The 71,615-nt window shown below is 47.0% G+C and overlaps 2 protein-coding genes across 3 annotated transcripts in view; one reads left to right on the top strand and one right to left on the bottom strand.

Annotated features, from left to right (window-relative positions):
- The window catches only part of skd (mediator complex subunit skuld), a 92,639-nt gene extending 82,497 nt beyond the window's left edge, over positions 1–10,142 (top strand). For both annotated transcript variants that reach the window (XM_077654376.1, XM_077654375.1), the window contains exons 28-30: positions 667–831; positions 2,093–2,211; positions 8,123–10,142. In XM_077654376.1, coding sequence (XP_077510502.1) covers positions 667–831; positions 2,093–2,211; positions 8,123–8,255 — 417 coding nt within the window. In that variant the 3' untranslated portion in view covers positions 8,256–10,142. The remainder of the gene's footprint in view (positions 1–666; positions 832–2,092; positions 2,212–8,122) is intronic.
- A 4,775-nt stretch (positions 10,143–14,917) lies between these two features.
- Positions 14,918–34,235, bottom strand: mbo (Nuclear pore complex protein Nup88). The gene is made up of 12 exons (XM_077654374.1): positions 34,014–34,235; positions 33,785–33,936; positions 33,542–33,667; positions 32,440–32,655; positions 31,376–31,544; positions 28,478–28,622; positions 26,378–26,476; positions 24,785–24,971; positions 22,228–22,494; positions 20,140–20,286; positions 17,919–18,182; positions 14,918–15,029 (listed from the first exon to the last, which is right to left on the bottom strand). The coding sequence occupies exons 1-12, from the start codon at positions 34,221–34,223 to the stop codon at positions 14,978–14,980; spliced, it is 2,034 nt and encodes a 677-aa protein (XP_077510500.1). The 5' UTR covers positions 34,224–34,235; the 3' UTR covers positions 14,918–14,977.
- Positions 34,236–71,615: the final 37,380 nt, after the last annotated feature.

Raw genomic sequence — 71,615 nt, 5'->3', positions numbered from 1 at the left:
TTCAGATGCTGATCCCAGGGTCACTGGTTTGATCCTGGCCACAGTGGCCGTATTTTGATGGAGGCGAAATAACATTCGGGTCCTGTGGGATATCAGTGCTCATTAAAAAACCTCGGGTGCCCTAAATTAATCTGGAGCCCTCCACTAGGGGATCCTTCGTAGCCGATGTGTTGCTTTGTCACGTTAAACGCGACAGTTTTGCAATATTTTCTCTTGGGGTCACAAGAGCTGTTGCACAATTGAGTTACAGTGCCAAACTGAGATGTACAAAATTTGGAAGCAATCATTTTGTGCAGAGAAGTCTGTTCACAAGTCTTCAAGAGGTTCCAGTAACTTCGTATCATTTGGCTACGAGCGATAGTTGCAAACAGGCCTAATTCCGTATTTGCTAAATGTGTTGCAAAATTATACTCTTAAAATGCAAGCAGAAATGCATCTGATCATTCCATGAATGATAATCAGTTATGTGGGCTTTTCCTGGAATTTGGGGTGTAATGGACATGAAATTTTTTTGTAAAGCCCAGCTCTGGGTATTTGTGATAGGCACTCAGTTCTGTAGGTGGGATTTGTGTCTGTGGACCCGAGATCTTTCACCTGCAGTTGAGTAAATGTGAAAGCTGTGCCAACTCTCTACAACATGGCCTCTTCCTGTGCGTGTGATCACAGGGCCCTGGAAGTGGTGGTGGGGAGCCTCAGGAAGAACCGATGCAACTGCTGCAGCAACCACTGGCCTTGGGCTACTATGTGTCCACAGCACCCACAGGCCCCTTGCCCCGGTGGTTCTGGGCTACCTGCCCCCACCTCAGGGACTCCTGCCCCGTCTTCCTCAAGGTGTGAATTCCAGCAACAAGTCGGGAGGGTGTGCTTGTGATCTGGTGTTCCTCGGGTTGTCTCTCTTCAAATTACTTTTTAGTCATGTGCTGTGGTAATAGAAGGAAAGCTTTCTAGGGACTCTAAAAAAGGGGATTGCTGTGTGCAAGTGTAGTGGTTTTGCTGATTAGTTTGCATGTGTGGACCTTTGGATTGTCACAGCAATTTTTTCAGCTTGTGTTAGACAAATTAGTTCACACATTATGTTCACATGTACGTTGTGGGCGCACGCTGTTACGTGCAAGTATGAAGTTGATGATCATTCACCTTTCTTTGTTTATGCACTGTTGCAAGAAGTTTCTATTGAAGTGATGTGTTTTGTTATGCTGTGCACCTTTTGTAACTATGTAGCAACGAAGTTTGCATGCTGCAAAAGATGATTCAATACATTTGAAACACATTATACAAATTCAAGTTCCCACTGCGAGGCCATTGAGATTAATTCACCTGCAAACCTGATGTACACAATCAGTTTAACCTTTTGTCCTCTTCATGTGATCAAATTCCTGGAAAGCGGATGGGAAAAATAAATGTTTCCGATCACAGGAAAAACTATGGGGACAACACAGATCAAAAAGTACAAACAGCGACCTAACAGAGCGAGGAGAGGTAGAAATGAGCCCGGTGTAGAAGAAACTAACTGAAGACGACCTGTAATATAGGTTGTTTGGTTCATGCTTTAAATTGCAAGAACGGTGAAGGGATAACACAGGTAAAAAAAGACAGAGGGCACTGGTGAACTTGGTGAACATGGCAGAGCGCCAAGACACCGTGCGCCCTTGACAGGATTCAGTGGCGCTGGCTACATGCATGGGGAAATACGTGGGTGTGTCCTTATTGCTTTTTTTTTTTTTGCCAGTCCGGATATAACGATAATCAGTTATAACGATCAGATTTTCCAGTTTTTCTCAATATCGTTATCAGTGGATTGCACTGTAGTGTAAGAAAGTCTGTACCACACTTCCTAACCTCATGCTTTGAGAATTTGCAGAGACTTTGCAACTTCTAAAAATCTCATTATTTGAGGGTCATAGTAATAAGGTTTGACTGCATTTTTATGTTCACACAGGATAACTTGCGATCATTTCATGGAATAATGTTGCTTCGGCTGTGATACATGCAGGAACAAGTTATTAAAAAAATATAGCCTGGACTTGGTGTCTGGCTTGAATTTTGTAGCCTCTCAGCACATGGTGTGTCCCTGTTTGTTTCTCTCCGACAGAGTGCCCTGCTACTGCACTGCCCCACCGTGCACCAGAACCATGACGATATTCTTCATGGGAACACGCACATGCGAAACTATCACCCTCTCGACTCGAACCTCACCACTGATGTGCTACGGTGAGCGAAGCACTTTTATGTACCTTTTACTTTCTTTATTTAGGTTTCGTTTATGCAGTTTTTGGAGTAGTGTATTAAGTTTTTGTGCTTAAATCCAGTGTTCCGATGAAGGTACTCTTATTAGAGCAGTTCAGCGCTCGGAATACTATATGTTTGATGAAACATGCTTACTGGCTACTGGTCCGTGTTTTCAATTTTTTTTCCTGGTGCAGTCTGCTCACTTCATTCGGAGCACAGATATCTTTGAAGTGAAAGTAAAAATAGCTGGGATGACATCTGAGTACATTAGAACTTCGTTTTTACGTTCCCAGCTCATACACTCAAATCTCCAGCAATTACTGTATTTACACGATTGTAAGTCGACCCCCCCAAATCGCATGTCCAAAAAAAAAAAAAGTTGACGCGAATGTAAGTCGACCCCCCCCAATCGCATGTCCGAAAAAAAAAAAAACACCGGTGGAGCGCTTAAAAAACGAAAATTTATTACATAGATGGGCTATTCATCCTCACTTGAGTCATCTTCAGTGGTACTGCTGTCGTCGTCGTCGCCGCTGCAATCCCACAGCACATCATCCTCCATGGAAAGCCCGCACTTCCTAAATGACCGCACCACGACATCGCGTTGAACGGCCGCCCAAGCGGAAATCACCCACCCGCACACAGCCGCCAGGGAGGCTCTCTTCACGCGCCCCGTTGGCGTAAGTTCCCGCCCTTCTGCCGCCAGCCACTCGTTGTACTCACGCCGGAGCAAGTCCTTGAATGGCTTGTTAATGCCAACGTCTAGCGGCAGCAGCTGCCCCGTCAGACCGCGGGAATCACCAGCATATCTGTATCTTCTTTTCGGAGCTCTGCCTTCACTTTCGCGGTAAGGTGGCCGCGAAATGAGTCCAGCATGAGGAGGTTCAAATTGCGATTTTTGAGGGATGCCCCTGGCCTCAAAAGCCATACCCGACGGTACCAATCAATAACTAAGTCGTCCGTCATAAAGCCTTTTTCGTTCACTCGCACAATCACACCTTTCGGGAACATTTACTTTGGCATAGTTATTCTTTTGACGACGATGTACGGTCGGAGCTTTGTGCCATCTGCCAAGCATGATAGCATAACAGTGAACCGAAGTTTCGTTTCCTGTTGTGAGAAGCTTAACCTCGCGAGCTCCCCTCACGCTCACTGTTGTGTTGCTCGTCATGTCGAAGTAGATGGGAGTCTGGTCCGCATTTCCGATTTGGCCGAGCAGGTATCGCCACGAGTCGCGGAGCTTGAGGTAGTGCCTATGGAAGGCGAGAACTTTCTCCTCGTAAGCAGCAGGCAGCTTCTGGCATACGCTAGTACGCCGACGAAGAGAGAAGCCAGCCCTCTTCATAAATTTCGAAGCCCAAGCCCTGCTGGCTTTGAAGTTTGTTCAGAGTATTCCAGCTTCGGCAGCAAAGACCCGGGCTTGTTGCGTGATCATTTCGCATGTCACTGTAAGGGACCGATCACGTATTTCGGTGACATACGCTGCAAGCTTGACCTCCAGCTCCAGAAAGCGTCCCGACTTCGGCCCGCGGAAACCTCTTCGCTTGGAGTCGCAATCGAAAATTTTGTCTCGCTGCTTCCGCCACTCCCGCGCCAACCGTTCAGAAACGTTGAACTTGCGGCCCGCCGCGCAGTCGTTGGTTTCTTCGGCGTAAATGATGGCCTCCCTCTTGAACGCTGCAGTGAATGAGCGCCGAATGCTTTTCAAACCTGGAGAGCTCATGCCATTGCTGTAAAACAGATGTGTTGCAAAGTTTCAGTCGTGCTAAGGACAACACAGATGCGTACTGAATACTGTGCGTGCTGCCAAGGGAGCTGTTCAAACCAAGAAATGCTAGTCAGCATTTTAATGAAGTGAAAACATGAATAAATAGATGCCTTTGCACCTCATTCAGCAGTTAATTTTTTTTTTCTTATGAGTGTGGACAATGTGTTTTTCTCGATATGCCCCACATTTTTCTACAAATGTATCAATGAGTTTATGCTGTTTTCAATACAGTGCATTTTTATGATTAGATGTAATGCTCTTTATACATCCACACATGGTGTATTGTGCTTTGCATTGCACAAGAGTGAATCAACTGTATAAAGCCCAAATTCTTATTCTGTTGCATTATATTTTGGTAACATTATTCAGTTACATGTAATTTTTTTTTTTTTCTAGAAAGGAGTGAACATTCGTCGTTTTCTCTGCCAGTCAAGCTGTGTGCATAGCGCGGTATCATTTTCTGATTGCTGGTTGTGGAAGGGCACCTAATTGTAAAGTCACTGGTGCTTCCACTGTACATGCAGGGAAAAAAATTAAATTGAATGCTCGGTGCACAAGATTTAAAGCACACATATAGAGTGCCCTGTCTTCTCTGCTCACGCTTGAATACTTGTCATATCAGGTGTCTACTTAAGGGGAGACGCGGGTCTTAGAACAGTCAAAAATGGTCAAAAAATCGATTTTTAGCAAAACTCATTTTTGGAAAGTTTGACCCTTCGAGCACCTATTCTCAAATTATTAATGCTGAATTTGGTCGGGAAATGCGATAAAATATGCTTTCATATACCATGGCAGCCACGAAATGCCCCCCAAAAGGCAAAATTTGTTCGAACTTCCCGTGCGTGCCACGGACGCTGCAGCCGACCGTTCGCCGCCATCTTAGGCTTGGTTTGAAGCTGTTTTTTTTTCTGCACAATTCGCGATATCTCAAAATGGCGTCACTCAAGCAAAACGACTGCCCTGGCCGGTTTTCCGAAGACCGTTTCTGGGTCGCTGATTGGCTCGCGCACGGCGCGCTTCCGCGCCTGCCATTGGCTGGCGTGACCGGCGCGTCATTTTTTTTTTCTTTCTCTTTTGCGTTCACCAGCGTCACTGCCGCTTTGTGCATGTCTGCTTTTGCGCTTGTTTTTTCTCGACGCGACGTTTCTGCTTTGTGCCGGGAGTTTTTCCATGCGATCGAGATGACGGGAGACAGTCGACTTAAACCGTGCACGAAACGAGCTTTTGGAAGCTGTAAGAAACGGGCGTGGAATAAAAAGCCAAAGGCGTCGGCCACAAGCGCGTCGTCGGGACCTTCGTTAGAGCCGGTGTCGGACTCGCTGGATCTGCCGGGAACCAAGCTGCTCGCTGACGACACTGCGGGACCGAGTTCCTATACGAATTGCATCCCGGATCACGGTACGGTTCGTGTCGATGCCGTTTACTACTCTGCGGCGGAGCAGGCGCAGCTTGTTGAGCGATCGGCGCACACGAAGTCCGCTCTGTCGGAAAAGTCAGTCGCAATCCAGCGCAAGTTTGAACTTCTTGGCGTCAGCGTGGAGTGCCAGACCGGTGATGCTGGTACCGAGTTCGTGATTGTGGGCATGAAAGTTTTAAACAACTTTCTTGAGCAAGCGAAGTACGGAACCTGCGGCACAGGAAGTCTGACTTTGAGCAAGGCAACAGACAAGGAGTATGGCTTAGCTCTGCGGCAGCTGCAACTTCGAGAGGAAGCACTTTTTTTCCCCGCGAGTAAGTGGAACTGCCAACATAACTCCCTTCGAGGTCAACATGAGGGCCATGAAGGGAATACAGACGATAGGCAAAGGCGTGACTACCCTTGCAGACTTTTGCGCCAGACTTTTGCGCCTGAGGTCTGCACCACAAGACCTTTCAGGGACACCTGAAAACTTTTGTGAAAGCCTGCAAGAGCACAGCGACCGCAAGCGAAGCTGCCAGTGTGGCAGTCATCAAGGATCTCTATAGAGATCCTTGAATCCAGTTGGGAACATTGACATTATTTTTGATGGTTCGTGGATGACCAGAGGTCGTAGCTCTCACATCAATGTGGGCTGCATTGTTGAGCTGTACACTGGTCTTGTGATCGACCTCATTGTTTACTCGGAACTTTTGTCTCGGATGTGCCTTGGGACCACAGCCACAAGATAAAGGCTACAGTGACTGGCTCGCCACCTACAAGTGCCAGCGAAACATCGATTGTAACTCTGGCCGCATGGAAGTGGAGGCTGCGCTGACCATGTTTCAGCGGTCTCTGGCCAAGTATGGTCTGCGCTACACGACCGTCCTCTCTGATGGAGACAGCCGGACTTTTCATGCTTTGTCAGAAGCAAAAGTGTTCGGATTCATAAAGATTGACAAGAAGGATTGCATCAACCACGTTCATAAGCTAATGGGGACTGCTCTGCGGAACCTGGTTGATAGAAAGAAGGCTCAAGGTGAATCTCTTGGCGGAAGAGGCAAGCTGACGCAGGAAAAGATCAAGAAGGTCACCAACTACTACAGCTATGCCCTGAGGAGCAACAGTAATGACGTTCCAGGCATGAAGAAGGCAGTGGAAGCTACACTCCTGCACGTGACTTCTACAGATGATGTCCCGAACCACTCCAAGTGCCCTGAGGGTGCTGACTCTTGGTGCAAGTTCAACAGAGCCTTGGCCAATGGTGAACATCCACCTCCACACAAGAGTGCCCTCCCGGCTTGTGTTGGGGCTGCTCTGGAGCCAGTGTTTGCAAGGCTTAGCGATGAGAACCTGTTGGCACGGTGCAGTGAAGGAAAGACTCAGAATGCGAGTGAGAGCCTACGCTCTCTCATTTGGACGCAAGCTTCAAAGAATGGGAAAGCTTCATTGGAAAGTGTGAGGCGGGCTGCTGCTGAGGCTGTTGCCATCTACAACCAAGGAAGGAGGGCAACTAATGAATCCATCACTGCAAGTCTGGGCTATGTGGCTGGTGGCTGCCTTGTTCGCCGAAGCCTAGAAAAAGACGCCCTGCGTTTGCGCAAGGCAAATGGAGCTCAGCTAAAGAGCACTAATACGAAAGAGAGACTGACAAGGCAGCACAAAACGGGAGCAACTGAAGATTACAGTCCTGGACTGCTATGAAGACATTCTCCAGCAGCACAGGGCAGCGTGCTACCTAACATCCAGGCGGTTCTTTTCAAAGACAGAGTAGGAGATGTGCCGAGCATCGCACCCAACGGTCCTTTTCAGGGCCACCCAACTGCTTGCCATGGTGGGGGCTCGGATATCCTTGGCTCCGGACTGCTAGGTCTCTCAAAAAACAGTTTTCAGGATTCAAAATATTGTCTTTAGAGCTCAACACCCTAGCCCTGCACTCCATTGTCTAAAAAAATGTACCGATAACTTAACAGAAATCATTTTTTTACGACTTCATCACGCTTGCACCTTCGACATTTTTTTTATTAATGTTTCCTTGGATGGAATAAGACACTATTTGTTTTGCCTTGTAGGGAAACAGATAGGGAACATCTAAATAAAATCTGTTGTTGAAGATTCCTCCCAAAATTTTCTGTAGTCAGCGTCAAAACTTTAAATGCGATTTTCTCAGCTTCATGTTTTTTGCCAACGTCACTAGCCTTACGGAACTCTTCATTATGTTTTTTGGTGCAATTGTAATAAATTTTACACCATTGAATTCAGAAAGAATGAACTGTGGAGCTATGCTATCTTTATGTGGCTAAGTTGAACATATCAAATTTTGTGAACAATAATACCAGCCAATTATATTCCAGAATTGTGATGCATCGACTTAATGTAACATTTTTATATGATGATATACCTTAATAACAATATAAGTAGCATAGCTCCGCATGGCAGGTCTTTGGCTACTGCTAAATTTTAATCGGAACCAAGAAATATTGAGGGAAAGTGTCTTAATGACCCATAAGAAATTACCTAATTAAGCTTCAGTTATTTTTCCATAAGTAGAGAACTAATTGAGATAAGCTGAAACTAATTGCATTTTTGAATACAGGAGGAAGAAATACATGTCCATACTTAATTTCATTACAGTATCTCTGATAATAAAAATTTTTGTATTAAGACCAGTGTCTCCCCTTGATGGACCTTTGCGTTGCTGATGCTATGACCTTTGACCCTGGTTTCAGATATGTACTTGAAGGCTACAACACGTTGTCGTGGCTGTCCCTGGACCCGCACCGTCACGACAGGCAGTCATGCTTGCCCCTACACATTCAGAACCTGATGAAGCTTTACCACGCCGTGGAGGCACTACTCTGAAAAGGGCAGCTGGTGCCCTGTCTCATCTAAAGCTGTGGGTGCCCCGGTGCAAAAAAGTGGGGCTGTGTTGGTGCAGCCGCAGCTCTGGGAAAGTGGGAAGACACAGCCGGTGCAAGGAGGGAAGGTGTTTTCCCTTTGTTTCTTCTCTCCCCATCTTGTGAGCGCTGCCATCGCACGTTGTTTGTTGTTGTTATATACCATATCGATGCTGTCATCCTCCATCTCTCAACCTGTACCTGTGCTTTTTTTTTTTCTTTGTTCACTGGCTCCTTTCACATCGCGAACCCGTTTCTCGAGTCTTGAGTTGCCATGCACTGCCCTTGTTGCATTTTGTGAAGCTATTTTGAGGTAAAAGTGCTAAAGAGGGTCGAATGTTGTGCTGGAAAAACCAAAACTGTAACGTGAGATTAAGCTTGTATTGTGGGGCCAAGATGGGTGGTTTTCATCTTCCCTTGTTGCTTGAATTTGTCTTGAGAGGTGCTGCTCTCAAAGGCGCTCTGCATTCTTTCACAAAGCATTGTTTGGTTTGGAGAGCAATATCTGGTTGTGGTATTTGTGCAGTGCTGAACAGCCACATGTCACACACACTCTGAAAGAAGCTCCTTGTAGGTGTACAAGGCAGAGTAACATACTTGGCATAGCATACACCAGGTCTCTTGTCATGATCCACAGTCATTTAAATCTATGTCACAGAAGAGTTCTTATGGTAATGCATTGGGAAAACGTGCACTTTTTACCTCCAGACAACTTTTGCAAAGCCAAAGACGCAATGTGACCTGGCTGAAACCATCTTTGGCTGCTATTCAGAAGGCTACCGATGTGATGCTGTGTTACGCATGGGGGGTGGGGCCATAGTCATCAAAGCAATACCTGTTGCCCTTTGTGTGATGTGCTGTCTTTGCCAAAAGTAAACAAGCAGCGGTGTTTGTTTCTTGGTGGGTGGCAAATCACTTATGGCACACACCTTAAACTTTCAATCCAAGTGAGGTTAGGAGAACCCTTGTCCTCACCTTTTGAGACCTTTTGGTCTTCGGCGGTGCCGTAAGGGCACCGCTGCACAGCAACCTGATGCCTGGTTACTTTTGGCAAGGACGGTGCATCAGTGCGTGTGAATGGTTCTGTTGCTACTCTCAGGGAAAAGTGAGTCGGCGGCAGCTGCTTCCATTGCTGAATGGAACATCACCTGCGATGCACATGTTTAGTTCTGACTTCTCTTGCGCAGCGATTCTCATTATCGTGCACTGCACATTTCCTCTACATTCGGTGGCATTCTTGTTTCGCTCCACAATCTCCCCAACCTGCCTAGGCTGCCAGTTAAGTGTTTCTGTCCTTCCATGCTCTTTCATGAGTTTTGCAGAGGATGCAGCATCTCCTGTACAAATGTAAAAAAAAGCAGTTTCTGCCTCCTTTTCGGCAGGGAGGAGAAAGAGGAAAAAAAAAATGTTCTTGTTTTGCTCATTTCTGAGGCTGCCTTCTCGAAACATCAGCTGTGTTGTTAATATATGCACATAATATATGTATACTACCGAGAGCACTTAGGTAAGCAGCATGGGATAGCATGTTTGCTTGCTGTGGCTGACAGGATATAGGTGAGATAGGTGTTTTGCCTGAGCTTTTCTTTTTTCTTTCTTCCTCTCTCTCTCACACATTGCGGACAGGTTATGGGGTGAAACTGCAATAACAGCAGCTAAGCAGCAAGCTTTCTCAATTTAGAGCCCTTTCTTCTCTTGGCCTCTTATGATGACTTGGCTGGTAGCTGCAAAAATGTGTTGTCATTTTTCGTGAGACATAACTCTTTTTGAGACGGCCTTGGCGTTGTGATGCATGCTACAAATTCTTAGGTTGAACAAAAGGGCGACATGCCTCGCATTGACTGATAAACGAGGGGAAAAAAAACGCAGTAAAAACATATCAGCATGGGAGCCACAGAGATTGAAAAGGGAAAGTGAGACTTTGTTTGTTTTTGTTTTTACCAAAAGGCGAGAAATGAAATGAATTTACGTGCCACTGAGCTCAAGGCATCGCACTGTGCAACCAATGAGCTATAAATATGTTGATTATAAATATAATGCTCGCCTTGTGATTAATATTTACAAGAGGTAACAAACGAGATGGACGTGTGAGAACATGTCAGCCATGTTGTACATATGAATTCTCTCCCTCCCTGTGCTCCCTCTCCTATCAGCTCAGCTGTGTATTATTATTGTGTATGTGTAAACTATTTAAAGATGAAAAGGGGACAGGATGTCAGTGGTCTTTTTTGTTGTGCCTTTATTTTTTTCTGCAAATCTATTTATTGTGCCTGTAAATAATGCAGCCATTTCGGTGAAGCATGGTTTTTTTTCTCCCCTTTTTTGTATCTAAATGGTTCAAAGAGCAATGTGTCTACTTAGCCTTGTTACATATTATACATATTATAAATATATATATATATATAAAATGTATACATATATAAATACATACAAAATACGAGGTATACATGACCTATATGGGCGATAGGAGACATCTATGTAAAAAGAAAAAAAAACAAGAGGCTTCATGCACACCAAGTCAGCCGCAGTGGACGCTACGCTGCTCTTGCGGAACATGTAAATAGAAAGCACTACGGCAGGTGTGTGTGTGTGTGGGCCAGCAGTGTTGTGTATAAAACAAGTGTACAGCCTTAGCTCATTTTAGATCCTTTTTACATGGCCCAACTGTGCAGTGCAGCGTCTTGAATTGTACACTTTTATGAAGAATGTTGATTAAAACCTTGTAACTAAGAGAACTTCCCGTTTCTGCCATTGTTTGTTTTGTTTCTACATTCTCTGTCAACATCTCCTTCCATCACCAACATTAGTTTCGTAGTTGCATCGTCTGGATTAAATATATGGAAACGACAACAACCTTGCAATTCATGCATTAAGCTGCTTTCCTTTGACAGCATTCCCACAAGCCTCAAAGACAAGGATTCCCCATTTTCTAGCAGTTGCCTGCGGTTAGCAATGTATCATACCTTACAGCTGTTCAACTTCAGTACATACCTCACCTTGTGTGTAAATTGCATTCCTCACAGCTCGCTTCACATTGTGAGCTAACTTTTCTAAATAAGTGCACTCTGAGTAAGATAGTGCATGCAGAACTTAGTATGGTTGCAGATTCGAAAGGAACATTAAGAAAGCAGGTATAGTTAGTTTTGTCTTCACTGCCAATGTGTCTGAAGTAAGCCAGCTCATGCACAAGTGGCAGGAAAGTGAGTGGAATAGCGAGGCAGAACGAAGTGGTATTCATGAGTGATGGTGTAACTTAGAGACTGTGGAGAGGAAAAGACAGCACTATACCAAGCAAAAACTTTTTTGACAATGGTTCAGAAGTTACGGTTGCTAAAACACGCCTTCTCTTCCTACGCAGGGCAATATAGACCATTTTACTGAAGGCAAGCTGGGGAGCAGGAAAATGCTCCCTCACCCTATGCATTGCATGTCGACAGCCATTTCCGTTTCTGGAGCTACGTTGTTGCCACTCTTGAGTGGGCTGTGCAAGCGCACACTTTATTCATTGTAGAGCAACCTTTTTCGACAGTCTTTTGCCAATTAAAATATTTGTATCCATTTATCAATGCCGTCCTCAGTGGCAAGGTCTCAGGCACAGCACTTCTTGGTCGTGGACTGCACAAATCGGAAGCATATCGCCGAGAGCATGTGCTGGAAGCACGCAAAGACAGTCCCAATGTGGTGGCGACATATTTTGTCAAGATACGTTTTGTCAAGTTTTTGTGTTTTATATTACGCTAACAAAACCAACTTGTTTGCCCTAGATAAAAGCTCTGTATAGCAAGTAAAACAAAAATACACCACCAGAGGCTCTGGCTACTTTTTGCATCGAAGGACTTTGCGCCTCTCTGTAAACATCCTATGACCTATTTTATAGCACTCAACGCTTATGGCTACTCTCTATGTATCTGAGAGTGGCTTTGCGGAATCGATCCGATCGAGCCATTGCACTCTATAAGCGTTCGTTTCGGTCCCAAGGAAGGATGCGTTCGTTTCACATTTAGCAGGCAGTGCGCATCGTCAGCTTGTGGAGGATCACCGGGCGGCGGCGCCAGATGGCGCCATGTTCCAGTCAACAGCGCGCGCTCCTTGCTTGCCGTGATCAACCAGCGCGCTAGGAGCGACGGGCGACGGTAGGCAGTAGGTAGTAGCGGTACACGCTATGCTAAATGCGATATCTTGCGCAGGCTGTCACAACGTCGCAGTATCTCGCGCAGTATCTCTAATTTTTATAACAACAGATGTTAAGCACCCGTTCCTAGGTTTCGCGTTGTAGTAGTAGTATGGCGTAGTTTTCGGCATAACCATGGGTGCATTGCTGTAGGAACCGCTCGGGGGGGGGTTACTGTAGAAGCAGGAAGGTATGACATGAGCGGATGAATGTGTAACCGGTGGGTGGATACCACGGGAACCATCCGGAAGGCGACTACTCTGGAAGGAGGAGGGTATGGAAGAGCATAAGGCGCAACTGGTTGGTGGTTGCAATGTAAATTACCCGGAGGGTAGTTACTGGAAGGAGGAGAGTATGGTGAGAGCTTCGGAAGGCGTAAAACAGGGGTGGTTACCAAGGGAGCCGCCCGGAAGGTTACTGCTGTGGAAGGAGGGAGTGGCGTGATTGGAGGAATCTCCAACCAGAGGATGGTTACCTTGGAAAGAGGAGGGTATGGTGACAGCGTAAAACGCAACCAGTGGCCGGAGGGTATTCACCCTGGCAGGAAAACGGTTACCGCTTGGAAGGAGAGAGTAGGAAGGCGTAACCGGAGGGTGGCTACCAAGGGAGCGGTCCGCGCAATGTAAAGGAGGATGTGGCGAGAGCGGAGGAATCTCCAACCAGATGATAGTTGCCCTGGAAGGAGGAGAGTATGGGGAGAGCGCAGGAAAGCGTAATCTGAGGGTGGTTACCGCGGGAACTGTCCGGAAGGTGGTTACTGTGGAAGGAGGAGGATGTGAGCGAAGGAATTGCCAGCCGTAGAATGGTTACCATGGGAAGTGGGTAGCGAGAGCACAGGGAAGCTTAAATGGAGGGTGGTTGCCGTGGAAGGAAGAAGGTACGGAGAGAGCGTAAGGCGCAAGCGGAGGGTGGTTGCTACGGGAGCCACATGAAGGGTAGTTGCTCAGGAAGGAGGGTACCGTGTAAGGAGGCTGGTATGTCAAGAAGACTGGAATATGTAACCTGGAGAGCGGTTACCATAGGAGGAGGGAAAGTATGGCCAGAGCGGAGGAACGTAGCACGGTCCATCTGCGACAGCTGCTGCGAAACATGCCTCTGGAGTCATCGGTGGCACCGGATGCCTAGAGTGGCGCAATGGATAGGAGAGCAAGTCGAAAAACGGGTGTGTGTGGAAAACTAAAGAGACCCGCCTGGAGCTATAAAGATATGAAGTTGCTCTCATATTTATCTGAACACGTCGTAAAATATCAATACTTTTTATAGCTGTGGCCAAATCTCGGATTACTAGACGGTAAGTGTCCTGTCAATTTTAAATTCTTTTTATTTTCCAGTAAAGCTCATTCTTCCTCCTCCTTTTGCGATATTTATCAACAGATGACACCAAAATACTGCTGATCACCATCAAGACGCCTCGCCATTCATGTGCAAGACCGTGGATGAACCCGGGAGCTTGTGCTTGGGTTGCACTTCTGAATTTGCAGAGCACGACTTTTCAATTGGGTTGACTGGGTGGCATGCAAAACGGGAGTAGTTTCCCCTTCTACACTCCTTTACAACTCCATAACGAAGCAGCAAATGCTTCCCGAAAAGAGGCCCTCCAGCCAGTGGTGTCGATAGACTTTCACGACGCTATGGTTGATCAGTAGTTAACCTTTAGGAAACTAGCGTAATAGAAGATTAACCTAACGTGACAGGGGATTAACCATGGATTAACTGCAACGTCATGAAAATTGGTCGACGCCATTGGCTGGAATGCCCTGGCAGCAACCACCAGGTTACCTTTCGCTCATTGCGACGAGCTGGTACTGGAAAATAGTGGCATTGCGCGTGAAAACTACATATTGACCATGGCTGGCGGAGAATTCACTCGAGTGGAAGCAGTTGCAGGCATCTTGCGCCTCGGTATTTTCCTTTAGTGTCATTTTGAGGGTGACTACACCCCTCCCTGCGAAAGAATTTTTCACAGAGAAACCAAGCTGGCTCCAAGTTTTTCCATTGCTTTTGCCACAAAGTTAAATGCAGCCAGCAAGTGTGATCACCCGTTTACTGTGAAAAAAAAATTGGCAGATAACTTAGCATGGCAAAGCACGGAATATCGTGCAGTTGCAGGGGGTACTTAAGGTCCTTACATGCTGTGAATGTGAAAGCATCTTTTGACCTAAAGGCCTTCGCCCTAAAGGTCCTTACCAGCTGCCGAATGAACGGTACACTACCTTCCATTATCTACCCAAGAACCTGGCACACACAAAGAGCAGCAATGTCAACTATTATCCATTGACCTCACTTATAGGGCACCCTTTTTTGTGGTCCTGTTTACAGGTGGTTCTACACGCCAGCGTGTACTACGTGGCAGAGCAGCTTTATCGAGCAAAAGGTCTTGAATTATTCCACTCAACACAAGACGAGAATCTGCAGAATGACCATGTACAGGTTCACTACAACCAACGAGACCACTGGACCACGCAATAAAATCATTTTTATTGACCTATGGCGCCTATGTACAAACGATGGACGCTCCGTTAGTCCATCAAGGCAGACACCTTCTGCACCAGCTCTGTTATCATATCGCCCCTGTGGAAAATAAATAGAAAAGAAAGTAAATGATGTAATTCATGTGTTCTGTGAGCACCAACCAGCACAAACACTACAATTTGGGGTCAGTGCTATAGCCCTTTTTAACCTGATTGCTGCCATACTGCTGGCTGGACTGCTTTTTGTACCTGGCACTACCAATCCACTGCGCCTGCAGGAGGGGCGTGCAGCAGCTTAGTGAATAAGGCGACACTCAGGGAGCGGTGCCAGGTGATGAAAAGCAGTCCAGCGAGCAATATTTATTTCAGAATACTGCAAGCGAACGTTCACGGCCCATGCAGGGGGAGCAACAGAAGTCATGTAAACAAAGAATGGCACAAGAAAAGACAGTTCACGAGGTTGTAATCAATAATATTAACAAAAAGGTACAATACGCAATCACTCTAACGAATCTTCAAGAGCTTTACTAAAACTAGAGGACAGGAAAATGGCCCCCGGAAGAGAGTTCCAGTCTGATACGGTCGACGGAAAAAAACTATGCTTGTATGCCTCAGTCCTCGCAATATTTGGTTCAAGCAAATGGCTTCCAGACTGGTGAGTTCGTCTTGATAACTGTTTGAGAATGTCTCGACAATCTGGTAATCAGGTTACAAAGGTCTGCATTCAGGGGCAAAATTAAGTGGCACTGCAGTAAAAGGTTCAAGTACAAGACGAGAAAATTGCAAATTGCGGGGTTAATGCCCCAAAGCCATATACAGGGGCTATGTTAGATGCCGTAGTGGAGGGCTCCAGATTAATGTAGATCTCCTGGGGTTCTGTAACGTGCACTGGCATTGCACAGCACACACGGGCACCTTTTGCACTTCCCCTCCACAGAAGTGCAGTTTTCACAAGCATGCTGCTGTTATGCATTTACGAGCCAACTCCACAAGCCTCAAAGTTGATCGCTCTACTTCAGAAGTACATTTTCCATTGCAGTGCAACAAAAAAAGGTGTTCCCAAGTATATCATAATAACCAAAAAAAGTAACACGAAGCTAAGTGGCTGCAATACTTAAAGCAGCAAATCTTTCCGCCCAGCATTGGTACACCCTCTCATGGCGGATTGTTGGAAAAGGCAACAGTTTCCACTTTAAAGAGAGTTAAGGCAATGTGTTAACTAGAAACTGCAGGAGAGGTACATACATGGTCTTCAGGTAATAAATGTTAACTAACAATTTTGTGTTATGAGTAACGTGCGATTCGTTATGTTTTGATAATCAACAAATTGAAAAAAAAAATAAAAGGCAGCTGTACAAGATTTTGTGGGGGGGTCTTTTATTTTGATAACTTCTACCATAGGTTTTTCTTTCTGCGCTGATCATCTCTGTCAAATTACAGTCTGGTGCTTAGATTCTGCACAAATCAATTTTGAAACTCGCCATTTTCGTGACCTCAGTTTAGACCATTTCTGCTGGCAACATTGCATTTTTGACGTCGCAAACATTTTATGCCTGTTGATACCTGCTCCTGACTAGCTGAACAAAAACTATCAGCCATATATTCGGTCATTTCGGACATTTTACAAATGTGGCCAGTGCTTGCAGTTACTACTTTAGCCATTCAATGTGCATACCAGAGTTCTGCCATTGATGTTTGCAACATTAATATTGTCTCACATGCAGCACTGCCTCTGATCATGCAGCTAGGCTCAATTTTGGTTCGCAGTTTTTCTCTTTTAAATTTGCACCACTCAGTATTTTAAAAAACATGTCCATGAAGGGAGGGGACTCTAATATAATGTGATCATCATCTGAAAATGGTGAAGCAAACTCTCAAGCTGCCCTTTAAAAAACAGGCAAAACACTTCTATAGCCTTGAAAATGTATGTCCTCATTACAAATGTAATTTATTACTGTTCATTAATATGCACAGAAACTACTTCCGTAACATTACCACAGGTGCCCCCTCTCATAACACATATGCATCTTGAGAGACGTAAAACCCCACTTACCATGCCATACATATATTTCGTAGCTGAGATAAAATGCAATGAACGCTGTGAACAGCTGCCGTAAACTTGAACATCAATTTGATGCCCACAAAATTGTTGTTTAGAGCTTTCATAAATAGTGGAACTCAAGTAAGCTCCCTAATGTGACAATACTGGGTATTCTGAAAGCCATTCTTTCACCTCCCTACGCTACACGCAGAAAGAGGTAGAGATAAGGGGCTGTCCCATCCATGCCACTTCTACATAGCACACAGAACCAGCCTGACAGGCAATGCTAGAAGGTGGAACCTCTCAAAAAAAAAGAATAGCGAAGCCAGAATCTGGTGGTACTGCAGCCACATCGCCACTTCAGGCAAAACAAAAGCAACAATGCTAGGCCTAAAATTTGTGCTTTCCTATTCATCTTCCCTGATTATGAGACTAATCACATGTCCATCGTTAAAGGCAATCAAAATTGCACAGAGTAGTTGGTCGTTCTGTAGTGCATAAATGCTTTCTCTCAGGGTGAAATGTGACACCAATGGCTGCATTTCCTCCCACTGCACCAATCTTATGTGCACCTGTCCCCTGGCCTATGTGCCCCTTTGATTAAGTGGTAGCTAGACAACTTTCTTTCTAGACAGCAACATGAAGGTTTTCTGCTATGACAGTGACAAAGCGAAACCATTTACATTAAAGAAAGTTCCTCATTCATCTACTGCTGCTAATATGAAAGAAAGCAACAACTCCATTCTTCCAGTTATAAGTCATGTGGCTACATCGTCAGACAAGGTGAAAAGCTCGGTGTCAGGAAATATAGTATGACTGATACAGCAATGAGCACAAGGTGGCCACAAATGTGCCAGACTGTTGCAAACAACAAGAGGTGACTAAAGAGGACTAAGCCACATTTGCTCTGGTTCAGGGCAGGGAACTGTGGCATGAAGGGAAACTCACTCCTCTTTGAGGGCCTTGCGAATCTGTGTAATTTGGGTGGGTGTCAGTCTTGCCGGACTGCCACGGCCAACCGTTATGTTAGGTTCCTGATCCTGATCACCCCTGCCCTGCTGCTGGTACCGGTGCTTGGCTTGAGCTTCCTCCAGCGACTCCTTATACCCTTTCAGCTCCTCTTCAATTGTCTTCAGCTCCTTTATCATGCCCTCCTCGGCGGCAGAGAGGACAGGCACCTGGCAATGGAGCTGGTGCAACACATCCTCTGCCCTGCATGACATGAAGGACACCCCATGTGTTCATCACATGCCATAGCTGTGCTCATTCAGAGAATGGAAACAGGAAATACAAAAAGGACAGCTTTAAAGGTGTAGTGATCTAACCATTTCTCAGGCAAATTTTCACACATGGTTCAGGGGCTACTAACATGGTTTTTTACACAAGACATGGATGCAGAAGTTTACTGTGAAGACATCAGGATTTTCTAACCAAAATTTCCGATGAACCAGTGGGAAGTAGTATTCCCACCGCTCAAAAAACACTTGGCAAAACTCCCAAAGCCAGCCTTCCTGCATAGCAAAACCCCTTTTACTTGGTGGTGCAGCCCATCCTAGGAGCAGAAGTTAGGTGCAGCATTGAAGACCACTTGGCAAAGCTGTGTTTCACCCTTCCTTCATGAATGCAACATGGGGAGGATGTATTTAACCTGGGAAGCAATGGCTTGGCAGAGCTGCACTTGATTCCTTTATCCCCACAGCAACACAAGGCAGAAGCATGCGGGAAAGGCGCACGGCATCATTTCTGACAATCTCCAGCGCTGCACCCAATTTCTGCCCCCCAAACACGTTTGGCTGCCATGTTAAAGGGGTTTACACTATACAAAGAAGCTGATTTCTGCAATTTGGCAAAGGGCCCATAGGTGCACAAACTTTTCCAAATTATACATTTTGTTTTTACTCAAAGACACTGCACAGCACTTGACAAAGCCTAATGACTGCTCAGAAGGTAAAATAAGCAGCCTGCACATCGTGGCAAAGCGCAGCCCTGGAAGATGATCAGTGTTCGGTTCTCAGCCAGCTTTGTGTTACAGTGTCAGAAATTTCGGTGTGTGCCTTCTTGTCTGTAGGAGGGCACGGCCGCTTTCGAAATATGTACACTATCTAGCATGTGCATTTGCATTTTTCATAGAAATGCAGCGTGCAGAAGGCATATTTAGGGTAAACAAAGACAAAAGCTGAAGCATATAGTGCTAGCTGTAATGAAGGATGCATCCCCAAACAAGAAATGCAAGGCAAGTCACAGCAAGCATTTTAACAATACATTTGGAGTCAACTATTGTTTTTAGGATGCCAATGAAACTACCATAAACCCTTGATAAATCGACCCTTGCTAATGGGAGCTCAGAGTACGCTTTGTTGAAGCGCAACTGGCATGGCACACAATCATCTGAATTTCCATAATTAAGGTGCAACGCATATCATTAGTGTACCTTTGACGTGCACGCAACGACAGGTGTGACGACAATCAGAGGGCCCCTGCAAGGACGAAAAATAGTGCAACGACATAGTTTCGTCTTTGCACTTCACCGCAGCGATGATTGCTATTGGCCTGTGAATCAGCCACCGAGCTAGCCAAGCCCAGCTGCGTGCCACTTCAAACGCTGTCCAGTGCGTCGCTGGTCTTTTCTTTTCCTTTCAGAAGGTGGCTGGCTGTCCCAGTGTCAGTGAGTCTCCCTCACTTCCGTCCGCATGACCCTTCTGTTCTTGACAGTGCCGAAACTGTGCGCTCGTTATGTGCTGGTTGTTGCTCTTTGTGCAGTGAAGCCTCCACACATGCGATGCTGCTACTTGTGAGCAGGCTACACTGTTGGTGCGTTGCACTGTGAAAGAGGTTGCAGATGCCACTATGCGTCATTTTGGAACAGTTTCGCTTCGACACTCCCGACAGTGTGTATACAGAAAATAATTTCATGGAACTGTGAAGGTCGTCATTGATGCACATTTTAGTCTCAAAAGCAGGCAATCATTTTCTAGGTTTTTGACAAATAAATTAATTTAGCATGATGCAAACAGTTATGTCTTGGAGCCCATTCCATAATTCGACCTTTCAGGTGCTGACATGGACTTTTTTCCCCGTCATCTTGAAGTTCGCATTAAACAAGATACATAACTACTTTTCTCTTTCCTCAGCATAACCTTAATAAAGAAAGCACACTAAAGATGCACACCTTTTAACAAGCCTTTGTTGTGTTGAGTAAGCGGTTTCATATCTGGATCGGAGCTCCTTGTCACGTTTTTGAAGCGCAGCCAAATCTTCCAGCACTCTGCTTAGCTTTTCCAGCTGTAGGTCTCGCTGGTCCTGAGCAGCCTGGGTCCTGCATGCAGCAAATATAATGCTCGTTTTTTGTTGCAAGAAGGCTTTCAATGAGCCGCAAAAGAATCAAACAAGACGAGAGCAAAGCAAAGCTAGTCGGAAAAAAACGGTTGACCTTGTTTTTTCACTTTTTTTTTTTTTTTCAGAGAATGCCCTAACAGTGGAAGTCTGTAATTTCGCATTCTAGCAGATCAATTTCTAGCCCTCGTCAATTCCCTATGTACCACAGTAGTGGCCTAGTGGTTTGAGCATCCGCCTGGCATGCGGCAGATGCGGGGTTCAATCCCCAGCGCCTGCAGGGTACCGACCAGTAAAATATAATGGCTGCGAGCTTTTCCCTGGCCAGGTGCTCAGTTTATATGAAGTGAAATGCTTGGCAAGTGGGTCTCTTACCCCATCTTGTGTCGACGAAAAGCATTGGACCATGGTGCCATAAATATTCATCATCATCATCATCATCAATTCCCTACGTGCTACAGAATTCACAGGCCACTAAAGCCCAGCTTCTCTGGTTCTATGCTTAGTTCCAGGCACAGCTATATATAATCAGAATTTATAATTTTGGCCTTTGTGGATTATCTATAGGTGCAGACTGTACAGCATTTTCTTTTTCAATGTCACCTAATATAGCACCAAAAATGCCCAACCTGGTGCTATGTACAGAGTGTGGAGTAGAAAAAAAACAATTTTGAGCCCTGTGCACTACACACTGGGTGTGGACTGTATACCAGAAACTACAGTAGTTCATGCTTATGTCATTGGCAGATGCTGACCTTTTCACAAAAAATATCACTTCCCAAGTCACCTCTGTTCCATTGCCATGCTGTCACCACAGTCATACTCCCCTACCAGCAAGCACTCACTTTTTTGCACTCAACTTCTGATACACCCTTAGCCAGAGTTAAGAGTCCCTTGACTACATAAGTTTCAGTTGCAGGAGCAACACTGTGTGCCCAGCTTATGGGAGGGCAGTCACCACACAGCCATTTGCTTTCTGCAAACTAAATCTCTTTCTTCTCGCAGCCATGCTAAAAACAGAAAGCATTTCATTCTCGGTTAAAACTGCTGGCATTTTCATTTGAAGTAATAAAAATTATTTGACTCAACTTGCAGCCAATTTCTGCAGTTAATAGTAATTCATGCACCTCTATTGAAGTTTGGTTTATGGTTTATGGGGGATTAACGTCCCAAAGCGACTCAGGCTATGAGAGCCGCCGTAGTGAAGGGCTTCGGAAATTTCGACCACCTGGTTTTCTTTACGTGCACTGACATCGCACAGTACACGGGCCTCTAGAATTTCGCCTTCATCGAAATTCGACCGCCGCGGCCGGGATCGAACCCGCGTCTTTCGGGTCAGCAGCCGAGCGCCATAACCACTCGGCCACCGCGGCGGCGCCCTCTATTGAAGTGACACAAATTAAACAGTGAGAAGTACTTACTCGCATACTGAACCCACTAGCATAAAGAACCCATCCCCAACTTTTATCGATGAGAAGTTACTTTTTTTTGTTAACCTCACGTAAAAAACGACGCCTCCTGACCACCACGTGACTTACCTCGCCGTGATTGGCCGCCGCCGCCAACTTACAGCAAAATCACAGGATCGCACTGCGGCACAGCAAACATCTTTTGAAGCGTACGATGCTAAACACCGGCAACATATGAACGTGAGTGACGCAGGGACGCAACTTGTCGGCCGTATGCTTTTGTTAATAATGGACGAATGGACAAGCGGGCGGGCGGGCAGGCGGACTGACGGATGCATAATATGACATTTCGACTCTTACAAAAAAATCTGTCATCCTTTTTATTTTTCGCCACGTAATGAACCCTCCCCGAAAAGTGATGTCAATGTTTCCAAAAAAAAAAATGAAAAGAAAAGGTGGGTTCATTACGTGAGTAAATAGGTAAATGAGAATGCTCTCCAAGATGACTGTCTAACCTGCGAGCAATGAGCAGCTGGCAGGCCTCAAGCTTCTGGAGCCAGTGTTCACGAATGCGTTGTGTGGCTGTGAGCAGTAGTTCGAGGCACTGCTGAGGCGTGCAATCCTCCCCTGCCTGCGAAAGCTGTGGCAGGCTGCGGCCCCCCAGCAGCTGCTGCACATGGACCAGCAGGCTTCCTCCGCCGCTTGCACCCTCTTCACTCTGTAGCGACGCATCTATCTGGCTCTGAGACAGCAGTGCTGGCATGTAGCTCTGGTAACCCTGCCTGCAGTTTCAAAAGGCACAAAGACAGGGTTCTTGTATGTGGAGAAAATGACAGCACAAACATAGGAGGCACAGACACATGCAACAGATAAGATAGTGATTCTGTGCACTTGCTTTATTATTATTATTTTTTTGTTAATATCCCAACAGGTCCAACTGTCCATTGCCAAGCATATAAAGCTACCGTGTACAATCGCGTAAGCGCCACACTTTCTTAAATGTGTCAGCGTAAGAGGTCCCATTGTGAGCACCAACAGATGTCGGCCTATGTAAGCTTGCATACACGGAAGGGCCACTTGCCACGGTTGGCAGGTGCAAAAGTGGAGAGAGATCACCCTCTCCACTTGTAGGAGAGAGCAGGGAGAGGCCAGAAGGTGTCTGCCATGGGAAGAACCCAGCTAAACAAAAAAAAACGTTATTAAAGTAGGGACTTTGTAAAATGAGTAATGACTAAGAATGACTCAGCGAAAATGAAAAATGATGAATGACTCAGCAAAATCAAATGATGATCAATGACTCAAATGAAAGAATGACTAAGAAGAAGAATGAAGAAGTTTCACGGGCAGTTAGGATTGTGCCTCATGAGGTGAGCTGTTTAAATTGTAACGTGCTCCAATGGATCCTGGACCTTCTACAAGTGATTCTGCTTCAACGACAAAGCAGCAGAAGCAGAACATTGAAGTGGTGTGTCGGAAACATTTTTTAGAGACAAATAGGCAAAGTCTGCCTAGAAACTTCACACCTATTACATCGGTACATGCTAACACACTGAAAACACATAATGCAATTAAGCGCCCCTTAAATTTTTTCAAAATGATTGTGGGGTGCAGCCCTTACGTGAAAGGGACATTTTTTTCACTCTGTTTTTTTCCCCGACTACAGTGGAACCCAGAGACTTGTAACTCATTTGTGCAACAACCAATGTCCTGGCCTGCCTTCCCTCTCGCTTCGCTGCTGAAGGTTACCGAGTTGTTGTAAACTGGTAACAAGATTAGGCCTTTTATGATAAACAATGGCTTGCGCCAAAGCACCTTCTGCTGCAGCTCTGATGCGAAGCATGCTAGGGCATCACTGAGCGCACACAGTCCACTGCCACACAGACAGCCCTGGCCAATGCTTGTGCAAGTCTAGCATGGCAAGTGATTGTTGAATTATCCCTCCTGCAAGTCTAGCATGGCAAGTGATTGTTGAATTATCCCTCCTCAAGCTCAATTTCATGGTGCATTGCAGCCTGTGCACCTTTGACATGTGCACAGTAACAGGTTTGGCGACAGTCTGAGGGACCCTGCCAATTGACTCCAAGTTTGGCTGCATGATTTCAGTATTGCTATCCTGAGCTTCACACCACCTCATGACGACAGTGGCTACTGGCCGCAGCATGTCAGCCAGCCGAGCCCCGTCACACCTGGTTTTGAACTTTGACACTTCTCTAGTCTTTTATTTTTATTCTCAGAAAACATCTCACCGTTCTTTGGTTGACACACGTTTCCTTCACTTCCGCCTGTGTGATGTTCCAGTTCTTCCAGGGGCCGGACACTTGCGTGGTTGGCTTCAGTTCACGCAACTGGGCAGCGCGGCAGCCAATTACGCAGGCCGAAGCCAATTGGTTGAGAAAGCCAATCACACAAGAATCCGGCCTCAGCGCACCGAAACTTTGCACTTGTCACGTGCCTATCGCTGTTAATGCGGTTAATTGGTTGAGAAAGCCAATCACACAAGAATCCGGCCTCAGCGCACCGAAACTTTGCACTTATCACGTGCCTATCGCTGTTAATGCGGTGAAGCCAAGTGAAGCAGCCTCGCATGCGACACCACCACATGGGACGACATACTGTGCTGCTACAGCACTGCACCTTACAGAAGGCATCATTTCCCCAGCAGTGCACACACAGAAAAGCATTTGATGGAACTGTGAAAAATCATTGCTACAGCGTAGTTCTCATTTTATAAGCATAAGACCACTGCTCAATTTTTCACAGAATAAATTTTCTGTGATGTGAATGGTTTCTGGCAATTTTGTGGGAAACAATTGGTAATCCGAATAATTTGGACTTTTATTTCCACTCCCTTGAAATCCGAATTAACTAGGTAGTACTCCAATATCAGCTGAATGCTCATTTTTGCAAGCACATTAGGCAGGAAAGAACGAAATCTAAGACACGTTGGGTTCTTCAAGACCTTCACAGCCCAGTGGGATTTCCGGAGGCTAAAAAGATTGAGAACACCTTCTCTACTGCAGCTCTTCCTGCAGAGCAGGCATGCCCACCACTACTGCACTGTGGCCGACTCACATAAGGGTTATGGTTACTAGCTTCCAGGCAGCCGTCAGGATGACAAGCAGAGGCCCCGGATGGTCGGGCACCAGGGCCACACCAACAGGAGGTGCAGGCTTGCTGCTAGCCAAGGCACGAGTACACAGCAGGCTTTCCACTATCGAGCTTTCAGGGTAAAGCTTTGATGCCATCTGCTGCTCCGTGTCTGGAAGGAAAGTATGCCGCAAAGAAAATTTTACTACAGTCAAGCACTTGCACACAACTTAAAGCTGTGCGACCACTACTGCCATGGGAAACTTATCTAGTTTCAACTTAGTCCAGTAAACAAAAAGCTTGCATCATGTGCAACAGAGGAAAAACAGTGAGGGTAAGAAAAGAAGGTTGAGAGAGGCATAAATTTTTGCCTAGCATTTGCAGTAGCACTGTTTAAAAACGTGCAGTTAGTTATTGTAGAGTGTATTTTAAAACAAGTACTTTCCCTGATACTTTCATTTTAACCTGCTCCTGCAGTATCCAGTAGCATACTTTATGCAAGTGATGTATGACGCACCCATTGTCACAAGGGTTTCTCTAAAGGCGTGCTCACACTAGCGGGAAACTTCCCGCAGCGGCACAGCGTCAATGTCGACGCTGCGTCGCAGCTCCTCGGAATGACGCTCACACTGGGCGCGTTTTCTCGCTGCGGTTGTCTTGCAATGTAGAGAGAGGAGGCATTGAGGGAGGACCCGAACGAGCAGAAAGAGAAGGGGATAGTCACGTGACACCAGAGTAGACTGGAAAGCACACTCTTTTCCCGCGTCATCGTCTTGATCGTCTGCTGCTACTCTCCTACCGTCGCCCTTTTTGTCACGAGGATGGCTGGTTCGAACGATGAGCTGTTGGCTACAGTAAACGTACTTATACTTGTTTGTTCGCTGCTTCTACACCGTCGCTTCTGCACCGTCTCAAGTTGCATGTTCATGCCGGCAAAGCAACCGCCGAGTGCCCAGCAGGACGCGCGCAGCCTCCGCCTTTGCCGACGGGGTCACTGAACTGGGACTGACGTCACGGTTCACGGTTGGCGCCCATTGGCTGTTCTCGTCAGCGGCACGGGAAAAATAGCTACCGGACCCATCGCTCTGCGGGACGGCACAGCAGGCTGTCTGCGGGAGAAAAACGGGCTTGTGCGGGAAGCGGCGCGCGGAAAACGTTCTGCGTTGTGCGTTTTCCCTCTAGTGTGCGCCCGCCCTAAGGTATCAAGACCTGTCTCCAGAGTATCTGGAGTAGAATAGCTTAAGGCACTGGTTTTCAATCATGACGCCCAAGTAGGAATAGGTTCAAATGCTATTACCAGACACTAGAAAACTACAAATGGATGGTACAGTAGAAAATTTCTGGTTCATGAGCACTCTCGGAACACACACACCCTAAAGTGCATGCACTGCAATCCATTAACATTTGCTTAAAGAACAACCCCTGCCGGTCTATTATGTAAGCTAAGGCATTGTAACAAGGCTCAGACAAACCAACAAGACCGACTTCTGTCGTTGAAATGCTTTGAAATACAGCATAAAACCCAACAACAGATGGTCACCCAATCTTAGCATAGGAATTCATCATGGCAATGCTTACTGTCCTCAGCAAATGCCTGCAGGTGGTCAATAAATGGCACGGCCACAGCATGAACACCCGAGTTGTGAACACAGATGTAGCGCTGAAGGTTGGTGGGGTCTAGAATGAAAAAAAATGAAACAGCAATGTGTTACAGTTCATTTTAAGATGGCACACGATGAGTGTTAAGAGATTAAGACAACATGCATTCTTCATCGGCAAAGCTTTGACTGGTCATGCACATTGTGACCTGGAACATGAAATCACAAGTTTCTATAAAATGGGTTGTACCTCAATAAAATACTCCAAGCACTAAATGTTGCATGCAATATCGATGGTAAGGATACTAACCTTTAAAATTATTACCTCACTGCCACACCCTACAAGTTTTTCTTTCCAATTATAACAGTGAGCACCCTACATGACCCAATTTCCAATACAAGTTTTGCAATTCTATGATTTTTTTTTTGATTTGGTGAATATTAGTACAGTAAAGGCCTATTAACTCGAACTCCTCACAGATATAATCCAGTTTGAATTGACTGGAGTTTGACCTAACGAAAGTGAACAGAAAATGTGGTATACTGTGATCGAGAAGTGGTCAGTGAGAATACCCAATTTTATTGCTCTAAAAAATTACGTGATACCCTCTCTTTCTTTTTTTTCCGTGGAAGGCAACGACCTACACTTTCTGTTGTAAAATGAGCATAGCACAGAGGGCTCCCTCTCCTCCTCTTTCAAATATGAGGATGTGGGCAGTGTTCAGCACATCCCAACTAATGCAGTGCAAGGCCATACTGGAGTCGCGAAGGTCGTGCGACCACCTCTGAATACGGCCGCAAGACTGGAAGACTGAGCAGCGCGAGACCATCCTGCTACTGCTGCTTTTCGACCTAAACTGCCATGCAACCTTGGTGACTTGTAAGTTCACACTTGCAAACTGTGGAGGTTGCATGACTCCCCAAAGGCAAGAGTTGCTAGACAGTCACATGTTGCTCGATTTTCTGGCTTTGTGACCCCAAGTTGCAAAAAGTTGCAACAAGCCTGCTTTTAGATGATATCTTGCCTTGACAACAATCCAATGTAGACAGACATTTCTAAATCACCACAATGTTGTACGCAGTATAGGCTTAACATTGCATAACTGCTGCCAGCGCTGCTGCAATGAGTCGGATGGTAACGTGATGCAAAAAGCACTGGAAAACTGAGACTCACACACGTCACGGTTTCGTGCACAACTGTGGTTTTGCAAGTGCCGGCGATGTTGCACATGCGTGATTCACTGTATCTTGGCACTAGTCGCATCATCCACTGCTCAACAAACTAACACAGCAAGCTATTGAAGCCTTTGAGATCACAGACGACAAGCAAGTTGGGTAAAAATCTTGGAGGTTATGCAGCTACATTGCCCTAGCCACAATTCCGCCGGAACGTCACCGCTTCCCTCCCTCCACCCACCTCTCTTGGCCATACACGTAGTTTTTACACACTCCATATCTCCTACAAAGAGATGGTGCATCCTCACAGGTGCGGTGCTCGATTGTCTGTGTGCCCTGGCTGCTTAGGCGTCACAACACATAGTTCAAATTATCAGTTGCAGAACTAATTCACGCTCAAACTAACAGGCTGTGCTATACATACCCCATTGACTACTCCAAAAGAGCGTGGATGGACCAAATTGTACAGTTGAAATTATCCAGAAATATAAATTAATGAAGTTCAAAATAACAAGCGTTCTCCGTATTTTAGTTTTACAAACCTGTATTTTATCTGCATGCATTAAAGGAAACATTCAACTGGCATTAATTTTATGTAACTTAACACTTATTAAACATACATATCTTGTCATTTATGAAGATAATTTTATTAAACTAGTCAATGCCACCTTCTCTGCCACAAAAGACTGAAGTAGGTATGCAAAAACGTTTACAAGATTAAATATGAACTCTGATGCATTAAAACAACAGGAATTTAATGGAAATTGCTGCAACGAAAGCCCTGACTCTGAAAACGCAAATACAGAAAATTTCTGCCACAGTACAAGACAAATTAGTATAAGTTATCAGGTTGTTGCAAATGTAGTGATTGCAGTTAAGTGCAATGAATTTCAGCTACAATTACCTTTGTATAGTCGAATGGGGCAGGAGAAGGTTTCTTCTTCAGCCCTGGGCAGCGAAAAAGTCAACTCCAGCTTGATTTTCTCAAGCACGTACAATGTTACTTCCCCATTTTTCTCCTGTTCCTCACTGGCACCAAGAGGAGAATTCTGCAAAAAATTCAAAACATACAAGACATGGCGTTCAGGGGAAATTACTTTCAATTAATACCTTTCACAGAGCTACCCAGTGGCTAAAAATTAGCAAGTCGCAAGCTCAATTGCAATACAACTGTCACACTGGCTAGATCATACATACAGTTGGCACTAAAATGATTAGTTTCATTAGTTAATACATTCTCCTGCAAATTTCACCCAATGGGGACCAAAACTGATGGCAGCAATGCATGAATGAGAAAGTAGAATTTTGTGGAATGTGCAGCAATGCCAACATACACTTTTATGAAGGTAAAACAACTGCCACAACTCTTACATATGCTTTCAGGCCTAACTAGTTCCTTAAACTATGTTACAATATTGCAACCTCAGAAATAAAGGATTAACTGTTCTCGCTGAACATCCATTTGAATTTCACTCCAGCATGACAGCACACCTGTGTGCTCATTGACTTTAATAGGCACAGTAATGAAAAGATTCACATCCCACATCTGGACCCTCTTGAGTCCACATGCTGCACTGCAAGGTGCAATCAGTCCTTCACAGAGCCTGAAAGATGTTTAGCAACCAAGTAAAGATGGCAACTTATGGTTATCGGGCAAGGCCGCTACATTGAGTTGTCCGTACAATGAAGATGGCTCCGAGTACTTCAGGAATATTCGACTCGACTTCAAGTGTTAATCCCTCTGTGAGACCTCTGTCACCTGCCTACCATCTCCCTTTGCAGAGGAAGGATATGGACAGTGTACTGCAACCTTTTTGGAGGCCAGACGGCCAGCTCAACACAGTTCTTAAAGGAGTCGCGCTAAGGGTTTCTCAAATCTCCAAGCATCTCGCGAATCACAGCCAAACGCGAGGCTTAGGCGAGGTGCTGACTCTCTTCCAATGCAGGCTGTAGAATTACTTGGCAATAACTTGACTGAGGAACATTAACGGAAGTAAAGGAGCTCACCTTTGCGCTTTGTTTGTGAGCACTACATTGAGCTCATGACCAGTTCCTTTAGCTGACACAGCCGAGGAGGCACGGTTCGGTTTAACTGTTGCATATGACAACTCGCCAAATTCAAGGGGGGCCCTTCTAAATCTAGTAGCAGTCTTAAAAAATATGGCAGTAAGCAGGGAACATGCTGTTGAGAAGGTCAATCCAAAGGAAGCACCTGTATGCACAAAACATTTTTGGAACCGCCCTCCAGCCACCCACTCCTCCGCCTCAAAAAACCTAGGTCAATTTGCTTATATTACAACAAATTTCCTCCTCAGTGAGAAGGCTGTAGGTTGCCCTCTTTGCCTGCATCTCTCCATGTATATTCCATATTCACCGATATGCTATATCCACTGGGCATGTTTACCTCAATAAGAAGTCCTGAAGACACTTCAGTCAAGCATGTACCAGCTGGTCAGCAACTTATGCTTCTACACTAATCAGGAACTCAGAGCATCAACGGCTACCTTCTTGAAACTGCACAAGAGATTATAACCAGTTCCAAGAGCAAAAAAAAAAAAGTAAGCTGCTTAATATGCACTTTGACACAATTTACCCCTCTGTTTGGTGTTGGGTAGTATCCATGAAATGTGAAGCGTAGCATACCGATTCAGAGTGGTGACACAGCGTGTCACCACTACAGTGGTGAGAATGGTGATGAGTGCTTCGAGCATGCTTTGCACCAGGCAAAAAGTCAATTTGTTACAGCCTCACCATGTTTTGTAGCAACGGACCAAATCCAGGGATCAAGGCAGAAACGTTGATAGTCATGAATGTAAAAATGCCTCTCAACTAGCAGCACAGAAGCCCGAGTTCTTTCAACAGATAATATAAAAAACAGAACCTCATGAGCACAGACAACAAAACAACTGGGAAATTGAATTGTGATAAGAGAATTCTGGTTGCATGTGTCATAAGTGCACCAAGATTCTTGTGCTCCATATTCTCATGAAACAACATGTGCAACATTTTACACTTATGGAAATTCCTCTGCAACTTCTTTCATGAGTAGATGAGGTTTGAAAAAAAAAAGCCCAACATGTGGAATAGTACCCTATGGAGGAAATGGGAATATGAGACAAAGCAGGCAACAATGGGAGTCAAGAGGTCAAATCCGGCATGCTTTAAGCATAGACTGGTAGTGGCATAGGTGGCAGAAAGAATAGCTGCATGAAAACTGCTGCTGTCCATTTTGAATGCATTCAAATGGGTCCTTCTGCATATTTTTTTGTATCATTTTTCGCTTCAGGTAATGTTGACAGTACCATTGAGATGTGCCGAACGCATGCCCACTGTGTACTAACACCATTTTCAAAAGTGTGTGAAAGTGAAATGTGATTGGGTTCTGCAAGTCACCCGTTTCATCACACACCAATCATTTACACCAATAAGTCACGCCTATGCATAAGGTGCAGCCCCCTCCACCTGGCCTCAGCTACGTTATTGGAATTGCACATTGGCATACAACTGGTGTAACCTAATGAAAACATTCCCATTTGTAGCAATATGCAGCAGGGCTAACTAAACAGTGCAGCGTGGCACAATTGGCACAGCATTCCTACCACTGCCACCACCACTGGAGGCCTTTGCTGCTCACTTAAATTATAAATTCCTGAAAAAGGCACCTGTTCTGCACTCATTTTTACCAGGATAGGGCAAGTTTGACCCAAACATGGCAATTTTTCATCACTCATCTCCAGCAGTAGACTGACCATTTGAAAGAAAACAACATCAAAGCAAATAATGGAATGTCAACACCACTCACATCTTGTGTGCCAATAGCGAGGCAGTGGTAGAGAGTGCCCCCAGTGGTTGCAATCGCCAGCAGAGGAACAGGAGCTGGCAGACAAATGAGTGAGTAGCCGTCAACGCCATAGTTGTCCTCCGCTTGAGGCTGCATGCTCAGTGGACCAAGCACTGGCTGCAGGTAGGATCTGATTATAGAGAAGGCGAAGAGAGAAGAACCAATTTGTTAACACGCGCAAGACCAGTATGATGTAATTTATCGGGTTATCCACACCTCTGCAGTGCAAATAAAAAAGTGGGTCAGGACACGGTATGCAAGCCTTAGTATACATTGCTGCATTAAAATATTCACAGATGATCGGAGTGATTTATGCAGCAGAGTATGTGTTACAGTATTGACGTTCCTCCAGACGGAGCAGCCGTAGCCACTGACGGATTCAGACCATGCGAGCTGGTAGTGTGATCCAGTCCATAGATCACCATATCACCGTGTGACATGCCATACCTCCCTCCACTCTCCCGATCAAATCCAGCAATCACACTTTACACCTTCTCCACTCTCCCCGCACCTCTAGTGATTGGCAACTGTGGTGTTCCTCTTGCCACCCATCACCTCCCTTACCTCATCGTTTTTCCTCTTCACCATTTCCCCTGAAAGTGGAGACGAGATTGCGAGGAGATTTGCCTCTCCATTTTAAAGCATGCCAACCGAGACTTCACACACAAGCATTAGCATTAGAACGGCCATTATTGAAAAAAGTGTCTTTTTCCAATAATGGCCATTCTAATGCTAATGCATTAAAAGCTGAGGTATAAAAATGGACGCCACACCCATCAATACTTTTCAATTAAAAGACGTTTCACATAAAAAAAATATGACAAACAAAATGAGACATGGCAGGAGGCTTTTGCACAACCAAGGAGCTCTAAGAATGTTGGGTTTTTGCAATGGAGAGCTCAAAGCAAGGCAGTTTCAAAGATTCTACAAAGTCATCTGCCTCGCAGAAAGATTAGGATAGCGTTGCAAAGTGGGTTCGGCCTGGAGGCACAGAAATAAAACTGAAACATCATTGCAGCTGTTACCTGTTGTCATCCCGTGGTGAAACGTGAGTCAAGTAGATGTCTCCACTTCCCATGAGCACAAAGACCTGCCGAGACTTGCCACCAGGTGACAAGTCACCGAAGTCAAAGCTGACCGCGGCATCCCCGACAGAGGCACTGATGGCATTGCTGAGGCTTTGGTTCCCGCCAAGTGGAAGCACCAGCTGAGCAGATTGCGGCTCTGCAATATCATACAGCCTGCACAAAAAAAAGATTAAAATATCAGCAGGGTGCCTATGGGACAATCGTCTTAATTGATAAGCCGTTTGAGATACACTTGGATTAGACCTTCCCTGTCTGGATCTGCACCAAACCCTGGCCAATCCCCCACCGTGGGTATGTGCCATCATCTTTCACGCAACAACAACTCTTTTCAGTTCCCATGGGCACCCTGCTGATATCTTGAACTCTTTTCAGCACGTACCAGCTGTATTGTGCGACCATAAGACCGCATGTTTGGCTTCTGTCATATTCAAAGCATGTGAACAGCACATTCGGGACAGAGGGTATCTGCTCTTGGTAGAGCATCCTTGTACTTGCACTGCAGGTTGCTCTCTATCAATCACTGCATCCTGAGTGAGAATTTGTTTTTAATCTGCCAGAATCACTTCATATTTTCACCAATGTCTTTTGTAGCACCGAATTTATGCTCTCCACACAAGTGTGCCAAGAACTATTAATAATATCATCACAATCATAGACAAGAGGCAATGGTCTGCACATGTCCCAGTGTGTCAGATGAAGCTGGCTTTCCCCAAGTCTAGTGTTGATGAATGACGCTCAAAAACGCGCAGCTTTTCTTGGCTTTTTTTTTTCCTTTAAACAAGGCAATCAGCAACATTGACGCATAGCTCCAGCTACACTGTTCCACACTGAACAGCGCAGTACAATATGAAATTACAAATGAAAGTTTCAGCGTGCATCTCCGGTGAGAAGCCTGTTAAGACTGAAACACTGCTTTATTTTGTTTGTACCATAAAAGAGAGCAAGAAGAAAACGAGTTTTTGAAGCTCCCCGACTTTAACACAGAACTCAGTTCATTGAGAAAATAAAAGCTACATGTCTTTGTCCACCACTAACGTACCTCAAATTGTTGTCGTTCGTGAGAGCGAGGACGTGACAGCCTGATTCACTGTCGGGGTGCCAGGCAACATCGACGAGGGAGACAGCCTTGTGACACAGGAAGAAATGTTCCCCAAGCGTCCACGACCTGCGACCATGCAAATGCGAGCTTGCTGCTGTGACATATGGCACACAGACGTCCGTCGACTCCAGTACGTCTATTTTACTACTGTCACGTAAAAACAGAACCTGGCAAGACGCTCACCGGCACAATTCCTTTTCATTTAGCAAAGTGGCCGGCGTTTTTGGTAGCGCTACAACAGTTATGCCCCGTGGCCCAGTGAGCAGCAGGTGCTTGGTGCAGCCGACAAGAATGTTGTCGACTTCAAACACAGGCGGATTGGAAAGCAGCATTTCCTGCAGATCATTGACCAGAGATCACGAAATTTGCACGCATAACAAACTACGAACGAAATCAACAAACAGCCGCACACCTGACATTCATCTTGTTCACCCGTGTTCGAGAACACTTTTGTTCTGACAGCAATCAGGCGCTGCTGATGCTGACTCCATGCCACAAGATAATCATCGTAAACAGCTATGAGCATCCGCGTGTGAATGGAGGAACAAAACTTGTCGCCGTGCAATGACAACTTCTTTAAAAACGAACTATCTCCATCGCGCCACTTGCCGGACGCCGCCATTTTGCGATACGGACGCCTACTCTCGACAGCAGATGCTTTTGCTGCGCAAGAAATTCAAGTGTTACAAATTCTAAGCAAATTATATATTAAACCAGCGCAATTATTACAAAATGTAACGCAGGTTGTTTTATTTGCTATGTACGGCGTCTCCAATGCTACAAAAGTAGACGTAACACAAGCGCCAGATCGGGCTAGGAGTAAAGACGGAGAGCGTGGTCACGTGGCCAATTAGTTGTCATTCGTCTTGGGCCAAGATGGCTGCAGGCACTCGCTCTTCAGTGCGGTTTTGGAGTGAATTTGATCTACCACGTTTAAAGGTGAGTGAATTTCTGACGTCAATCTCGTGGACGCAGTGGGTTTCCTGCTCGAATACGGAACTGCCGACACATTCATGGGTCTGGAACCGGACGTTTTCTTTCGGGAGAGCGGGAGCAATATTTTTCTCCAATGCGTGCATCTCCGGTCTCTATTGATAGGTTATCAACGCTGATCGATGCTCCGCTTTATTTCCGGTCGCTCGCCCGAGGCTTGAGCTAGTTCCTACAGCACGTGACACCAACTGTCGGAGAGTAGTTTGCGGAGGTTGTTACGCGGATCGCGTCCGGAGTGGCATTGTTTTGGTTCCGATCCCGGGAAGCGGTTCGGCTTCGCCACTAAGCACGAGACCTGCGCGGCGATTTGAAAGTCCCACCTTCGTTTCCGGTCCGGTGTGGGTCGCCTTCGTCGGGCGCTCGCCCTGCAGCCGCGCTTGGCGCGCGCGCGCGATGCATTTCTCGTCCCTGCGAAGGGTAATGTGGGTGTTACTTTGGGAGGTAGTGTGACAGATCGCGCGCACATGCTAGTCGCGAGCCGATGGCACCAGCAAGCGTGCGTGCGCGCGCGGGTGGCCGAGAACGTCGCCCGCGTTTTCGACAGCGCATGAGGCCGGTGAACCAACGAAACCATGACTGACAGATGTCACGATTTGACTGACGTATGTCATCGAACCAGGGCACTTTCTTTTTTTATTGGAGGACATTTTTATAACTTTATTTTTCTCTCTGCGCGTGGTTGTTAGTCCTCTGACTGATTCGCTTCTAGAATTGTCTGATTTTCACCAAAATGCTAGTTGCCACTTCAATAGGAGGAAAATTTCATTCGCGCGACACTTTTTCTTTTTTTTTGAATTTTATTTTTCCGTGTTCGCAGCTGTATCTACAATGCATGTATATGTTCAAGTGTATCGAACTTTTCCTACAAATTGTACGGTTCGACGCTAATTTCGCTTATCTCGAGTGACGGCCTCTCGATAAGCTGCTTACTCGAACTGTTGGCAGCGCTGAATTAATATTATCGCGTCAAATGTCGACAAAGCCGCGTAAAAATATAATAAGGGCAGCAACGATAACAAAAATAAAAGCGGCTTCTGATCCGCTATGGTTTCTTCATTCATTCCGATGTCAGCTTTTTAATAACACTTGGTTGTTCATTTTTCCTTTGCTTATTTATTGCTAATGAAGCTCTGATTTATTGGACGAACATACCGCATGGAGCCCTAATTGTCCGCAATCTCTCAATGGTGAATTCACTCGGAGGACCGCGTAAGAGTGGAAAAAAAAAACGAGAGAAGAAAATAAACTCGGCAGGTAAGGTCTGGGAGCGGCCAAATGAAAACGTTTGCCCCCCCCCCCCCCCCCCCCCTCCCATCGACACGCCGTCGTAACTATAAATCGCCGCAACGCATCCGCGATTCCGTGAGTTAAAGTACGGGCGAAGCGCAAAGGGTAGACATAAGCGAAACAGCCGAGAGAGAAAATAAAGAACCTTCCCTCTCCCAACCCTACGCAAGGCATCGAATACTAAGCGAGAAAGCAGAGCCAATTTTCATTCCGGCGCACGTGCCGCCCATGAATGCAGCAGCAGCGTGTGTTCCCTCTTCCCTTCTTTTTCCCCGGCGGCTCTGTTTTCCTTCCACCTTTCCGCTCCGTTTTATTCGTTACTCCGCTTTCGCGCGGAACTGTGCCGCCTCTCCGACAACAAAAAAATTCTCTCGCCTCCGCCGCGCGCTTCCTGACGGGGCGCGTTCGACGAACGAGTCGACTGGTCGGTCGGCGTGCAGCAACCCTCGCCGTTTACCGGTAGGAGATATATTTCTCTTTTCCTCTTCCGACGCACTTTCTAGACGAGAATGAGAGGCTCGTCTGTGCGGCTCTCTCCGCCGCTATTGATATGATCCGAAGCAGCGCGGGCCACTGTGTACTCCCATGTTTGCGTTCGCTCGCCTGCCAAGATGAAAACGGGGCCCCGCTGCCGGCTGCGCTGTTTGTCTTTGGCGGCGGCCGCCCATTGTGGCGCGCCCGGTCGTCTTCATCATCCGGCCGCGCCTCGTCGGCGCACGTGCGCGAGCATGCAGGCGTCGGAGTCAGGTGCGTGCGTGGCATCTTGGGCTGTGCAGGCGCTGTCGCACAATCGGCTAGTGTTGTCTGAGCGGGACGAGGATGTAGCCGCGTGCCGGTAGCCTTTCGTGGCTTGTGTAGTGAAGATACACAGCATCGCCCGCTCGGTGCTGGGGGTTCAATATCCAAGTGCAGCTGGCTGAACGCGCTCTTCAACCTGAGGATATAGACAGCATAAATGCGAGCGACACTTCGAGATTCACGGCGCCTACGAACGTGTTTCTTCTCATATCTCAAGTCAGTATCTTTGTTGACGTCCGGTATGACTCTGAATCGCCAATCCGGAGGTTGCAAAGCTTTTTTTTTTTTCGTCTTCCTGTGCCGTTATCTTTGTTGCTTGTGTAGAGCGGTGTTCCGACCTCGTCACGTGCGTCAGATTTGTTGCCTGTCAGCGCGCAGCACAACTTCGTGTGCATAGGAGGGGAGCACGAAACTGCCGTCCGCTTGTTGTGGAGGCTTTAGAGGCGCGTATTTTTATACAGGGCCCCAGTCGCGCGCTTTCTTTCCATAGGGGCAGGGGAGGGGGGGAGGATGTATATTAAAATTTTAAAGCCTCTCCGCGATGTAAATCCATCTGCACCCTCGCGAGTTACTAAACACGGCTTTTGTACTTGAAGACCGCCGCCAAATAAGATTGACAGCACGGAAAGTCACTTTTTTTATGTGTACAAAACTGTCAGCAGTGCACTGTAACTGCCTTCACTGTGCGTTGCTGCATTCAGTGGCTTAATGACACCTATATAATTAACTAATCGCAGATAATTGTTCACGTTTTATACATATCACTATTAGGCATCTTTAGTTTCACGAAATCCACAAAGCATGGAAACTTTCTTTCATATCTTCAGAACATGACTGAAAAATTTCAACTGAAACCTGTAATCTTGAGTGAGTTCTTGATGCAGCGTCGGTGTGAAATTTATTGCCAAAACTGCGTCGCATATTGCGGTTGTCAAGTGATCTGCTCCTAATCAACATATTAAAAGGACTGTTGTGCGCAGACGTCTCTGTAGAAGGAAATGCGGACAGGATAACAGCCTATTTGTCCTTGGCATCGAAGTCGTCCAGGTAACCCGAGACAAAAACCATTATTGAATTAAAAGACAACCTCAGTGAGGGCTTTACTTTTATTTTGTGGAGACAGAACGCATTATAAAAATGATTACAATTAATCCTTAGCTTCTGCGAAATGCCGAAACGTAGATACATCAGACAGCAACAACACTTCGAGCTCCAGGACAAACGCGCCGTGCAATATTGAATCACGCACATTTTTTTTAACTGCCGTCGCGCCGGTCGTCTCACTGAACGGAAGGCTATTTCTCAATATTCTTCATACCCCTTTCCCTCTTATTGGCTCCTTCCCTTTCTTCGTCTTCCCTCTCGCGTCTGTGCTGGTCTCTTCAGTAACGAGTAAAAGTAACCCCAACTCCTGTCAATTGTTCTCTTTAAAGCGTGCTTCTCCTCATAAAGCATTATTGTGCGGAAAAGCTGACTACTTGTTGGAAGGAACCGAAGCGGCAGAGTTGCTAACTGTTAGTTGTTAATTGTTAAATTCGATAATTTTGCAGGTTGTTGATTTTGATATATTCATTTCATGATACAATTAATTGCGCGATTTGTACGAAAAAATGGAAGAATTTGCTGCTGTTAGTTTCTGAGCATGTCCACGATGTATTTTGTAACAGTGCTCTACACACATTCTTTTTTTTTAACTGCGCTGTTGTATAATTTGCGGCTATATGGTTTCTGGATTTTGCACCTGTATGTTTGTTATTGCACATAAGTATGCTTTTGTATAATGCTGTACTGTTTAGCCGCTCCCATGCGAAATGGAGGTGCGGCTTTCTAATGCTGTGTCTAACAGCTTTTTTCTTTAACCGCTCTGTCTGTAATTTTGTTCCAGTGCAGGAGGAAGAAAATTCTAACTCTCTCCCAAAAAGGGGGGAAGGGGGTTATAGGGTGTAGGGTATAGCACAACAATGAGTGAATGTGACGTGGCAAAGTCTTTACGTACTTTGTCCTGTGGTGTGCGTCTTTTACTTTATTTGTGTATCTGGGCTCCTGAGTAATTCTTCGACCTTTTAGAATACAGTGGTGACAATCCTGACATTTAGAAGGCTGTCGGGCTTGATAAGAAGTTCAACTCATTCAGTTATACTGTATCAGCTAGCTTCTGATAATTAAATTTCTGTCGCCTTTAAACGTGCTTTTTCTAATGACAGAGAATACGCTTTTCATTGAAGCGTTCGTAGCAGGCGCTGCAATATCATAACCAGCAAGCTTGAGGAGGTTCGGGCAACAATATATTTTAAAACTGGATCCATTTGAAACCGTAAGGACTCTCTCACACTGCAAGCTTAAAATCAACCTGCTGTGGCCGTAAAATTAATTGCAAAGGCATATCTGCCAATGTTTGGTCCGATTACCAGGTGTAACTGGTAAAAATTACGCAGTTCTTCGTCTAACCAAACCTAAATTTGAGACAAATGACTTTGTCTCGACAAGATGACGTTGGGCACTGAATTCATCGACAGGTACTTGGAGTCCTTTCAAAATATTTTGAACATATGGCAACGCTAGTTACAGGAAGGAACACATTGTGAAAACTGTATAGTGTTTAAATTCGTTCGATATCATCTATAATTGCAGGGCAAGGAACTGCGCACGACACGAATTATATAAATTGGGTTCTTGACCTTTCCTATCAGCAACTTCATCACCCTATCTGCATGTCTTCGTCCTGGTACTCCGCAACCAACGTTTGAGAGGAATTTATTCGCCGTCTCTTTGCATCCGGAGAGTTTCATGCCGCGATTCATGCGCATTTCTAACATTTTTTGTGTGTGTGTTTTGCGCCTCGAATGAGGTTTTTCTGTGTCTGCCATGTTCCCAAAGCACTGCTGGCATCATATGTGACGCTATTGTGGAAACTCTGATGGGTGACGTCTGTGTTACTTTTATTGTAATAGAAGCGGTCTTTCTGACTTTGTCTGGTCATGGTAGCTTGACTAACGGCGTGAAACGGTAGTGAAGCCGACACCCTAATGCCAATTTTGTGAAATGGCACGCTGCGCACTATTCGCCACGCATGCGTAGTTCACAAGAGGGCAGAAGTCGTCGCCAGACGTTTTCTATTTGTCTCTGTTTTGTAAACAAAGGAAGTCTATATAGAGCATGGTCGGACGGTCTAACAGTGTCTTAAATAGCGTGTTCTATAACGTACGGCCGTATATGAAGTTTATATGAGCTTCTTTTCGAGCTTCACCGCATTCTGTCAAAGGTGCAGTCTATCACATTTCAAGAACTCTGACTGGCTGATTGCAATTGTGTGGCTCTTCAGTTAAAGCAAACGGCAGTGAGCCGCTCGTGTTCTTTTTCTTACGATAACGGAACGCCTCGTATTGCGCGGATGCTCTGCTACAAATCTTATGAAGGAAGCCAACGGTCACTGAAACCAAGAAAGCATAGGAGAATGTTTCTGTTTTTTTTAAATTTGTGCTGTTAATCAATGGGAAATTATTAGCGTATTTCTCACTCACCGCATCTTGTTGTTGTTGTTGTTTTTATTCAATGAATTTTATGGAAAAGAAACTAGCTCTTCTTACTTTTCTGCGCGTTTATTTTTTCGTTCAGCACCCGCTGAAGAACTTGAACTACATTCACCCAAAGAACGAAGAGGAGCTTGCAGTGGCTGTCGAATGATGATTTCGTGGTACACCATTTGGAGGACTCTTTTCAGTACTGTCGAGTGGAGTGAAACGTAGTATTCTTTAGGCCCCGGTTTTCTTGCTCTGGCCCCAATTATTCGCCATATTTTCTTACAATTAATGGCTTAAAACGTCATTGATGGCCGTGGTTGCGAGATAGGCGGCTCTATCTTGGTCGCTTATTTTTTTTAAATTGCTATCAGTTCTTAAACAGCGAATTCACGCTTGTGTATGCCCGCGAAACATACGCATACACGTATGCGCCCAGGGATAAATTTTACAATCAGAGGGCGAAAAAAATTACGTGCCTACTTAGAAATTGTCTAGGATATATTTTCTAGACCATTCATAATAACGAGTAATAACAAATATCTACGTTAAAAATAAATACATTAATCTGGCAATGTAGCAGGACAAAACATTATGCGCTGTCTCTCATTTTTTTTAAGCTTTTGTTATTAGCATGTGTCATAATTTAATTTTAGTACGTTTCACTCTTTCTATGAATGAATCGTGAAAGTATACGCGCCGCACCGCGTTTTCTAGCGATTACGTCAGCAACAATAAGCCTCATAATCTTTTATCGATTTCTGATGCCGCACAACTAGGTAGCTTGCTGAGTAGTTACGAGATAAAATTATGAAAGAAATGCCCCCTAGCACGCTTTTTTCGTTCAGTTGTTTCTTTTCATAATCAACCAGAAGCCGTCTTACCAATCGTTTACTATGCAGATGCCGAGATCAAATTTCGAAGCGGCTGTGTTGCGTTACTGATTACCGTCTTAGAAGATGGACTTGCGCACAGAAAGGAAGTTACCCGAGAAAAGAAAAAAAAATGAAGGAAACTTTAAAACTTTATTATGTTACTTTTGTATGTGAAAAGTAACTGCTGTGCTTGGTGCCGTCATATGATTTAATACGCGCGTTAATCCGCCTGCTGACTAGAGCTCTTGGTTGTCGCGGGCGCCTTTGCGGAATGCTGAAATACGTGCTAAATTTCTTCGTTGCACCGAGGATTCTTTCCGATAATGTGGTAGAGGGCGTCGCTATATTAAGCGACATTTTTTTTTTTTATCCATGAGACAATTTCGAACAGAGATCAGCGGTGTCGCCTTCATTCAGGGCGGCATTTCATATCATGACTCATGTACGTCTTTTGTCTCAATTAAAGGGAATCCTTTGTTGTTCACGCCGCTTAACTGTGCTTCTATGATTCCGGGTTCGCATTGAATAACACTCCTCTTTGTGGTAACTAGCCGGTTACATATCGTAGTATGATCTCTTATCGCCTACTTGACTATTCGCAGCAGAATGATTTCCATCTTTTAAAATACCATTCGTAACTTATTTATTTTTAATCCTGTAAAGCTACAGATCGGTGTTAATTTGTTGAAATAAATTAGCAGTGTAACGAGGGATTTCATGGCAGAATTACCATAACGGCTTTTCATTACTTGGCTAAATTACTTGCAAGGAAGAGTCATTTATTGAAGGTTTGATTGCAGCAACGAGAAAAAGAAAGTCTGATTACAACGTCACTGTCACACTAGTTGCGTTGTATATTTTTAAAATCAACAAGCCTCAGTCGGTTCAGCGATAGCCTGCTGACAACGCTTCCGAGCTGTAGTGCAAATGGGTGATAGCACCGCAACCAGCATCTTGTTGGGGACCCAGCACTCGCATAGAGGGACGGTTGAAAAGGTTGGGAAGAAAAAAAAACACGGAGGAAAAATCACGCCACCACTCCGAGGAACTGTTGCGGTCAGTGGATGAACGCAGATAATGCCCGTCTTGGCTGTAATCTTCTGGCGTTTAGCGCTTAGCTTTACATGTGGCTGCTGGGCCGACTTGTGTTGGTGGTTTTCCTCTCTTTTGCCCATATGTCGGACTGACATTCAGATCATGATATGAGCCGTGAGTGAGTCCCGACTCACATTCAGATCATGGGCTTGGTCGTGAGCGAGTCCGGATTCACGTTCAGTTCACGATTTGAGCCGTGAGTCCGGGCTCACATGTAGATCATGATGTGAGTCGTGAGTACGGGCTCACATTCTGTTCATGGTCTGAGTCGTGGTGAAAGTGGGCTCACATTCAGATCGGGATCTGAGTCCTGTTCAGTCCGGTAGAGTGTGGGCCTGTCAAATCAAGTAAGTCCATGATGTGAGGTTGAAAAATCCCACGATCCCAAGTGAATCCATGACGCCGATTGGGCACGAGTTTGTAACGTTCATAAGCGAGAGTTTCTACACTCGAACACTGAACACGCTTTTGGTCGTGATGATGATGTAGAGAATAAACTGTGGCTTGCTGTATTGCAGTTGCTCTTTGCTATTTTTCAGTTAGTTGCAGAACACATGCAGCGGCTTAAGATCTTTACATTCCGCGAGCGGCAGCTATAGGCCTTTGAGCCAGGATGAACCGGTGGGCTAGTTGGTAGCACATACCAAATGATTCCCGGCAGACAAAAAAGACGAAGACAGGCAGAGAACACACCACAAAGCGCCGTGGCCAGGCCTGGCTTAAGTCTAGCTGCAACTAAAAGCTCATCGCATCACTGTGTTTTTAAAACCTTTTTTGGCATTTTAGGCCCGTAACTTCGGCATTTGGCGTAAAAACGATTCAGCTGTCCGATAGGAGTCCTGAGTGAACGTTAGCCTGGGTGAGTCATGAAATTAAATGTGCAGATGAGCCCGAGTAAGTGAGCGCAGATGAATCGTGAGTCGAAATGAGTGAGGCCAGGTAAGTATTGAACCGAAATGAGTGAGCCCAGATGAGTCAAATCAAAATCAAATCAAAAGAAGCTTTATTTCATAATCCAAGGAAAATTTGTACAAAATATTTGGACCGATAGCCTACATGGCTAGTGTCCGGTCCAATACAAAACAAGACATTTAGGCAACCGCATAAATATGTAAAGTAAAAAAAGAAAAAAAAATTAAAACAGAGAAATAAGGCAGCAAAAGCATCCAGTGTCCGATCGGATGCAAAACAAGGCATTTGGGCAAAGGTATAAGGAAGCTGCATACCAGCATTTCAGCAAACTATACGCGGGGAATTCAGACAAAATGCAAACACAGAAACACAAAAGAGAAATCACATCATTACTTGATTATGCAAGAAATATAATTTCGAAGACAGTTTAAAATGAGTGAGTCTAAGGGAGTCGTGAGTCGAAATGAGTGAGTCAGCCTAGATGAGTCGTGAGTCGCTATGGGTGGTTGACCCCGGATGACTGGTGAGCCTAAGTGAGTTGTGGTGGTGGTGGAAACTGTAATTGCCAACGATGTAAATGGTGGGGGCGAAGCCCCCTACATGGCTCTTGGATGCTCCCTCACTGTGAGGAGCCACCCCTAGAAAGCGAAGGCTAGCCCTTGGCGAGCAATCCTTCTCGGAGCGCTGGAGATGAGCCGGCGCTCGTCTTGTGGAAAAGTTTCGGTCATAAGAGTCTCCCAGTAAGACTCCTAGTTGTGAGCATAAATGAGCTTGAGTTCATGAGTTCGAGTGAGCCCAGGCCTCGTGAATGTGAGTTTGAGTGAGCCCGTAGGTTGACCAAACTTTTGTGAGTGAGCCTGAGCGAGCACCGGTGATTTTGTCGAGGTATGCCATATATTAAAAACTCAACAGGTGTTTGTCCACGTGCTATGCCAAATGCTTCTCTATGCAGTTGTGCCGTTCTATCGCCTTACTAATAATAACAACCATAATTTAGCTGATTAATTGATCGGTATATGTAGCGAGCGATAGACCAATTGGTTAATTTTTACATTTCGATGCAGTCTTTTGGCTATGAGCATCGATGTAGTGAAGAGGCCCGGGTTAATTTCGACAACATGCGAAGTCTCAGCGGACGGGCGTATTAGCATTGCCACGGTCGAGATATATAACCCGCAAATTAGTGTTGAGGCCTCTGTGCGAACTTGTGTTGCCTGTGTTCGAACGCCACAGTTCCCGAGCCACCACCACGGGTTATAGCAGCTGCCACTGATAGGAACCTGTAAGACCTGGTGCAGCAAAATGTGGCATAGTAAGCTCGGAAATTCTCTCTACCGTGACTATAGCGCACTTTCACATGTATGTCCGACAGTTTTCACAACTTCCCATGACGGCCCTGTTTTGCGTGCTGTTTTGTATGCTCCTCCCAAGTACGCGCTTCGCCTCTTTACGAATCCCTCCGGTCGCTTTCTTGCTCGAGCACAGTTAGGCGGGATTCGACTTGCTCGCCATTTCGGCACGTGAATTAATAAGCAGTGCCGACGTGCGTGCTTGCCCGAAAAGGATTCCCGGCCGTTTAAATGTTCGAAGCGCCCGCATTCCCGCGCGCGCGCCTTCCGCAACGCACCGCGTACGTGTCTGGCACCAAGTTTCTCTCTTCGTAGGCGTCGCCAGAGAGCAGAGTCACGAGGAAGCAGTTAGTATCTAAGGCGAAGCGTCCGTATCGTGGTGCATCGAAACTTCGCAAGCATACGCTCTGGCTTCGTGAATGCTCAGCCTGAATAGAAACACGAGTCCGCGCTCTTCTCCGTGCACAAAATTACGAGGCTGCTCGAGGCAGCAACAAAGTTCGGCCCGCCGGCGGTTGCGGCCAACACGTTCGTTATATACTGACTCGGTGGGGCTAAACCGCCTCAATCGCGAAGCGAAAGGCTGATTCTGAGCCTCTCCGTGAGAGGTTTTTGTTTGCGTTGTTGCTGTTGTTTTATCAGCGACTCGCTCTGTGATCCGCGCAAAATCCGTGTCCGTCCGACGCTGCTCGTCTCTCTCCCCCCTTGGCCTTCACACACGCACATCCCGTCTTCTCCGGTTTTCTCTTTGCCTCGGCCGCTCCTTGTTTCGCTCAGACATCGGAATGCACACGTTTGGCGGACGTTGTAAAAATGCGGGTGGGGGGCATTTTCAGGGGCGGACGAGGTTCGAGGGAAAGACGCCCTCTTCCCGTCTGGTGGCCGGGGCGAACGTGTGTAATGAAGACGCGCGCGGAAGCGCGCGCGGGGGAGGGTGGCGAGAGAAGCGCGGGACAGCTTCTGGGGAAAGAGAGCAAAAAGGGAGCTGAGGGAAAGGGAGAGAGCATAGCCTCCGTAATCCGAGAGCGCTCCGTCGACGCTGACTCAATCCGTGGCGGCCCTCGGAGTCGATGGAGTTGCGCATGCAGATCGGCGCGATGCGGGTCGCTCCGTGGGCGGCTTGAAAAAAAAAAATTACTAATAGCGCGAGCGCGCGCTCGGAGCTCGAGCTCGCGTTGGAAGAAAAACGAGGGGGAAAAAAAAGAAACGAAAAATGGGAAGCGTGGCGTGGGGCTGCGCGCCATTCGTTTTGCGGCGGCGATCGATGCCTTCGCTTTCGGCATGCACGTCACGTTCGGAGCCACAACACGTAGCACGCTCGCGTCTTCTTCGTGCGCCGCTTCACTGGTGCGCTGTGGATGAAGCTTGCGCCAAAGAGACGGGCGCGCACAACATCTTGCGCCGCTGTCTCGGAGCGCAGGTTAACGCGGCTTCGGAACTTACGCTCTCCGCCGGCGCCGAGTGCAGAAGCCGTGCATGCAGGAACGCCACTGGCGAGAGGCCCGTTTTCAATTGAAGAGCGCCTGGAGAGCCAGTGGAAGGGTTCTTCCAATGCTTCTCGGAACTGCAAGAAATATTGGTCAGGCTTACTTGTGACTTTTATCATCGTCACAACCCGCGTACACAATAACGCTCGCTTTTCTCGTTTTCTTTTTAGTAAAAAGAAATGGATAAGATTTTGCAGCCTATGTGCTATGTTGCACAGTATACTCACTCTGCTCTCAGGTAGTCATCTTTTCAAGAATTGCATAGCAACAGAGGTGCTCTGAACAGTCATCCACGTTGGTTGCTTAGTTAATAGATGTTTCTTGCCACCTGCGGCCAACTTATTCTCAAGTTTCTTGTTCTTTATCTTGGGTTAATTTGTATATTTGTTCAAATACGTATTCTGCCACGTATATTAAGACGATCTGGCATATTTCTGAACGCACACAGACCAATATGGGAAACCTGTGCTGCCAAGGTGGCACAGCAAATGTTCCATTCGGTGACTCAAAACTGCTTTTGTCAGCCGCTTGGGCCGCTGCAAACGCGAGAACACATTCTGCACGATTAGATACCCGCGTTTGGCTGACAGCATTCATTTCCTAGCTCCTCTCGGCGTAGCCCAGATAGCTGACGCACGGCACGTGCGCCTTCGACAGAGCGCGGAGGATCACGCCAATAAGCGCCTGAAGGGGGCGCGGAAAAGTACTAAGAATACTACCCAAAACTGCTTCCTATTCTCGCTAGGCAGTGTGTTATGGCGCTGCAATCGGCACCGCAAACTTCAGCGCAAGTTCCCCATAGCGCAGAGTGCCTCTAACGTCATAGAAAAATAACTTTTGGAACTATGTGGCTGGAAAGTTTTTTGAATGCATTCATGTTCATACCCATGCTTGAGAAATATATGTTGATTAACGCTGAAAATTGGACATTGTTTTTTGGGGAAAGGAAATGGCGCAGTATCTGTCTCACGTATCGGCGGACACCTGAACCGCGCCGTAAGGGAAGGGATAAAGGAGAGAGTGAAAGAAGAAAGGAAAATAAACCGAACTCTTGTTCGTGGTTGAAAAAAATATGCTACTGTGCCTGCGGCTTCAACGTATGCTTTCCATATGTTGTTGTTTTACTTTGCTTTGTTCTTCCACTCGTTGTCAATATCCAACATACGGGAAGCAAAGCAGGGTCAAGAAAATTTGTGCGAACTTGCCCGACCACTTCAGAGTTAGCTCAGTTGAGAGGCTGAAAGCGTGGACTGGCTGACTGTCGCTTCACTTTCCGCAATTCTGACCTTCAAAGGTGGCTGGTCACTATCCGATAGCGCATGTGTCTGTACCAGTACCTGACGACCCTCTGTCGAGGCGACTGTGTCCATTGGTGGACGGCGGCCAATTTGTGCGAACGCTCTTCAATTCATTGCACCGGAGCCCGATCTAGTCTGTTGATCACGTTTAGATCTTTCGAGCGTCTCAGCACTTTATTAATTTGCAGCTTCAAAATTTCATTCGATAATTTGGGCATTAATTAACCTGAAAGCCCGTACTCCCTCTCACAAAAATCTAGGACCAGACGAAAGGAAGTGTTTCGGCCGTATATGCATAACCACTGAAATACCGCTTGGGGAACGTGTCTTTGGTTGCTTCGGGTTGGAGCTCTTGTCCAAGGTTTTTTTTTTTTTCAGTCACTAATATTTGCCAATGCTTTGTGCGTGTTCCTTTCTGAGGAGTAGACATGCAGCTCGAGTGGGTCTTTATCAGAACTATTGCAACCGTTGTGCATCATGCTTTTCTGCTCTCTTCGGTTTATTCGAGTACAGAAAGAGGGCGAACTCTGCAACCGCACTGTCTACGCAGTGATAATTACGTGTGCTTTGTTGGGCAGGGAATCGTTCTTAATTGGTCGCTATTCGAAGAAGCACACGAACGAACGTTTATACAGACGAAACGCGTACTAGCAACTGAGTTACTCACTTATTTTCTCTCAAAAGAGCTTATTTTCATACAGAAACGCAGACGTTATAGCGAGTTATGAAGTTATAGAAGACAAACCAAAGTGCTACATACATAAGAACTTAGTGCACCCATCTCTTGTGATCAGTACGTTATCCCCAGCCAATAAAATTAGCTATCCAAAAGATGCATCGTTGACACAACTTTCTTTACTGGCAGACATCCTCGCGGGCTTCGACAACTTCTCTCTCCATTTCAGTCCTTGCATGGGCTGCGATGGTGGTGTCATCATAGCGAGGTTTGCATTTTTTTGCAATGATGACAGAGAGAAGCCAGATTGCCGGGGTGTATGATCTGTTTGCATATGTTGCTGTCTTCTGTGTGTGTCTTCTGCTAGTACATCTTGCCGTTCGTCGAGGCATCACCGGCAGCATGAAAGTGGCACATTGTGCACCACTGAAGAGTTAATTGTTTCATTCCTATTTTCCCAAAAATGCTCACCTCAGATTTTAAAAAAAAACTGAATGATTCATACGTATTCAAATTTATTGTTTCAATTTCCCGTTTTTTTTAAACGTCGATAGTAATGCCGAAGATAGAGAATATTCTGGTTTGTTGTCAGAATTTTTTTGTTGACTACAAGTGTTTCGGTTGTATAAAGACGTACTTCGTGTCTTGAATGTTGACATGCTTGAGCGCTGCTCTGTGCATGAATGAGACAACGATGAGCAACTGGCTGATGTCGTATATACAGTTCGTATATATTTGTTCGCCCAAATATCAGAGACCAAATATAGGAACAATGTTCGTGGGAAAATCTAGGCGCCACTCTTTCAGGCGTTGCCTCGACTCGCGAGGACGAAATATTTCCGTGAAAGCACACGAATTCCCTACTTTGTTCTACTGAACGTCGGGCAAGAAATCCTTTCGTGCCCACGGTCATGACATGGACAAGAACTGCTGTACGAAAATATGCAGTTAAAAGACAAAAGTTCCCTGCCTGCCTGAATTTCAAGCGTCGTTTGAATTCTTTAGTGCTCTATGGACGAGGCACACCTATATGACGAGGATATTTACGGCATTCTGTGCCACGGGACCCTTCATTTTGGAAAGAAGAAAAAACTCTGCATTCAGTTTTCATAACGAGGGCTGGGGCGAAAGAAAGATGCGGGATACGCCCGGACCGAAACCTTTCGTTTCAACATTTGTAAGAGAAAGAGAAGAAGAGAGGAAGAAGATAAGAGGAGTAGATCTTGTCCCTGAGTGACAAGGCCACTTGGTCCATCAGCAGGTCAGAAGTAGGCCTATACCGTCGCGTTGAGGCAGGATAGTCCTCACTTCTCGCCTACTTTTGTCTGCCATGTTCTCAATTTCCCGGAACCCCGTGTTCGTTTGAAGCATTCCTTCTTCGCCCGTTCCGTTCCCTTTCGGTAGCTCCATTATGCCTATCCTTTCAACTCTGAAGTTTTCTTTTCCCACCGAAGAACTTAACCGGAACACTATTTGGATGAGCGTTGCGTGCAGCGCACGTATTACGCTCCGAGGGACAGCTCGGCAGAGAGAGAGATCCCTCCTTGCTCCCCCGAACCGCTGTGTTCCCGCTCAGCGGCCCGCCTGTCTCGGTTATTCCCCCAGCTGCCACGCAGTCGTGACTGCTCCTCCGGCCCGAGCATTGACGGAACGCGGCGTCGTCGCTGGGGCCGATCGGCTCTTCGAGCAGCCAGCCAATCGATGGGCGGGGTGTCAGTTTTCCGCATCTGGCGTATGCACTGCGCGGTCGATGCGCGATGACGGAGGCCTCCGACGCCGCGCCGGCGAGCGCGTGGATCGTCTTGAGGGGCAACTCCCGCCATGCACGGGTGAGGGACGTGCTTGTACGCATGATGATGCATGTAAGATGGGCGACGAAGAAAGTCGTACGCCCTTATAAAAATGGTCTTTAGACAGATAGACTTCTTACAGACTCTATTGCCTTCCTATAGATATTTACTTTTGTCTGTTCGTGGACTATGTACTGTCTATAGATAAAATTCTACTAAAAGCGTATGGCCATAAATCTTAAGATCGTCTATAGACTGTCTATAGGATTTGTATTGCCTATACACTATTCCCTTGGATTTGTCTATAGACCGTCCATAGACTTTATTTTTATAGACACTATTGCCTTCCTATAGATATTTCCTTTTGCCTAATCATAGTCTATAGATAAAATTCTACTAAAGCTGTATGGTCGTAAATCTAAATATTGTCTATAGACTGTCTATATGATTTGTATTGTCTATACACTAGTCCCTTGTATTTGTCCGTAAACAGTCTATAGACTTTGTAGACAAAAGTCTATGGACGGTCTATAGACTGTCTACAGAATTTGTTCAAGGGCGTGTCCCTCGTGTGGAAGTTTGTGTTCGCATCTGTGCGCTCAGAGTGGGAATTTCGGCCATTCGACGAAGACAGAGGAAAGGTTGAGGGCGTTTTCACGCAATGTATCGTGGGTCTCAGCGTCAGAAAAAGCAAGAGCGATGCGCAAGGAAGAATGCGATAAGATAAGGTGTCCGCGATCGGAGTTTGGCTGCTGTAGCCGAAGGTACTGTTTCGGAGCTCTTTTCACGATCGCATTCGTGGCTCTTCATGTCTTGTCTTGCCTCTTTCCACTCTTGTAAATGAGACAGTGGTCATTCGACCTTGCTCTGTGATGACGTCATTTAATGCGAATGGCGACCACGTGATATCGCCGCTGATGGGGAGAGGAGGAGATGAAGCTGTAAAAAAAGAGAAGGGCTAATATGTGGCTTATAAGACGGATCCAAACTGTAAGCGCGGCGGCAACAGTAACGAGTGCAGTTCTTGATTGGCACGGAATCAGCTATTAACATTCCACGACGCACAGAAGCGGGCCTCCGCTATCTGCTCTGCAGTGGGCCTGACCTGCTCTGCGACCAGCCAGGTTCCGGCACCTGACAGTAATGTTCCTTTCGTTGAACAGCGGGGGACCTTATGTTGCGTGGACACAGGGACACCATCATGAGTTACTTCTGCACTTCATTCATAGCGGAAAATCATCGGCTGCGAAAAAAGCGCCTACGTCATTAAGGACTCCCTTGAAAAGATTGATTGTGAGATCTTTCATGCTGTGCACTTCACGGACACTTCTTGTGTGAATCTTTGAAGCTCGCCACAATGACGTATTATGCGCCATCTTTCGCACGATACTTGTGTTCCATACCCGCTTGAGCCTTTTCTTTCACTACAGAGGGACACTCAACAAGTCGCTTGAGCTCTCACGAGAAGCATATAAGTTTACGAGTGTAGGAAATCCGAACTAATGGAACATCCACTTATTTTAGGAACATGAAAAATGAAAGAATTGCTGGCTCGTATTTAGTTCCGTGCAAAGTACTAGCACTGTGAATGCGCGGCTTTAGCTCCAGCGTGAAGAGGTTCGGATGTCTGCTACTTGCTCTCTAACTCCCGCGGGGGACATCCACGTTATGCGAAGCCTCTTTTAAAACGCTAGGCCCCGTTGGTGTGCAGTGTTCTTGTTCCGGGTGCCCCGTAGGGCTTACATACTCCATCGGTTTAGCGCCGGGTGCTGTAAAGTCTATTAAATTCCATTGTCCAAAGCACGCCGACAATGGGGTGCGAGGCAATCAACACCCGGAGGCCATCAAGGGCACGGGAGGAGTGGTTCGAGGGCATCAAGCTTCCGGCGGCTCCGTGGCGGGAGCGCTCCGCTCGGCCCTCCTTCAAGGGTCACTTCTTTCTGTTGGCCGGGCGTTTTGCCGGCTGTCATTAGGGCGCGGGATCGATAGCGGCGCGCGATCGCTGACGCTTTCCGGCTTCTGCCGCAGCCACCATGGGCGGCGACGAATAGGCGTCTCCGCACCCTCTGACGCCGAGACCTCCCAAGACGCGAGCATTTCGGCGAAAGTATCATGGCAGTACTTGAGTCTAGTTTGCTACATTTTATTGACATGTCACCATCTGACAGCGCTCGGTGCACGTAGGAAGAAGGCTCTAAAGCCGTCTGGAACGTACGCGGAATAACACGAAGAGGCGGAGCCAGGAGTGCATCACATGGTTTCGATTCGAGAGAAGATTTGCTGTACAACTCCAGTTTTCGAGCAAAATGTCTGTCTCTCTGTCTGTCTGTCTGTCTGTCTGTCCGTCCGTCTGTGTCTGTCACTCACTCACTCACTCACTCACTCACTCACTCACTCACTCACTCACTCACTCACTCACTCACTCACTCACTCACTCACTCACTCACTCACTCACTCACTCACTGTGGTTTTCAACGAGTCATCACGCACCACAGAGAACTCACTCACCATTATTATTGGTCGAAACGTTAGCTGCACACACCCGCCGCGGTGGCTCAGTGGCTTTCGGGTTCGGCTACTGATCCCAAGGTCGCGGGGACGAATCCCAGCCGCGATGGGAGCATTTCTGTGGCGGCCGAAACGCAAGAACGTATGTGTGTTGTGCGATGTCAGCGCGCGTAAAAAAAAAAAACCCAGGTGGTCTAAAATTAATCTCTAGGAACTCACTACTGCGTCCCTCATAGCCGATGTGTCGTTTCGGGACATCACCCCCCTCCCCGCACACACACATATGCACACAAACACATGCCCACACACAGTTTCAAACAAAAAAAATATGCACTATCTTGTATCTTGAAGTCCGTTGCACTCAAAAATTAAAAACCAAATTTCGGAGTAGATGGGCACAGATAGGAAAAGAGGGGCGAAGCGCAGCTCCAGTTTTCCTGCAGTCCATTCTTGCCAGGAGACGCGTTCTCTGTTTTTATTCCCTAACCGCAGCTTGTCATCGGTGCCGTCCTCTTCCCGATGTCTGTGACCCTCGCGCGGTTCGCCGCGCTGCGGACAGCGGTCTGCGGCTGTTCGCTTTCTCCCGCTCGGAAGAGAAGGAGCCCTTTACCCTTGTTCGGCAGCTGTTCGGAAGGAAGGAAACTCGTTACGATGCACCTTCGCCATTACCGGTGGTCGGTGCGGAGACAAAACTGACCCTTCAGCCGGGCACCATTAATGATGGCACCTTTCGCTCAAGATCGTCCCAGCGAAGCATGTTTTCTTCCTATTCTCGCGACCCGGTGATGTGTCGAACAAGATGGACTATACGATTGCTCGACAGTGAACGTTGTCTTGTGAACAAGTGCTTAGTCAAGCGCAACGCTCTCAACTTGCAAGAACACGTGTGAGGTGCGTTCAGTAACTCATCAAACTAAGCAAGAAAGGAAGTAGTGAGCGAGTGCTAACAAGTATATGCATGTCGGAACGTATCTTCAGGTGGCGCATATAAAGCCCCAGCACAGCACGAATCCAGCTGCCATAGTGACATCATGTCAAATGAACCTGTGCGTGAGGTTTTTAATAAACTACTCGATTTCGAGCAAAGATGAGTTACTATATAGTTTATTACCAAGGAATATGAGAAGCCAAAAGAGACTCTTGACCGCATGTTGGCAGTTTATTCTGAGTTTGCCCCCTCTTAGCTTAAGGCTATATCTTGGAATAAACAGTTTAAGTGGGGAAGAAAGTCGATTGCTGATGACTTTGACGATGGATGTCCTGCAGAAGCGAGTCCTGAAAAATTGCGTGAGAAAGTGTAAAGCCTGACTCTGGCAGATAGATAGATGACAGTGTCGAGGTTAGCGGAAGAGACGCACATCGCAGTATGGGCTGTTATGACCATTTTCCGTGAAAATATGGGCATGTCCGAAGTGAGCACAAGATGAGGCCCGAGGCGGCTGAACAGTCTTCAAAAGGGCACTAGTCGGCAGTACTGTCAAGCGAATTTCAAGCGCATGCATAGCGCATCTTTGGAATGTTGAGATTGCCTTAGTTATTTACGAGTTCGAGCTTTTATAGAGCATAATATTTCACCTGGTTTGAATGTATTGTTTTATTGAGGCAACATGGTATATTAATAATAATATTACTAATATATTCTTAAAATTTTCTTTAATGATTACTTTTTGTTTTCATTTTCCTAGTTTTCTGCTAGTCTTGGGCTGCTTGTTGGCCCTTTAATTCCGGCTTGCGTAAAAAAAACTGCTTAATTAAGTGTATTATAATCTCTTACTGGGCCTTCAGCATTTCTGGCGCTACCGTTCAGAGAGAGCTGTCGCGAGTCGTTTTGTAACGCACTGCAGCGCATGCGCTGGGCGCTATGTAGGGCTCGATATCGAACGGAATCAAGAATCGATTGTGCATTTCAGGTCGATCAATGTTAGTATCGATTAATCGAATTTTCGATGCACAGCTTCCGCAAAGCGTAGCCAATAAAAAAAGGGGGGAGCAAATACGTGGTACAAACTACTCCGCAGCAAAACTCGGCCTATGTCGATTTGGCTCTGTCCCCGATTCGACCTTTTGGAGATGACGTGCGCATGAAAGAACGACGGGAAAAAAGCGAAGAAAAAAGACAAGTTGAGGAAAGAAACAAGCAACGGATTGCTTTCGCTGTACTGATGAGCAGGAGATCAAGCAGCCAGACGAAAAAGAAAACGCACCAGCTAAATTGAAGAAACGTAAAATGCGTTAACTGTTCTGACATAATACAGTGCATTTTTTAATTAATGTACGAATCATAATGCGCCGCTTGTAGTGCAACAATTCATCGCATCTTTTCAGGGCAATAAAAAATTATACGTCCGTGTTTTCTTAAAAATCACTGTGCTTATATTACGCGGGGCGGTTTTCTGTCGCCTTGCGTACTTTTTTTTCGGCTGTCTTGTAATTTTATTTCTGGTGCAATCATTCTGACGCTAGTCCCCGCATAATTCACCATTTAACAACTATGGCTCGAGCTGTTTGCTGTATTCCAGCCAATCCCCTTGGATGGCCCCTGCCCTGTCCCGTTACTTTTCTCTGCGCGACTGATGTGTAACCACGAGCGCTGTCTGACAAACCGGCAGACGACAAACAGCCTGCCCCGCGTAACGGAACAGGCAGGTCACACATCGATGCAGAAGGACAAGAACTGTGTGAAACTTGGTGCATTTTTCATATCTTGACCATATTGTGCATGATGATTATCATACCTTAACTGGAGAGGTCGATTCTTATCGAGCACATTATGATCGAGCGTAATGCAGATTTGGCGTTGCGCCACACGACCACTTTCAATCGCGATGAATTCCTATCCTATTCGACGCATCCAGCTCCCAAGGCGTGATCGATGGGTTCATGCTTCGGCTTCTGCTTACCGTGTGTTCAGGAAACACTCAAAAGCAAAGGGAAAATAAAACATACTGAAATATGTTTCATAACAGGGCTTTATATTTTAAAACCAGTTTTTCTTTTAATTTGTGTAGCTTTATTTACTGCGTTGAGAACTCGAGTGCAGGCTGCGCCACCTGGAAGGTATACCAGTCCCTTTCGTCGATCAGGATAGAGCGGGAAAATCTGGCAGCGAGGAGTGCCGAACTCTCTTTAAACTTCAGTCGGGTTCCGACTGAATCGTACTCGAGCGCACGCGTGACAGTGGTATTAAGTTTGGTAGAAGCTTGATGCATATACTGCTTTTAGCAGGCAGAATAGGGAATGCATGTTCTGCGTACACTATTAGGCAAGCTCTTTCGGGAGTGGCGCATGACCTATTCCTGTGCAGAGGCTAAGGGCTCCTCCACCCGCAAACACCCCACGGGCACCTGCATCGGCGAAGCCTCGTACAGAACTCGACAAATTCGATCGCGTCGGCGTACCCGCTTCAAGCGCCATGCTTTCAACCCACACCTTGCCATGAACCGATGAACTTTCACTAACCTCACGCCAGGGCACACGTGCAGTGACTGAGTGGCCCATGAGGAAGCATGTTGTGATCTGGTTACGTAAATGTTTTCTGCGTCTTTGCTTCCTCAATCGTGTGTCTAAACATGACACCTGTTGAGCTTTGAAAAGAAAACCACAGTATATAAGGGCAGCGGAGTGGATTACAAGCGAAGGCAAGCGTAGCAGGGGGCGGCAGAAGGTTAGGTGGGTGGATGAGATTAGGAAGTTTGCAGGCATAGGGTGGGCGCAGCTGGCAAAGGACAGGGTTAATTTGGAGAGACATGGGAGAGGCTTTTGCCCTGCAGTGGTTGTAGTCAGGCTGATGATGACGATGATGATGATGACGATGATGATGATGATGATGAAAACGACCGTTCTCCATGGTATCAAGCCTTATGATTATTCCAGTTAATCGCCTCTCACTCCCCTTAATGGTCAGTTTATCTCCTCAGAAGCCACTTGGTACACCGCCTACCCCCCTCCCCCACCCCTCCATCCCGCCCCCAGAAAAAAAAGATATATTATGTGGTCCTGTAACGTCGAACCCATCCCGTTTCTAATGCCAAAACACAATTAGCCTCGTAACCTGGAAAATGCCGGTGTGTGGTGAAGCCTCCAAGTTAGTCACGTGATGCGGGAAATGGCGGGAAATGAACGAGACTGAATTTTGGCGATGGCTATGCTGCTTCGGGGTGGGGTTATTAATGACAATGTCATTTATAAAGGCCTTTAAGTTGAAAGCCTTAATGGGAAAGGCCTTTAGATAAACGGCCTTTAGGGTAAAGGCCTTCATGGTAAATGTATTTATGTCAAATGCCTTGAGGTCAAAGGACGCTTTCGCTGTCACACCACGTACGGACCTGAAGTGCCCGCCTTAACTTTTTGTCTATATTCTGGCCGTTGCAAAATTTCTGTGACCGCCATGGGAACGTCAACGCCATGCCCCTCATGTATAAGAAAAAAAGAGCCTCAGGACTAGGGTTTTATTGAGCTGCGCATTCAGTTCAGGTTGATTGCTTAACAAACCATAGTCCTGCATGGTGACCTGCGCTTTCAAGGACTTCTTTCACTCGTGCATCGTGGCCAACTAAGGTGCGTCTGTTTATGCTGAGCGCCTAGAAATTCGTTTGCGAAACCCATCCACTGTTAAGTCACAGCCGAGGTAATTGCTGCGCTTTTATTTGCACGGTGTCTCGAATATCAGCGGACGAGTGCGGCAGGCCCAATCGCGCGCAACGTTCAGAATGTGCTGCCAATGTGCGGCGTGTGGACAGCCTTCTGCTAGTTAACCATAAAGGGCAGCCTTCGTTAAGCTATATAATGCATTAGGCTGTACGTGTAGGCTCTTCTGCACTCCTGATTCCATGATTTTTTCTACGTATCGTGTATGCTATCATATTGATCGTTCCCTTTATTTTTTTCCCCCGAGGGGATGTTTTAGTTGTCGGCCAGTTCGTCGTATTTTATTAAGGCGGCCTAGTGCTTCGTCTGAGGAAGAGAATTAGTAGAGAAAAATAAATGGGGGCTCTTAGCTTAGCTGGCGTTCCCGCGTGTCTGAGAAATCGTCTTGAATCTTTATTGTGAGTGATGGTCGCGTGCTCCGCTAATGCGGTTAGACGAGGTGCACTTGTTGAGACCGGAGAAATGGGGCGGGTCGATTCGACAGCCGGGCTAACGCCGTGGCGCAAGTGAATCGTGACAGACGCAAGCGGATCGGGCTTGTCGATTCAAAACTGGAACCACGAGGCCCCAACGTGAGTGACACCGTCAATTTTTTTTTGGATGTGGTTTTTTACGCGCTGAGTCAACACCGTGGGTTATGACTTATGAGACACAGAATGAGTTGAGTAGGAGGAGGGGGGATTGATTTAGCCACCTTGCGTTTTTTTATGTCCACTTAGTCAATACTCTAGCATTTTTGCATGTTAATTGTTGCCTCCGTCGAAACGTGGCTCCGAGGCCGCAGGGATCGAACTCACTTACCTGCGCTCAGCAGACGATCGCCATAGCCACTGAGCCGACCACAGCGGGTAGTGGAACGTTCTCTGAATGCAAAATCCGGAACGTCACGGATGTCTATTGGTAAGCGTCGCGTCTTTTGAAAACTAGTTCAAGCGCTCTGCCTTTCTATCCATGAGGGCTCTCTTCTTTGTATAGTAGTCTATTATACGGGCTGTTTCACCGAAGATGAACCAAAAATTTTTTAAATACGCTTTTTCAGGTAAGGTAAAGAGACGGCTTTCGTGGCATTGTCATACTAGTGTTGCGGACACCAGAAAAGAGGTGAAGGATGTTAACTAGTAATCTGGTTACCTAATTTGTAATATTCAACTCTTTAACGATTGCCCTCGGTGCTATGGCTCAACAAATTTCGGCCATCATAGTTGCGTTTCAAAGGTCGCGCGTTTGGTGCACGCATTGCAACGCCCACCAACTTACGTTAGTCCATGACGTACGTGCCACGTGACTTTCTCTTTTCTTCCCGCGTTGTGGTGCTCGCCGCCGCAACGCGCACGTAACGGACAAAATTTGTCGAGCCATAGCTTCGAAGGTAACTGCGTTTTCGAAATTCTGAAAACGAATAGTTGTTACTAACAGCCGACTATGATTCTCCGATTGCAAACCAGGCGTCTAACTGTTATAGTTAGAAAGTTAGCTAGTGTAATTTAGTTTCGAAGCTTTCTAGTTAACATGAGTCGCCTCCTTCTTGACTTCCACCAACGCTGGCATTACAATGCCGCAGAAGCCATCTCTATACATAAAAAGAACCTATTTAAGAAATTCTGTTATACCTTATTTTCGCTTAAAACAGTCTGCATATGCGTGCGACGCAGAGTTTTCTTCGCGCTTACAAAAAACGGTTGTTTACTTTCTCTAAAAGGCGTATTAACTCTACAGACTTTACTGACATTGTATTTTATTTTCTACGGACACTTATTTATACAAAGTCGGTCAATAGAAAGTTACTATTTATTTATTTGTGATGCTAAATGTGCCGCTCGGCATAAAACGTGATGTCGTGAAGTCCGGTTATGTATAAAAATCACATAATCTTCGGGCGTAAATGTTTTTCGTTAGCCACAAGTGGAAATTCGAGTCATTGTTTGAAGACAGGCCTGCCTCTTTAAGAGCACGAGCGCACACCAGCGAAGTTCCTGGGCATGTCCACAGTAGGTGGTGGACAGTGGTGTCGGAAGCGGGTGCTTCGCAGTGAGGGCATTTTTTCGGCGCAGGAATCTTTGCACTTTACCGCTGGTGGCGACCTGCAGGCGTAAGGGCCACTCCGACCCGCAGCCGCCTCAGAGAGGCCTCCTGCACCCGTGATAGGTTGGGGGAAGGGGGTAGGTACACGGGAGTATAAGAGCACATGTACGCTGCCTGAGGGAGGCTGAAGATGTTAAATGTGTCAGAAGTGGATCTGGTGGCAAAGAGGCAGAAAGTAGAAAATTACTAGAAAATGTATAAATGGTTTGACATATCAGGACAAAGCAATGCCCGAAGTGCATGGCGTTTAATAAAATTAAAACCACCTTGGCCGCGTAACAGTGACAATCCCTCAACGATATGTACGGTGAAATTCCTTGCGAAGCTTTGCAACTGTCATTAGGTCAGCAGCATGAAATGTAAAAAAAAAGTCTTTCAACATTATTTAATTCAATTGCGGTTTCCAGTTGAACCAAGTTAATGTCACTAAAATTTTTTTGTAATGACTGTCGGCCTTTTAAGTCAGATACGCCATAAATGGCTGCATAGACACACTTTTTTCTGCCTGTAGTATTCTGCGCATCGGCTTTTATGCTGCAGGTTTCTCCGTAACATATGCAGTACATAATTATAATCATGATAAGTATGCGCTAAGGAGAGAGCACCATCTCTCTTCATGCAGTCCAGGTGTGACTGGTAGTGAGGTCGCTCGAGAGTCGTAAGCTGGGCTACGGCACAGCTATTAATAAAGTATCTTGATAGCATAAGCCATCAGCAACGCGCCCGCTGTAATACATACAGTGTATATATCGTACGGTGAGTAAACGTCGAAGATGTCGCACATATCAAGCCGTCACAAAGGCGTACCGGCCGCAGGTTGTGTTCAGCACAGCAGACGACGAATTGCACTTTTTACAATGTAGACGCAGGTTGTGTTCAGCACAGCAGACGACGAATTGCACTTTTTACAATGTAGATTTTATCCTTAGTTAATTTTCTAGCCCAATTGCACTGTGTTCGCTAATGAAGACTACAGAGCGCGCGCGCGCGAGCGCTTATGAAAGAGGAGCAACCAATTTATTTGGAACGAATGACTTGCCCTACCAAAGCTAATTGGTCGTGCTGGTGGCGCGAGGTCAGTAAGACACGCCAGTATACGTAAGAGGAGAGTTGGGGAAGTCTGATTATGATCCTCGACGGATTCCGCACCGAATCCTAGTGCCCCAAATTCCCCCCCCCCCCCCCCCTTCCTGTATACCAACCTTGAGCATTGCCTTCTGAAAGAGGCGCTTCTTGACGCCTGGAGCTAATGCACCGAACTGTGAATTCACTACTATACTTTTCGAAAGTTTTTCAGCTTTCAATAGCTGGCTTTCGGCTGCTTGTATAGGCAATTTAAAAGTAGTACTTAGCAGCCGCTGCTCAGAGTAATAGAAGGGTCCTCAACCTAACTTGCATTCTGTTAAATATTTGCCAGGTCGTGATTTTCTTCCTCTTTCAGTCAGTGGACATGCGTAGCTGTGGATATGCCGTCGTCCTTATACCCTCTCGGCCTGGGGCATGAATATCTCCACTGTTTCGGCGATGACGCACTGTAAGGAAACTAATTACAGATTAAGCAGTTGATGCATTGCTTCCTTTATTGGTTGCGCAAATTTAATAAGGGACAATGGGGATGAGGCGGGGGTCATTTCGGTTAAGTGGCAACGCTCTACATGCACCGAACTCTGTTCGCCCGAGATGCATCAGTGATTTTCCTGAATGCGAATTGGACCGGTAAAGTACTCTGCTTTAGAAACAGCCGTCGGCCGGCGCCCGCCTATCTTCTTCACTTCGCGCCATTTAAAGATTCTCGCGCCACCTAAGGCAGATCGTTTGTCCTAGAAGTCCGGAGCTGAGGGGAGAACCTTTTGTTCGTCATTTGCTTCCGTACGTGACCGCGCCTGCTCATGTCTCGTATATCGCGCCGGGAATCGGCGGCCGCGCGCGTGCTGCGGCGGCTCGCGGCAGGGGGGGAGAAGCGGCGGCGACGCATTACTGTAATTCGGATCGTGCGGGCGTCGGACAGCGGTCAGCTCTCTATCGGCGGCCCTGGGCACCCCCTCCTCCTCCCCCCCGCAGCCGCCGGAACGACCAGAGGCTCGCGGGGGAGGAGGAAGACGCAGCGGCGCTCAGCCTCGCTCCATCAATCCTGACCGCAGGCATAATTACGCGTCCACCGGAGACATCGAAAAGTACTCGCGGTAATTATTTGGTTCGCCCCCTCTCCTCCGCCTCGTTCTTCTTCCGCCTTCGCTTCTTCCTCGTCGAGCTGCAAGAGCGAAGAGAGAGAAAAAAAAAAAGAAAGGCACGAGGTGAAAGGGAAATGGGGAAAGGAAGGTCGCTCGCCGGAACCGAGTCAGGGCGCTGAGCGGAAGCGTGCGGCGCGCGCTTAGCTCCGAAGGCTTCCGCGACTCTTCCTTCACTTCCCTGCCCCCTCTTTTCCTTCCCATTCCTTTTCCCCACGTCTCTTTTTTTTTTCTTTCGTTCCCGCGACTGGGCATGTAGCGTGGGCGAGTAAAGAGGCCTAATGGCGCCTCGGCTTGGGAAGCCAATGTGTCCTGCCGCCAGGCGGGAGCAGTGGGGGACGCCTGCGTTAAGCCAGTCTTGTGTGTGCACGCTCAGGCTTACACATATGTGCTGAATCTGGAGAGCTGGATGTCTTTACGGTGCTTCCCGCTGATTTGGATTTATGAGACAGGGTGGCGGTCCTTTTTGCCCGGAACTGTTGGCGGGAAACTTAAATCCCAGGGCGCTTCGAGGGATGCTGACCCCCCACTCTTTCACAGAAGAAAATGTTTGACCATCGAGTGTAGTTGCAGAAACCCTCCGAGTGGGCGAACTGGTCCGAGCGCAGCGGCTGATTCGGGGAACGTAGTTTGTATATTCGCCCTGCACCGGAGCTGCGTTCGTTTACTGGAATGCGAAAGTTCACACTTCGTGATTCTGGTCGCGCTTCGGTAATGGAGGGTCCGTGATACCCGCGCCCCTTGTGGTCACTCCCTTTCCGCTCCCCATTCTCGCTACGAGCAGACGATGGGTGATCTAGAGAGAAAAGTTTCAGGGACTGGCCCGCTGCTCAGTGCGGTGTTTCCAACTCACTTTTAAACCTTCTTTCGAGAGCTGGAGCGAAGGATGGCGTCGAAATCAGGCGACTTATATTCCTGAAACAAAACATCTTTTATTTTCTTATAAATCTAGCGTTTTCTTCTTTGGGATGTTCCAAAACGCGTTCATTGCGCTCAGTACCGTAAGAATCGATTAGCATTTTCACCGACGTACGGTTAGATTCCGAAAGTTTCGAACCCACGAGCAGTGCGAAACCACCACTTCACGAGGAGAAACCGGCTCACGGAGTTTCTGTGAAGCTTGATTTTGAGGGTGACCTTAACGAAACAGAAAATAAATAAATAAGTACTGCCGCGACTGGAATTAGAACCTCCGGCGGCGCGAACAGATCAGCTTCGCTGGCCACCACACCGTCGTCTTCATCAACTAATTTTACTATGGAGCTAATACACATACACACTCTGGCGCTGTGCGTTGCTCATCGTCGTCTTCATCCACTAATACTGCTCGAATGATGAAGATGACCATGCGCCGACACCAGCGATGACGAAGCTCTTGAGGCGGACGGCTGACGCTCGTGCTGGAGAACTGCTCCTCCTTGTGACCCTGCCTCTCGCCCCGTTTCTTCATCGATTACTTGTGCAAGAGTCTTCGTCGCCGGCTATTTCCACATACCAATAAACCACCCTTCACTACTATCGAAATAATATCGTCTCCAGACGTGCCGACGACCCAGCAAAGCAAACCCGTGAGCCAACCAGGCTAAACACATGCACGTCTACTCGGTTTAGCTATGCTAAAACCCTTTCGCAGTTTTCCCCCCTACAATTCACAAGAACGAAAACTTTCGTGAGCGACATCGTTATTATATATAGACTTGGACGTACGCATGCGCGAATAGTTTTGTGCGGACAGACTGCCAAGCAGGTTGAAACACCTCTGCTGGTTTCACTTTTAGCACAGCGGCATTACAAGCCTCACCAGAAAAAAAAGCGTCCTCGGTCACGTAATTCCCCGGACCAGAAGTGACGTCATCAGACCGGTAGTGACAACTATACGTTTCGATGTGTCTTCATTGCGTCCGTATCGCCGCCTCTATAGACACCTTCAGGGGGCCATGTAAGCACCAGCTAGGTGGCCTAAAGAGAAGGGAGCAAGACCATGGAAGAGTTGCGCAAAATACGATGTAATGGGATCCACAGATTCTGATACTACCGCACTGACAACACATAATGTAATTAGTTGTCCCTGTGTTTTTTTTTTCTTTCGGCGCTTTTCTTTTTGACCCGCCGCGGTGGTTGAGTGGTTACGGCGCTCGGCTGCTGGCCCGAAAGACGAGGATTCGATCCCGGCCGCGGCGGTCGAATTTCGATGAAGGCGAAATTCTAGAGCCCCATGTACTGTGCGATGTCAGTGCGCGTTAAAGAATCCCAGGTGGTCGAAATTTCCGGAGCCCTTCACTACAGTGTCCCTCATAGCCTGAGTCGCTTTGGGACTTTAAACCCCTATAAACCAAACCAATCTTTAAGATTTTTTGTTGTTGTTGGAACCCGCCGCAAAGGCCCATGAATTTCAGCTATACCGAGCATGAGTACGCGGATTCATTTCCCGGCCGCGGTAGTTTCGACGAGGCATGGTTCAAAAAAGAAAAAAGAAAAGAAACGGCCACATTATCAGATTTTGGTGCAGTTTAGTGAAACTCGGGTATTTGGAATTAATTCAGAGCTCTTCACTACGACGTACTTTCTAACCCACACTGTTGCTGTGTCGCATAGTCTAGATAGACAATGAAATAGCAGTGCGCTTACATGACGGAGACATTCGTTAGGGTGGGCGAGATAAAAGCTATGCAGGCCATCATACGCTGAGACGCGACAAGTCTGTGTTAGCATTATTGGTGGTTCATCTGGCTTCTGCAATGATCGCCTTCACGTTGCCGCTTTGATTTGTATTTCGCCGTCGCTTTTTTGTTCCAGTGCTGCGTGGAGTCCTTGTGGGTGGAGGCGTCTGAAGGGTGGAAATGAGTGGATGGGTGGTGGGTAGGGCCTTCCAGAGGCTGGGGATGGATGAGTGGTTGGTGGCGGGAGAAGCTTCTGTAGGGTGGAGATGGGTTGTTTGGTACTGGCAGGCGGTTTCTCAACTGTCAAGGCATAGGTGGACGGTAAAGGTGGGTAAATAGTGGATGCAGGTCTTCTGAAGGGTAGAAATGGGCGGAGAGCAAAGGAGAGCAAGTAGTGGGCGGAGGCGTTCATGGAGTGTGGCGGCGACACCACCCAACAGACGGAAAGATTTTGCCAAAGTGAGAATAGTAATGCTACGGCATTAAAAATAAATACAAATAACAGAGGGGAGAAGAAAAAATGACAGTGCTATCCTGTGGCGTCGTCACCTAAGCGCGCAGCTATGACCTACCAAAAGTCATTAGTTGAGTCTAGACAAAATATAACTGCCTTCACTACCCCAGATGGTTCAGCGTCCTCTTAGAATTTGAACAGTGGCCTTTCTGTCATGCGCCTCTTAGTTCATTGACCTTCAGGGAACATACAGAGCCGCGCTGTTCATTGGTACAACTGGCGTCAAAAGATTGCGGGGTACACATGTCTCTGAAAAACGCTATCTGCGTGTAGCCTGGGCAGACTGCCTGGAAATGACAGGTGCTTTGCATAGTCCCCCCTCCAACGAAGCACTGATTGCTCGTTGTCGTCTCAGAGTACGTCAAGTGGCTCCCAGAAAACGTTTTTCGCAACTCGCGCGGCGCGTAAACTTTTGACGCCGGCTGTACATTCCATTCGCGCACTGTTGCTTCATCGCCTAAAAATCCACAAATGAGCGAACTAAAACATATCTCTGCACACCTGCGGCGTCACGGCAGATTAACGCCCGTCGCCGTTCTCGCGGCAGTGCGAGAGCAACAGGCTGGCGAGGTCGGAGCGCGCGCCGTCGGGGAGCAGCGCGAAGGCGAGGGCGGAACGCTGCTGTCAGGAGAAGCCGACCGCGCTTTCGCCAGCGACGGCGGCGGAAGGGTTGATTGGCGCGGTGCGGGAGCTCGCGCCCGCTGCCGAAGGAGACGAGCCGTTGCCCCGGCGACGGAGCGCGTGCCGGCACGTGAAGCCGATCGGGCCGACCGCTGATATCGCGCGGCCATCGGAAATCGATTGCCTCTCCGGAAGGCTTCGATCAGCGCGGGGCGCCATCTTCGCTGGGCCCCGTCACCGCGGGGCTGTCCCGCCCAAGCGGTGACGCGCGGCCGCCACGCGCGTCCCTGTATACCGCGTGGACCTTCGCCAACTTCCCATTTCTCTTCCCGTTTTCCCTATTTTTGTTTTTTCTTCCCTGAGCGGCGACGAGCCCCAGAGAGTCGACGCGGACGCAACGGAGAGATGTAGGAGGCGGTGCTGGTGCTACACTGCGCACTCGTGAGTGATGAATGCGGTCCGCGTTGTTATTGTCATCGCGACACGCTGCGCGCCTTCGAGCACTTCCGATCCGGATGCTGCTGAGTGCGACCTTAAAATGTGGCCGACGCGAGGCGTTGCTAAGCAGATAGACCTTGCAAAAAAATGCAAAAAAATGCAAAAAAATGCAAAAAAGACGAACTGCGCAACAAGAACACGGACGAAAGGGAGGCAGACACACACTAACGCAGAATAGATAGACCTTATTGCTTCTTTTTATTGTTTTATTTCTGTTGCCGATGATCGGAACCGTTAACTGAGCGAGCTTATTGCGGCAGTGTTTTATGCGCTAGAACATAGCCTGCCCAGCGCTCTCAATCGCCTACCTGTGGCTGGGAATCGATAGGAGATTTGCGCTTATTGGTTCCTGGGTCACCGGCTCCTGAGTCGGGCGAATTTCAGCGCGGCAGAACTGAAGAAACGGTCTCACGACAACGCTTTGGCAAGCGCATCGAATTTTACGCGTGCTCACGCGAGCACGAGAACTTTTGCGGTTGTGGCCGGTAGCTGGACGGAGTGATTGATTTTATCACTTGTGCGAGCACATCGAATGTGATGTTTCCTTCCTCGTAATTTGGTCCAGCAAGGACAGCATGAGGAGGCCCTGAGGGGCCATTTGCATGCTCTCCATGTGCTATGCACCCAGAGTCGCCAGGGAATCAGGTTAAGAAAGAACGTTAACCGGAAGATTACAAGAAGTTGGGGGTTGACGGTTTATAAAAATTTAGAGAAATGTAGGGCTTCTTCCGGAAAGGGAGGGGGGAGGTTACAGGTACGCTCTTAGTTCTATCCAGTTCGGCGATGCCCCGTGCCCGCTACGTGGAGCAGCTGGCAAAAATTCCCGTGACCAGCTTCCCAGCGGCTTTTAAGTTTCAGCAATATGAAGGAAAATGTAGAGAGCATTGAAGGTGTACGCGGTTTCTCGCTTAACGTGGGTGGTTATTCCATCACATCGTTTTTTTTTTCTGGCCTTCTTGTCCTATGAATGGATTGTCGCCAAAAAATCCCAGCCTTTGTCGAACAAACGACATAATGACGTTGAACTGAATCGAAAGTTTCGCTCAAGTATTCCAAATACAGTTACTGGCTTCCTATAGTGAGTGTTGAGAATGGGTGCAGTTTAAATTATCAGCATACTTTTGGCAGATCTGACCATTCCATTCTGTGCATTCCGGGTTGCCGCATGGTCGTGCATGCTCAAACGCTAAGCCGACTCTTTCATCGGCTGCACTTTCGACACCCCCCCGTCCAGGTTGTCCCCTCCTTGCGCGGCGCACATGTCAGGTGCCCAAAGGTGGCCCCTCTGGAAACCATCTGCGCACGCGGCGTCGAAATTGCCGGATAAATATTAAGCGGCGCGGCAGTCGATGAGGCGGGCTGTATCGGTGCGCGGCGGCGCGCCATGTTTTATGCAGCCCGTGATTGGTTCTGTCGCCCAACGACTGCCGGCCGAGCGAAGGTGCCCCGCATACCAGCCTCAGTGTCTCGATCTTTCTCTAACCTCGCCCGCGTTTGTAGTTACTTCCCTGCGCTATTTTGTTTTGTCTTCCATTCGCAATACCTGCGAGCGCGGTTGGCATATGAGCCGTTCATTTTTAAAGCGACACGAAGCAGCGTCGTTGCCGAGGAAGGCGAACATATATTGCGAGTGCGCCTTTCTCCAGGGGCTGCATGATTGTTAAAGAGGAGAGCGAGCCGAATAGTGCTAGTACTTCTAATCGATTGCGAAGGACCAGGGACAGTCGAGACAGAAAAACGTAAAAAGAGAGTAAACTCTAGCTCACTCTCTTTTATAAAAAAAAATAAGAGCTATAGGAGAGCTTACTCCCTTTTTTACTCCCAGATTCTGTTTAGAGTGGACCTTAACTTGTGAAAGGCTGCTATAACAATTCTGCTATTACGAAATCCTTACATTGCTGTAGCAACACAGCATAGTAGGCGAGTTGCTAATGCATGCTGAAAGGCAAGAATAGCGCAAAAAACGAGGGAACAGGCAAAGAAAGAGGCAGACTACGGGTAGCTCTGTTTCGAACAGCCGCCTGCCAGTGCAGGCATCACGTGACCACTACAACAGTGCGCCACCAAATATCCCCAAAACTACATGCCTAAACAACTATCGCGGAATCTCGCGTTACACAGTCACAACCGTCCTGTGAGTTTTTTTTTTTTTTTTTGCTCTCTTCCTTCTTTCAGTACTTTGCTGATTTGGATCCCGGCTACGTCGGTCGAGTCGAATTCAGTTCAGAGCGCATAGTTAGAGGGTTCAATTTCATGGGACTATGAATTCCACTTCTGAAGCAAATGAATGCAGGGTACAGCGAGTTGGATAGCTAACGCGCATCGGACTCTTTGTTACGAGCCAATGGTCAACAATATTTCTGCCTTCTGTTTGCGTTTGACTTTCGCCAGCGTGAATGAACGAAATAAAATGTTTCTTCTTCTAAACGAGTCCCTTTGCGAGGATCTAATTTTTTTTTTCATAGCCGTTTTAAATGCGGCGTATGCGACTTCATGGACAGATACAATGCGACTATGAATGACACTTCTGAAGCAAATGAAGGCAGGGTTCAGCGAGTCGGACTGCTTACGCGGTTAGCACTCTTTGTTACGAGCCAATGGTCAAAACCATTCTGCCTTCTCTTTGCGTTTGACTGTCGCCAGCGTAAGTGAACGAAATGAAATGCCTCTCTTCCTAAATGGGGCTCCCTTACAAGGATCTAAATTTTCTTTGACAGCCGTTTCAAACGCGGCGCATGTTACTTCATGGACAGATACAATGATGGAAGTTTTTCTTCATATGTGCGTGTTTTTGGCGCTAAGTTCCTTGCAAGACAAAAAATATCGCAATGGCTAAAAGTTAAGATGCTCACAAATGTCTGTATATACCTCTCCTACATAGGTTAGCCTGTTTTTCTTCCGAATCTCGGCCACCGCGGCGTTTTCCTACATAGGAGGAGCGCGGCCGAGGCCGTCGATGGCTTCGGAGCCCAGCGGCTGTGGTTCGGTAGCGCGGCCGACCGAGCGAGCGATCATCGCGCGATGGGACCTGACCCAGGCGCCACTGGCGTAATTAATAGGCGGCCCGTGCGGCTCCTAATTAGCCGATCGAGTAACCGGCCCCGCCGCCACCGCAGCCTTCCGCAGCCGCGCGGTGCGGTGTGCCGGCGGAGCGGGCGTTCGCCTCGTTTCTGGCGAATTTCCCCGGCCACCGACGCCGCCGCCACTGCTGGCTCTTTGCTGTTTTTTTTTACTCTTGCTCTGGGAGGTGCCAGCAGGCGTCAGTCGATCGGAATTTATCAGCGCCGATGGCGGCATCGTTAGGGACGTCGCCCGGATTTCGACGCCGGGCGTTTGGCGCGCCCTCTCGCCCCCTTGACTCGGCCGCGTTCGCCTGACCGGATGCGCTCCATCGGGTCACTGCAGGCTCTTGAAATGACTCGCGGGGCGGGACATGGCCTCTGCTCTTTCTCCCCCGCTGCTTCTTTCTTTACATGCACTGCCGTCCACCTTACGGTGCTGCAGCCACGAAGTCACACTTGTTATAACGGGGGCAGCACGAGCGGTTCTTCATATAGTTGCATCGGTTGAGCATCACGGTATACTTTGTTTTGTGAGAGTGTCCGCAGTATTGACCTCTGCAACGCTTGATAAATGTGCGCGATGTGCTGCTGTCAAGTAAAATGTTCAAGATTTAGAAAGCGCGCTTCTGTGCAGTGTTTCGTGGGAAAATAACGGGCCGATAAATTTCGTTGTGTTCGGATATCTGATCACTTAGGGGCTCGCTCAATCGCGCCAAATACTTTAATCATTTTAAGCGGGACATCTTAGTAGGTTGGGTGCATACTATATTTCAATAGGCGTAGAAGTCCGTGGATGACGTTGCGAAGGCCAACCTTCCACGACCTGTGGCTCGCATGCAACAAGTACTCGGTGTTGGAGTTGCTGGCTGTCGAGCTCTCGAGATGTTTTAAGACATCGGTGTGCACTATGTGCTATGGCTTATGTGCCGTCCTCTTATGACGCCCTGATGTGCTCCGCGACGCCCTCCTAGTTTTTTCAATGGTCGAGGCTGCAAATGGAATACTGCACAAGAGATCCACATGCGGATCGTCACTTCCGCCTCTTCACTTCGCCTTCGCGGCCGATCCAATGCTTGTCCTGTCATTCACATAGAGTACGCAGTTCCGTGTTTCAGAATGACGTCGGTTTCCCCTGTGATTTCATCTTTGCATGCTGTTCGCTCATCACACATGCTCTTTGAAATGCTAATATCGCGGTCGTATGCTTCGTGGTATTTACGAATGCGCTTGTTAATATTTATTCTTCGATCACTAATGAGAAAGTAGTTACAAATTACATGCGTCTGATAATGAGGCACATGCATAGAATTGAAACATGTGCAGATTTATCATATCGCCTTTGCCGAAGAAAGATGTGTGACCCAGTCGAGACGACCGCCAGGCTGAGACACTGTCTCTGTACCAACCGTGCTGACTCCAAAGGCTAACACACGGCATGGTGAAGTCTAATTGGTCTATAACGTGCTGAGGAAGCGATTTCAATTCCGGTATGTGTCTGCACATTTCGCAAGGCAAATCAGAATCGTGACGAGTGTTAAATGGCGTTTCCAACTGTGCTGCTCCCGAATTTCGGCCACGTTGTCGAGACTGGTGCATTGGCGTGCCATACCCGTGGTGCCCGTGATGATGACGTGGCGTCGATTTCAATATGCTGTCCTCCTCACATCTAGGCGACACTGCGTTGTATACCCGGACATTCCGGCAGCAACGTTCATCGAACGGCGAAGCAAATATATGCGCCTTCGATTCTCCAGCACCCGCGCAGCCAGGTCCCATGTACAGAGCCTAACCGGTCCGCGTGAACGATCCCTCTGAGGCAACACGGCGTGGCGATCCAATCGATGCATGCACACACGCACAGTCACGCTAATGAACGATTAGCGATAAGTACACGCGTCCCCTGCCGCTGTCTCTGACCTGAAGTGCCGGTCTGTCACGGCGAGGCGCTCTTAGCCTAACTGCGCGGAAATGTCGGACGCTTCGACGCATTTTTCATTTTGACCGGCGCGCTTTGCCTGCTTGTGGGTCCTCTGCAATCGAGATCGATTTCGGCCCACCGCTCTCTGCACGCGCTGCCTGCAGTGACGGGGCGGACTAGTGGTGCTCGCTTCTCGACGGAGTGTAATAACGACACCTTATACTGCTGCAAACAGTGCCTCACTGACTTCCTTTATATGTGTTGCACGGCGGCATTTATGACGGGTTTCAACTAAGGCTTGCATCGTCTTTGCAAGGTATGCCTTCTTTATTATCGTCATCACCATCGACAACAACACTATCATCACTATCATACTAACTACGTCCTATGCAGTATAAAGGCTTCTGCTATATATCTCCAATTAACCCTGTCCTGTGCCATCTGCGGCAACCTTATCCCCGCAAACTTCATAATCTCATCAGTCTCCCTAACTCTCTGCAGCCCTCTGCTCCACTTAAGGCGAGTTCACACGACGGACCTTTTGGCCCGCGGACCAGGCGTCACGTGACGTCCCGCTTTCGGTCCCTCTGGTTCACTCCTGGCCAACAATGTTCGCAAACTCTTAACTCCGTGCGCTAAGGTGAAGACTTCAGGAGTGGCGATAAGTGTATTTAGACATGGGCGCGGCCTGTACCCCCCCAGCGGATCAGTCGTGAGCCTCACGGAACGGAAGTGGAACGCCACGTGATACCTGGTCCGCTATTGAACGGTCCGTCGTATGAACAGACCTTAATTTACCGTCTCTTGAAACATGCTCCGTTACCTTAAAAATTCATAGGTTGGATTTTCCCTACATATGTCCTGCCTATACCCAACTTTTTTTCTTAATTTTGATTAGAATATAATTAACTCGCGTTTTCTCCTTGCACCCGCCCTGCTCTCTTGAGTCTCATAACATGCACCCCTTTCATTTTTCATTCGGTAGCTCGCTTCGTCGTCCGTTATTTAATCTCCAGCTTTTCCGTTACCCGCCAGGTTTCTTACCCATATGTGAGTACTGGGAAAGTACAACTATTAAATACGTTCTTCTTGAGAAGCATTGGTCGGCTAGTGCGACCTGCTAGCAGATGCCAAAAGCACTCCACGGTATTCTTATTCTCCGAGCTATTTCACTCACATGATTCGAATCAGCGGGTGC

This window comes from Amblyomma americanum, chromosome 2 (genome assembly GCF_052857255.1).
Source record: "Amblyomma americanum isolate KBUSLIRL-KWMA chromosome 2, ASM5285725v1, whole genome shotgun sequence".
Taxonomy (NCBI): Eukaryota; Metazoa; Arthropoda; class Arachnida; order Ixodida; family Ixodidae; genus Amblyomma; species Amblyomma americanum.
Note: the sequence above shows the minus strand (reverse complement) of the source record. Positions and strands in the feature narration are given on the sequence as shown.

Bases quoted from the DNA above. Each gene is read 5' to 3' on its own strand.
- mbo (XM_077654374.1), bottom strand. From the start codon at position 34,223: ATGGCGGCGTCCGGCAAGTGGCGCGATGGAGATAGTTCGTTTTTAAAG. The intron at 28,623-31,375 runs GTGAGTGGTGTT...AATTTTTTGCAG, and splicing joins TCGCTATTGGCACACAAGAT to AATTCTCCTCTTGGTGCCAG. The intron at 26,477-28,477 runs GTAATTGTAGCT...TTTTCATTCTAG, and splicing joins CCCCATTCGACTATACAAAG to ACCCCACCAACCTTCAGCGC.